The sequence below is a fragment of the Tenrec ecaudatus genome, chromosome 9 (assembly GCF_050624435.1).
Source record: "Tenrec ecaudatus isolate mTenEca1 chromosome 9, mTenEca1.hap1, whole genome shotgun sequence".
In the NCBI taxonomy this organism is placed as follows: domain Eukaryota; kingdom Metazoa; phylum Chordata; class Mammalia; order Afrosoricida; family Tenrecidae; genus Tenrec; species Tenrec ecaudatus.
This window is the reverse complement of record NC_134538.1, coordinates 53,001,371-53,067,716: the sequence shown is the minus strand read 5'-3', so window position 1 is coordinate 53,067,716 and position 66,346 is coordinate 53,001,371. Positions and strand designations below refer to the sequence as shown.

Below are 66,346 nucleotides of genomic sequence, written 5' to 3'. Positions count from 1 at the left end.
TGATATAGCCTGGAAGTATTTTTTTTATTTATGAGGATAGATTTATTCAGTGAGGAGGAATATAACAGCTAATTAATCACAAAGCAGTTCAGAGGACTCAGGTCAACGCACTTTGGTGGAACAGTTAGCATACTGGAAGTCCTTCAACTCACATGGGCTGCTGGGTCCAAGGTCAAGAAAGCCGACAGTATAGTCCTCCCTTGGCCTTGGGCAAAGTAGGCAGTCTGCCCACAGGCAGCAAACAACAGGGCGGGTCAGCAACAGTCAGTACCTTGGGAGCTTAGCTAATGCAGGCCAGATGGAAAATTGAATTCAAGCAATGCAAGGCAACAGGATCCACCAGCCTCAGGCTCAAACAATGTACTCACCAGCAGCGTGGCAAAGCAAGTGTCAAAGCAGCCTCAAGCTCTAGCGACATGATCCATGGGTTGGCTTGGCCACAGATAGCACATAGGTTGAGGCAGAGAATTAGCTAAAGCAGCAGCACGCTGGTCCAATCACCAGAGAACAAGAGATAAAGGGGTGAGCCTCACAGAACCATTTATCTCTTGGCCGTCCAAACTGCGACCTGATTAATCTCACATGTTCCTATTGGCCAGGTTGGCACGATAAACCTAACTCAAAATCATTACTTAACAAATATGTCCATTTCTCCTAATGTTAGGTTTACTCTCCTTGAAGTTTAAGGATTGTCAAGGAAATTGCTTTAAATAATGATATTTGATCAGCAATAATAAATGTTTTTTTGACTACACAACGGGTTAGTGAACATTCCAATCCAGTTTCTGATATTCATTGAAATTGTTCTAATGCTTTGTCATTTGGGCAAAAACATTTGGTGTTTGGGAAGTGGTCCTTTAATCATAATGTAATTGTATTTTTTCACTGATATAAGTGCAGATGCAAATGCAGGGTTTTTTTTGGGGGGGGAAATCTATGAACGCTTACTGCTAGTGGAAACCTTTCCATTAATATTTTTGTAATCTTTATTCATAATCACTCAACATAAGAATCAAGATGTCATTCCATAGATGTATAGATAAGCAGTGGTACATAAATATGGTAGAATACTATTCAGTAATTAAATAAATGAGCTATCAATTCATACAAAAAACCCAGAAGAATCTTAAATACTTACCTACTAAATGAAGGAATCTAGACTCCAAAATTCTTTCCCCCATCAGTTTCTCCTTTTAAAGTTCCAATTATTTATGTTTGTGGTCCTTGGTTTATTGGCTTATTCCTAAATCTAGTATCAATTACTTTATGATTTTCAGATGATTTCTCTATATATTTAAATGTTTCTTGTACTTGTCCTTCCAACTTAACAACATTCAACTCATCTATGCCTGGAAGTATTTTAAGCCAGCATATCCTCGACATATTTTATGCCAGCATATTTTCTTATTCCTTTAAAAAAATACTTTCATTGGGGGTTCTTACATCTCTTATCACAATCCATACGTTCCTCCAGTGGGTCGAGCACATTTACACATATGCCGCCATCATCACTTTCAAAGCATTCTCTTCCCCTGATATCAGCTCCTCATTCCTTCCCCCTCACGATCCCCTGATAAGTTATAGATTATTATTTTCATATCTTACATCGTCCTCTGTCACCCCTCACCCGATTTTCCGTTATTTGTCCCACTGGGATGGGGTTATATGTTGATCCTTGTGACTTATTCTGCTTTCTCCTCCCACCCTCCCCTAATCCTCCTGGTATCTCTACTCTCATTGTTGGTCCTGGGGGGTTGTCTATCTTGGATTCCCTTTGTTGCGGGCTCTTATCTGTAGCAGTGTGCATGCTCTGGTCTAATCTGATTTATAAGGTAGAATTGAGGTCATAATAGTGGGGTGAAGAAAGCACCAAAGAACTAGAGGAAAGTTGTGTTTCATCGGTGCTATACTGCACCCTGACTAGCTCATCTCTTCCCTGTGACCCCTCTGTGAGGGGATGTTCAATTGTCTACAAATGGGCATTGGGTCTCCACTCCATGCCCGCCCTGCCCCATTCACATTGGGTAAGATTTTGTTCTGGGTTTTAGATGCCTGATACCTGATCCCATTAACACCTCATGATCACACAGACTGGTGTACTTCTTCCATGTGGGCTTTGTTGCTTCTGAGCTAGATGACTTCTTGTTTATCTTCAAGCCTTTAAGACCCCAGATGCTATGTCTTTTGATAGCCAGACACCATCAGCTTTCTTCATTCTTATTCCTTTTTATAGCTGGATGATATGACACTGAGTATACAAGGGGCTTCAAAAGTTCCTGAAAAAATTCCATTATCTTTCAATTCCATTTTCCACAAACTTTTTGAAGACCCTTTTTATATACTGGATTATTGGAACCATTGATGGGCACCCGGGTGTTTACAGGTTCATTTTTATAAACAAACCTCCAATAAATAGTTTTACTCATATATTGTTTCATATTAATAGATATAGGATAAATTCCCTAGAAGTGGTGTGTTGGGAGCCAAAAGGTAAATACATCTGTAATTTTTATATATTGCCATATTCCCTATGGAGAGTATTATTGATCAGGCTCAATTGCTCCAGGCCAAGGATTTCACATTTAAAATAACATAACCATGGTCCCCTGCCCTGCTTCTGTAGGCCCACGTGAGGAGCCTTGGTGGCATCGTGGTGACACATTGTACTGCTAACCACAGGTCAGCAGTTGGAAACACCAGCCGCTCCACAGGGGAAAGGTGAGGCCTTCTAGTCCAGTAAAAAGTCACAGTCTTGGACCCCACAGAGCAGTTAAATCCTGTCCTCTAAGGTTGCTGTGAGTTGGAATCAACTCGATGGCCATGAGGAGCCCCACCTGCAACTTCGATATGACAGTTTCCTTTGTTCACCATGTCCTATTTAAGTGGCCATGTTTTTAGGATCCTTCAACACCATTCACGAACATCTTGTGCTCCTGATCTCTCTTATCCACATGATTTGTCTTTATCTTGCCCAAGACTCAATAAATGTCTCTATAAATTATATTTGAATGTGGGGTTGTTTGGGGGATACAAACACAACCCCAAATCCCAAATGTAATTTTTTAAACATTTTATTAGGGGCTCATACAACTCTTATCACAATCCATACATATACATACATCAATTGTATAAAGCACATCCGCATATTCCCTGCCCCAATCCCAAATGTAATTTAAAGAGAACATTTATTAAGTCAAATAGGAAAAGACAAAGCAAAGTCACATACTCAGGATAAGACAGACTATTAGCAAGAGGTTATAAATAGTATCTTAGGGTTGATAGAGAACAAGAGACTTTAATAAGACAGGGGAGGGCAAAGGAAACTGTCCCAAAAGCCTGATTGACAGCTATCAAACATCACAACTACAGGTAGGACTACAGAAGTAAGAATGGAACCAGGAACACATGTTATGCTAGACAGAAGCCCTTACAAAATTGGTTTAGAGCTTTACATACATAGTCCATGTATGTAGTTTTCATAACTTTCTGTATTTCTCAAAGACAGATATGTGATGTGTAACCCTCCGGATGACTTGGCCTGGAGGGTTGTCTGGATAACTCTGCCTGGAATGTTACTAAGACATGGTAGGAATTGCTTGTTTACATAAATGTTATTTTTATTGTTTTTTTCTGATTGTGATAACGTCTGTGGCTCCCCCAAAATGTGCACTCCAGTGTAAAATATATGTAATCTTTATGTATTCTAGCATGAGGGAGATTCCATCAGGACAATCTGCGTTGCTGTCAGTCTCCCTGTTGGTGTTACCTTCTAATAAACTCTTTTTTTTTTTTAACGTGGCCTTACTGAATTGGCTCTGCTGCTCTAGACTAACAACCCTTATTAGAGGCTCTAGCACCCTAATTTCCATTAAAGACACACCCAGGCAAGTCTCTAAAGCAGTGGTTCTCAACCTTCCTAATGCCGTGACCCTTTAATACAATTCCTCATGCTGTGGCGACCCCCAACCATAAAATTATTTTCATTGCTACTTCATCACTGTAATTTTGCTACTGTTATGAATTATAATGTAAATATCTGATGTGCACAATTTATTTTTAAATCATTTTATTAGGGGCTCATACAACTCTTATCACAACCCATACAAACATCAATTGTGTAAAGTACATTTGTACATTCATTGCCCTCATCATTCTCAAAACATTTGCTCTCCACCTAAGCCCCTGGCATCAGCTCATTTTTCCCCTCCCTCCCCACTCCCCCTTCCCTCATGAACCATTGATAATTCATAAATTATTATTTTGTCATCTTGCCCTGTCCAACATCTCACTTCACCCACTTTTCTGTTATCCATCCCCCAGAGAGGAGGTCACATGTAGACCTTTGTAATTGGTTCCCCCTTTCCAGCCCACCCTCCCTCCACCCTCCTAGGATCTTCACTCACACCCCTAGTCCTGAAGGGATCATCTGCCCTGGATTCCCTGTGTTTCCAGTTCCTATCTGTACCAGTGTACATCCTCTGGTCTAGCCAGATTTATAAGGTAAATTGGGATCATGATAGTGGGGGTGGGGCGTAGGAAGCATTTAGGAACTTTAGAGGGCAGTTGTATTTTTCATTGTTGCTACATTGCACCCTGATTGGCTTGTCTCCTCCCCGAGACCCTTCTGTAAGGGGCAGTCCAGTGGCCTACAAATGGGCTTTGGGTCTCCACTCTGCACTTTCCCTCTCATTCAATATGATACGATTTTTGTTCTGGCGATGCCTGATACCTGATCCCTTTGACACCTTGTGATCGCACAGGCTGGTGTGCTTCTTCCATATGGGCTTTATTGCTTCTGAGCTAGAGGGCTGCTTGTTTATCTTCAAGCCTTTAAGATCCCAGATGCTATATCTATTGATAGTTGGGCACCATCAACTTTCTTCGCCACCTTTGCTTATGTACCCATTTGTCTTCAGGGATCATATCATGGAGGTGAGCACACAATTATATGATTTTTTGTTCTTCGATGCCTGATCCCTGATCCCTTCGACATCTTGTGATCACACAGGCTAGTGTGTTTCTTCCATGTGGGCTTTGTTGCTTCTGCGCTATATGGCCGCTTGTTCACCTTCAAGCCTTTAAGACCCCAGACGCTATGCACGATGTATTTTCATTGTTACAAATTGAACATAATTAAAGTATAGTGATTAATCACAAAAACAATATGTAATTATATATTGTGAAATATTTATTTCTAATTACAAATTAATGAAATCTCACATGTGGGCGTATCTGCATCTGGGTGGACCCGCCTGGAGACCATAGAGGAGCGGTGTCTCGGTTCTTAAGACCATCGTAAATACGCGTTTTCCGATGGTCTTAGGCGATCCCTATGAAAGGGGCGGTCAACCCCCAAAGGGGTCGCGACCCACAGGTTGAGAACTGCTGCTCTAAAGGCTATGCTTTTCTACCTGGAGTGGCAGGAAACCCACTCCATCATTTGATCTGCCTGAGGGCAAAGCGACTCACTCTGATGGTCAGGATTCAAAGGAGGCTGAATTTATGTGGCGATTCATTAACGGATTCCTGGCTTCCACTGTAACCCAAAGCCTTCTGCAAACTCAGAGCTCAAAAATTTAAGCTCTAATGCAGATCTATTTCCTCCAGAACAGTCCTCAAATTGACATCTTTGCTTTTCAACACTACATCATAATGTTCCTAAATGGTCCAATAATGAGGATTTTTGTTTTACTTTGAAGTGGAATCCATACTTAACTGAAAGTTGCAACTGAACCTTCTTCCAATCCTGATATCTCCTTCTTTCTTCATAAAGTCCAGTTCTTCAGATTGTTTGCTCAGCATACCGACTTAATAATTACTGTGAAAGGATACAACCTTGACCTAGCAAGTAGTTAACATAGAATACTTCAAAAGAATTTTAAACCGTTATGAAACATCTAAGGATGTGGGTTTTATCTGCAATGATTGGCTCAAACACACCATTTTGCCGGTGGTACAGGACCTGGAAGCGTACCAAATTGGAACCATCTCCACAGCATCACAACTAAAACGATCTAATCCTATTTCTTCAGCTATCAAAATGAACCGCCTTTCCTAGTGATGAACTTTTGTGTGTGTGTGTGATGGCCTTTTTAATTCTTAAACTCTGTTAATTTGTTATCGTGGGAAAACTTTAATCAACAAACTTTGTCATTGTAATCACTTTTAGGTACACAACATTAATCGTATTGGTAATGTCTTGCAAGCGTCACTCTTGTTTTCAAACGTTTTCATCACTCCAATCAAAAGGGCCTTTTTTAAATGCAGAAACAAGCCATAAAAGGAAGAAAAGCTATCACCGGAGTGCGCCCGCTAAACGCCAGGGGGATTTACATAAATGATTTTCACAACAGTTTTAGTCCGAAGCCAACTGTACTTCATAGCTCTAAAGCATTTCATTTGGGAATCTCCCCGAACTTTAAATGCAGGAAAATCAAAGCCTAAGAAATCTTGAATCTTTATGAGAAACCGCCAGAAGAATCGAGCCCGGCGCCACGTCCTTCCCAACAAGTCTCCCAAATCTACAAAACTGATGCTACGAATCGGCGGGAAAGCAACAGCCGCCTCATATTGTCCCCGCCCCCCACTAATTTGTTGTCGTTAGCGGTGGCCCGCCTACTTTTCTCAAGAGCGATGTTTTCATGGGCTCACTTCCGCAGAGCCTCCGTTTTCATTGGCCTTTTCTGCTGTTCGTCCGGCTCTGACGCGTGCACGTCGTGCACAAACCCGCCCAGAGCCCACCCCCTCTGCGTGCCGTGTGCAAACCTTAGCAGCCGTTACAGAGGCGGTGTAGGGGGCGGAGTTATATTAGAAGGAAGCACGCTATTGGGCAGTCACGAAGCTTCAAACCAGTAAAACGAGCTGGCATTGGCTGGGGCGGCCTAAGGGAGGTTTGGGGTTATTGTTTGGTGCTGCCTGCGGCGGCGACGGCGGCGGCAACAGCCGGGGTTTCTGTTGGTATTGCGATCGTGGTGGCGGCGGCTCGAGGGGTGGAGCAGGTGTGGCGTGCGCGAGCCCATTGGAGGCCGAGTCGGAGCCGCGTCCGAGCTGACCGAGTGGAAGCCGCACCGCGCGTCCGGGAGCCGTGCCGAGACCATGGTAAGGTCTGGAGCCGGGGGCACGTCCCGCTTTGGCCTGAGAGCCGCGGAGCAGGTGTCACTGCGCGCCTGCAGCCGCGAGCGGGCGACGTGGGCTGGCCGCCACCTGTTGAGGTTGGGGTTTGCCGGGCAAACGCGCGGGGCCGTGCGACTGCCTCCCAACTGACACCATCGCCGTAGCCCCTCCTTCTCAAACTGGAAGCGCCAAAAGCCCTCTGCTTGCCGGATTCCGGGGTGGGGGCGCGGACCGCGATCCCGTTGGCCGCCCTGCAGTGGACCATTCGGGCAAAGCTTGCGGGGCTGGCGAGAGAACGGCTCAGTGGTCGCATCACGCCAGGCAGTATTTTGTTCCAACTCTAAAGACGTTTCGAGAGACTAAAATAGGTCTGACCTGTCGGGCATTGGCTCGGATAGTTCTGACTTTGTTCAAGCTTCTTTTCTTATGGTTCCAAAAGGAGAAAGTTAGAAATGACTGAATGGGTTGGTTTGTTAATGAAATTCAGAAACAGGTGTTTGTTTTTTAAAGGTTTCGATTCCTGCCCAAAATGAGGTCCAACAGGAGACCACTTTCACGATATGTATCTTTGAAGTAAATTGGAGATTTCTTGGGAAAGAGGAATTTGTACTCGTGCTCTTGGAGCTAGAAAGAATATGAAGAGGAACGACGTTATACATGAAATATTTGCTGTAAGATATATTGCTGATTCCTCAGCAGTTAGTGATTTTCACAATGCAACAGGATTTCCTTTGGCCACTGCTATGAATTTTCTATCGAAACTGACTTTTAAAAAAAGAAAGTGAATAAATTTCAGCTCCATGCTAAAGTTGAAGAAAGAAGGCGTAATGTAGTAAAGATAGTACTGCTGTTAAGAAATCGTCTTTACGTTAGTGTTTTACTGGAATTGGCATCCTATTTTAACATGGGTAACTGCAACTGGCGTTGTCTGCTTGCAAGTTAAGCCCAGGCTCCTCATGCTGTAGATAGTGTTAGATGATTAATCTTGTGCTTGATATGAAAGTTGTGGGATTTAATAATCCATCCGTCAATCCATTACTATGGAGTGGATTTCCAACGCATAGTGACCCTATTAGACTGGGTAGAACTGCCCCTGGTTTGTTTTGGAGACAACGCTTACAGGAGTTACCAGTCTCATCTTTCTCCTAGTGAGCATCTGGTTGGCTTAAATGCTGATCTTGAAGTTAGCAGCTCAGCCACCCTGGCTTCTTTGATAGACATTCTACTTAAACATTAAACAGAGTTGATGAGCCCCTAATAAAATGATTTTTTTTAAGTTCCCAATAAAATTTTATTTTTTTAAATTCTTAAAAAAACAAACAAAAAACAGATTGACCAACCAAGAGAACCAAAATGTTCATTGGAAAATGCTGAAGTTTTAGAACCGAACAGACCTGATGGATGATTGCATACAATCTCTATACAATGTGTAGTAAAGTGTTTTATATAGTAAAACACTGACAAATTAAGACAGATTAAAGATTATAAATTAATATGCTCAAGATGATGATTTTCATGATCCTTGCTGGATTTTTTAAATTACTAGTCTATAATTTCTTTGGCATCCGTTTACTGAAGGCTAAAAATACCTAAGTATTAACACAAGCTTAAAATACTGGCTCTGTGCAATTCCCAGACTATAAACCTTTAGGGGAGTAAAAAGTCCTGTCTTTCTTGCCCAGAGCAGCTGCTGGTTTTGAACTGCTGACCAGTTAGCAACTCAACTCATAAAGTATATGAAATAAATTGAGTCTCTAAAACTTAGAAATTGTCATTGGATGTAGTAAATGTGATTATCTATCACCCTAAGAAGCCTAAATAGATAAAGCCGCAAACATGACAGATTTGAGACAGTGAGGTTAAAATTGCTTTATGCATTGCACTTAGAGTATAAATTGCTGAGTTTTGCAGTTGGCGACTTTTATTAATCATTCGTATGGTCTGAATATTTCTTGAATGCATAGAATCTTAAAAGCTTGCAAATGGCCACCTAAGGGGATAAGCAGTTGGTCTCTATTCTCCTGGGTCAAGAGGAAGAAGAGTCAGGAATAAAAGAAAATGGCTTCTTGCCTAATTGCCCCCATAGACAACAACCTCCTTTTCCACAACACCAGAAGAACTGGATGGTGCCTAGCTACCTTTGCTGAACATTTGGACAAGAGCTTCTGTAGAATAATTCTGGTCAAAGGGGATCCATGGAATACAGATTTTCTGGAGCTAAAGGAGGTTGGATGAACCTTGAAACTATTGCCCTTAAATAATATAAGCCATAAGCCAAAAATATTACCTGAAGATTTGCTAAATCCAACTCATTTAATAAAGTATGTTTTCCTTGAGCATTATGCTCTTGAGAGATAAGGGGTCAAAGTGACAGTGGCATCTTGAAAGATTAGAAAGGAAGACTAGTAGGCCATGAGTTTATAGGGGAGAAAGGAGGAGGGTAAGCATGGGTACACAGCTCAAAGAAGGTAATTAATATCACTGTACATGTAGAAACTTTAATTGGTGTATCATTTTGCTGTATGTGTTGTCAACAAATAATAAAATTAAAGTATGTTTTATTTCCTAGTCGAATCAATTAAAGTGGGTCTGTTTTTGCTTTTTAATGTTTTTTATTAGCACAAATATAGATGAAAAGATTTGTGCAATAGGTGCAAATATATTGCCATTTTGAGGCTTACTATCTATAGATCCTCAAAGAGACTTGTATGTATTTTTGTTGTTTTTCGACAATGTCTTTTACCATGAAAGGATCCCTTGTGGTAAGGTGGGTGAGCACTGAGCTACCAACGGAAAAGTTACGATTTGAATCCCATCAGCTGTTCTATGGGAGAAACATGTAACAATTTGCCTCATAAAGATGTACAGCCTGGAAACTTTATGAGAGGCAGCTTTACTCTGCTCTACAGGTTTGCTATGGGACAGACAGACTTGAAAGGGTTAGATGTGGTGTTTTTTACCGTGGGGGGAAAAATGTTAACAATATATAATCAAATAATGCCTAGAACTTTCCATTTCATACCAAATCCTTAATGTTCCTTGCTAGCAAATAATTTTCTAACTCATTGAGTGACCTTCTAGAAATATGTGTGTGTGTGTGTGTGTGTGTGTGTGTGTGTGTGTGTATATATTGTATATATACTCTATTATCTCATATTTACACAAATAAGTAAATATGTTGCTTTTTGGGCTTAGAAATATAGTCTATGGATAAGTACCTCATTTGTTGAAATGACTGCATAATATTCTTTGCCCTCTTATATAACATGGTTTAGGTAAGTGTCATAAGCTTGTATTGACTTGATCAAGATTCTCCATTCCAAAATTTGGGAAATACTTGATAATATTTAGAAATTTCAGTTGTTATCTAGGTATTTTAAGGTTGACTTTATAATAATGTAATTGTTATATAGGTATTTTAAGGTTGACTTTATAATAAATACAAGCGACTGAGTGGCACAGTGTGGTAAATATTGGGCTGCTAAACCAAAAACTGTTCAAAATGACCACCCCATACTTGGGAGAAAGCTGAGACTGCCTGCCCCTTTGAAGATTACATAGTCTCAAAAGCCCTCCTTTCTGTCCTACAGGGTTGCTGTGCACAGAATCTACTTGACAATGGTGCACTTGGTTTTCAGTTTAGTGCAATTTAAGAAAATAATCTTATTTTCGTAGCCACCAAAGTAAAACTAGAAGAAGACTTATATCCTGGATATTGTTGAAATAGGGTTTTCAACTCTTAATCTGAAACTTTTTTAAAATCTAGGCTGGGGGCAAAGCTGGAAAAGACAGTGGAAAGGCCAAGGCTAAAGCAGTATCTCGTTCACAAAGAGCTGGACTACAGGTAACATGCTATAATCATTTGTTAATGAAATTATTTTCTTTACTGTTACAGTTCATGACCATAGATGTTTCAGTGACTACAAAAATATACGAGGAATCCCCCCCCAAAAAAAATCCCCAATGCTCATTTGTTTTATTCATGTGAGGGGGACAGTGCATTTGGAGTTCATTCCACCAGATCAGACTGTTAATCAAGCTTTCTATTTAGAGGTTCTGAAAAGATTGTGTAAACGTGTGTGACAAAAAAGGCCTGATTTGTAGCAGACAGGAGACTGGTTTTGTCACCATGATAATGCATCCGCTCATGCAGCCATCTCAATATATCGGTTTTTGGCAAAAAACAACAACAACAGCATGCCTCTGTTGATCCACGCACCTTGCTCTCCTGACCTCATTCCATGTGACTTCTTTTTGTTTCTGTGACTGATGAGGGAACATGAAAGGACAGTGATTTGACCACATAGAAGAAGTGAAGAAAAAAAGAGGGAAGTGCTGTCAGCCATCCAAACAGATGAGTTTGAAAAATGTTTCCAAAAATAGAATTGCAGATTTGACAAATGTGTTAAGTAATGGAGAGTACTTTGAAGGTGATAAAGTTGTTTTGTAAAAAAATAATAATAATACATAGCTTTGGGGGGTCTGGGATTTTGGGGGGTACCCATTCATATTTGTAGTCCCACTACTTTTAAGAATAAGCTTGATTGGTCAAGACTTTAATAGCTAAAACATGTATCATTGTCTTTTTCTTTTTTTTTTTCAAAAGTGACCTTCATTTTATTTATGGTCAAGGAGTCCTGGCAATGCAGAAGCTAAATACTCAAGCCACTAACCAAAAGTTAGGTGATTCCCACCCAGCAGCTACTTTGTCGGACAATGATGGGGCTTCCATGAAGATGATATAGCCCTGAGGAGTTCTACTCTGTCCAAGAGGGTCACCATGGTCAGATTTGACTTAACCGCAGAGAATTACTCAGGATCACGATGACTAAAGAAGGAGTTGGAACGCTCCCAATACATACAGCAGAATATCGATGTATATTGTTTGATATACCTAGTCAACCGGAATCCTTCTATGGTTCAGGCATAAAAGAGATTTGGTTGTGTTGGTTGTTCTTGTTGTTTTGTTTGCTTAAAAAAAAGATTAGAAAAGCAAAGAAGCACTTACACGCAGAACCCAGTCCACTGCCATCAAGTTGAGTCCGATTCATAGTGACCCTATAGGACAGGGTAGAACCGCCGCAGTGAGTTTCTGAGCCTGAAACTCGTCATGGGAGTAGAACGCAGTTGGCTGGGGAGCACAGAGGCACGGTGTGGGCGCCTGCGCAGAGGCACTGTGTGGGCGCCTGTGAAGGACTTGAAGGAATGGAGAAGCTGCGCCTCTGAGAGGAGGCAGTAGCCTCATTGTCTTTTTTTTAATTTTTTTTATTTTAACAATTTATTCGGGCTCATACAGTTCTTTTCACAGTTCATACATATACATACATCAATTGTATAAAGCACATCTGTACAGTCTTTGCCATGATCATTTTTTTCTCTTTTCTTCTTTTACATTTTATTAGGGACTCATATAACTCTTACCACAATCCATACATATACATACATCAATTGTATAAAGCACATCCATACATTCCCTGCCCCAATCATTCTTAAGGCATTTGCTCTCCACTTAAGCCCCTTGCATCAGGTCCTCTTTTTTTTTCCCCTCCCTCCCCTTTTCCCCCCTCCCTCATGTGCCCTTGGTAATTTATACATCGTTATTTTGTCATATCTTGCCCTATCCGGAGTCTCCCTTCCCCCCTTCTCTGCTGTCCCTCTCCCAGGGAAGAGGTCACATGTGGATCCTTGTAATCAGTTCCCCCTTTCCAACCCACTCACCCTCCACTCTCCCAGCATCGTCCCTCACACCCTTGGTCCTGAAGGTATCATCCACCCTGGATTCCCTGTACCTCCAACCCTCATATGCACCAGTGTACAGCCTCTGTCCTATCCAGCCCTGCAAGGTAGAATTCGGATCATGGTAGTTGGGGGGAGGAAGCATCCAGGATCTGGGGGAAAGCTGTGTTCTTCATCGATACTACCTCATACCCTAATTAACCCATCTCCTCTCCTAAACCCCTCTATGAGGGGATCTCCATTGGTCGACACTTGGGCCTTGGGTCTCCACTCTGCACTTCCCCCTTCATTTAATATGATATATATATATACATATATATACATACATATATACATATACACATATATACACATACATACACACACATATCTTTTTTTTTTTTTGCATGATGCCTTATACCTGGTCCCTTGGGCACCTTGTGATCGCACTGGCCGGTGTGCTTCTTCCATGTGGGCTTTTTTGCTTCTGAGCTAGATGGCCGCTTGTTCACCTTCAAGCCTTTAAAACCCCAGACACTATCTCTTTTGATAGCCGGGCACCATCAGCTTTCTTCACCACATTTGCTTATGCACCCATTTGTCTTCAGCGATCCTATCATGGAGGTGTGCACTCATTGTCTTTTTCTAACCAAGAGCCAGTTATTTAAAATTCTTAATTTGAGTTCTTTAATTCTACTGAAATTTACTATTTCTAGATTAGAATTATATTCCTAGTTCTTTTACAAATTGTATCATAGTGAATTGAGGAAGCTGTGTACTTTGTCTCTTAAAGAAGGTTATTTGTAATTCTTTGCCAACTTTTAGGTGAAAAAAATTTTTGAAGTTAGTAAATTATCCCTTAGTTCTCTGAATATGTTCCTGTTAGCCTCAGTTTTAGACTAAGATCTGATCAAGAATCACTATTTTCAGACTTCTGATATTTTTAAATTGGTGCAGCTTTAACCTACAAATTTGAAATTTACTGGATGAATGAGAACTTCCATGTGTAAGAAGTTGGATTTTAACCTTTTGGGAGTGATAAGACATTTAAAGTTTTGAGCAAGAGGATGATATCCAAGGATGACTAAATGAAACAGGATGAGAACTTATTCTTAATGCAAACATTACTAGTTTTATGGCACCATGTAAATTTTCTTTCTTTTTGGCACCACGTAAATTTTCAGTTAGAACTTATTGAAGTGCATTTAATTTGAAGAGGGAGATGGAAGGTGGATGTTGGAGATAATTTTAATGGGAGGTACTAAGTAATATAGGGATAAATTATAGGGTTGAATGGAAAGTTAAAACCAAGTCAAAGATAGCAAACTAAAATTTAGAACCTAAGTGAAAAATTTTGTAATGAGGACAATTTTATAAAATTGTAAATTTGATTTTTTATTGAAGTTCTACAAGAACATCTATAAGAAATTGTGTAGAAGTTGGAAATATGAGTCTTAACTTTCAAATATTTGAAATACTTATGTAAAAATGATAAGTTCATGTTATGTATGAGCTCTCTAACCTAAGAGTATGAGAAAGGAACAGAGGACATGGTAGACTCTTTAGAGTCATAGAAAAAGACTAGGGAGTAGTCAGTATTAGAATTATATGCAATTGCTAAAGCCTAATCATTCTTTTTTGAGATCTTATATGTCAGACAACATGGCAGTCCCAGAGGATGCAGAAAGGAATAAGGCATGGGTCCTGCTCTTATGGAGCTCATAGTCAATAAAGAAGAATAATTAAACTCAAATTTTCATACTTTTTTCTTCTTGATGAGATCTAAAAAGTGGCTAATACAGTTGGTAATTAAAATATCACCTCTGACCTTCAAGAGTATAGTTTAACAGAAGCCAACTTAGTTTAGATAAAGTAGGTGACAAGAGTATGAGTTTGAGGGAGAGGGGAGCGGGGAGGGAGGGAAAAAATGAGCTGATGCCAAGGGCTTAAGTGGAGAGCAAATGTTTTGAGAATGATGAGGGCAATGAATGTACAGATGTGCTTTATACAATTGATGTATGTATGGATTGTGATAAGAGTTGTGTGAGCCCCTTATAAAATGATTTTTTTTAAAAGAGAGTATGAGTTTTAGGATTTGCTTTTAAATTTTTTTGCTTTGGAAAGGAGATAACAACCATAACTGGAAGTGAACATAAACAATTTTAAGTTAGGTATAGAGACGAAGCCAGTGCAAAGGAAGTAATTAGGGAAATGAGGAAGAACCATAAGAAATATATTGGGGATAATCATGGACTTAGCCAAAAGGAACTGGGGTACTTTGAAAATGAAAAAAGTGCCTTTTACTTAGAAAGTAAAGGAATTGTAGCTATGAGATGATAGATGTCAAATCATCTCTAAAGATTAAAGAATGGAATTTGACCCAAAAAAGAGTGGATTTAGAGTCCTGAGGAAGGAAAGTAGTTGAGGTTCAGAATAGCATGTGTCTGTTATGTTAAGCAATCAATCAAATGTGGATATAATTGTGAGATGTGAAAATGTCTAATTGATCAAAGTGTAGCATAGTTTACCTTAACTTTACTGTGAAACTTCATATTGTGTAGAAGTTAATTCAAAAATTCTACGGGCTTGTTTGTTGTCCTCAGGGGGGCGCAAATACCGGCATCAAAGTCCCTAGAACAAACACACAAGCCCCAGGAAAAGTTGTTGAAGATTTAGTTTCAGTTTGGGATATAGCACAGTTTTTAATTATTTCGTACTTTATCCATATTGTTTAACCTTTTGTTGTGTTATGTAATTTTAAGGTTTTTAAGGGTTTTGTTATTGAAATTTTAAGTATTTTGTACTTTAAAAATATCGTATTTGTCACTTAGACAGTTTCTGTTTCAGTTTCCAGTAGGCCGTATTCACCGACACTTGAAGACTCGTACCACAAGCCATGGGAGGGTTGGTGCCACTGCTGCAGTGTATAGTGCTGCGATTTTGGAATATCTCACAGCTGAGGTTTGTGGAGGAAAACGTTTACTATATATTTTCTTGCAGATTTGCTTTGGTAGTGGTTTTAGCTCCATCTTTTTGGTGTCTTAACCAACACCAGTGTCAAAAAGAACCAGGCATGCCCAAAGTTAAAGCAAGGGTCAAAATTCAGGATTTTATGTGACCTGATGGAGAGTAAAAGGATTTAAATACTGTAGTGCTAATTAAACTCTGTAGTATTCATGTAATCAATCTCAGTATTTGTGCAGTTGACATATAACCTAATACATATAAAGGTTTGGGGCAGGGTAAAGGTTTGCCAGTATGATTTACAAATCATAAATATAAAAGTTTAAAAGATTCAATACTTTTCTTTCTCTATGGTTGTATGTATGAAATGCCCTCTCATGCTCAGTTTTACATTAGAATGGTAAATTAATTGAACAGTAGTTCGTAATTCTTGGATTCTGGACTACCACTTTTCCCTTTCCTACCTTTCCTAAGGACAATGAGTAGAAAACCATGAAACTCCTCAAACTCCATTCCAGGCTAGGGAAATAATTTCTGTTTGAAGCAAGTCAGGTCACAGAAATAGTTAACCCGTAGAGAGGAAGGAAATTATTAGGGATAGTCTGCAAGTTTCTCTGCAGAATTTCTATTTTTTTATATTGTTATCCTTACCATTATTTTATTAAAGACACCAAATTGTGTGTGTTCTGTTGGGTGTATAACATCGAATTACAGATACAAAAGATGAGGCTTTCTATCCCTGTAAAGAGACTCGGCTCTGCTGTAGAATGATAGGGAGACCTCTAAAGTGAACGAAAGACTTACGCAAATCATAGATATATGAAGGTTCTGAGTTTGAATTAAGTGTTCTAGCCCCAGAGTAGGAACAAACTTATGACATGGCCCTACTCAGTGCTCTTCCTCATGAAAAGATCATTAAAGACGTGGTTGCTACACCAAGTTTGGTGAAGAAACCACAGCAACAAAGTGTTCATGGAAGAAGCACAGCAGTCTGTGTGATCCAAGGATGATGAGTAATAAAAATCAGCCAAAGGAAGGAATGGTATCAGCTTAAAGTGTGAGCACCAAATTTGAAGAAGGCAACTAATGCCAATGGAAACCTAAAACCCATCTTGAGGGTTCCTGCTTGATGAAGCCTCTGACCATAGTGGAGGGGTGTGAACAGCCTTGCTGTCAGACAGAGACTATCGTAGACACGATCGTGGCACATGTAACTAGGTTACAATAGGGTAACTGATCATTTGTTCTCCCTTTGGGCCCATTTTAAGTATGTTTTCGTTTTTAATACTCCCTGCTTTTTCTCAATTAGATTCCCCCCCCTCTGGTTTATTTTGTTGTTGTTGTTATTGTTTTTTTAATATCTTATTTGTATGTTTTCCAGTATATGAGGACCAGGATGAGTGAACACTGTAGGATTGGTTGCATTCTCCCCACACCCCCACCCCTCTTTTCCTCCGACTCAGGAACTCTAGTGGTGGTGTTGCTAACCACAGATCAGTTAGAACCCACCAGCTGTCTTTGGACTATACATGGATGTCATCAGCTCCCATAAAGATGTATAGTGTTGGAAACCCTATGTAAATGGTCTCTATGAGTAGGAATAATAGCAGATTTGGTGTGGGGTTTCTCCCTTAATAATCTAAAGCCAATTTTATTTATTTAAATGCAGACTTTTAAAAGAAATATATGTAATTTGGTTAACTGCTTTTGAGGTGTAGTATTTGAATTTTATTTTTTTCTAAACCATTTTATTGTGAGCTAATATAGATAGCATATTCTTTAGTTTTCAATCACATCACCCATTGTTGTATAGTTGATCTCACAATCAGTTTCAAAACTTTCTCTTCCAGAACTCTGTGATAACAGCTCCTTTTCCCCCCTCTCCCAACTGTGTACCCCAGGAACCCTTATCCTGTGTGTCTCCATCAATCCTGGGTTTCATATACAGAAAAACAGATAACAAAAATCAAGATGGATACCCACAGTGACAAAATACATCAGAAATAAACCCCAATATGAAAAAAAGAAGCCACAGAAAATGTTGAAAATGAGATCAGGCCCAACATGCATCAGAGGGAGGATCAAGTGACAAAGTTTTAACTGTTCGAGTCATGTTTATCATTTTGATGTCCTATAATCACCTCTCCAATACTCTCTGTTTAGTAACTGATTTATTCCCATCCCTCCTTTATAGATAGAGGGAAGTCACCAGAGGTTTATTTCCTGTGTAGATCTCACAAATGTCTCTTGAGCTTCAACTGTTAGTATTTGATTTTTAAGTTTCTATCGATACGATGCTAACTTCACAGGAGATATTCTTTATATGTTAGAATTGTTACCCAAATTTTGCAGGCTAACGATTGTTAGATGCCGTCAAATTGGCTCTAATTCATAGGCTCTGTTGCACACCTGAATGAAACACTGCCCGATCCTGCTCCATTTCATAATTGTTCTTATGTTGCAGCCACTATGTCAATCCACGTGTAAATAGTCTTCCTCTATTGCACTGTCCCTCTATCAAGCATTATGTCCCTTGCAGAGCTCCTGATAACGTGTCCAGAGAATATGTGACCAAGTCTCACCATCCTTACCTCTAAGGAGCATTCTGGCAGTATTGCTTGCAAAACAGATTTGTTGCTCTTTTGCAGTCCACGGTATCTTCGATATTCCTGACCAGCACCAAAATTCAGACGCATTATTTCTTCTTCCCTCTTCAGTACCCACATTCACAGATATATAAAGCAATTGAAAATAGTGCCAGAAGCCCATCTTAGTCCTCCAGTAACATCCTTGCTTTTCAACACTTTAAAGAGATCTTTTGCAGTAGATTTACCTACTGTGTCATTTGATCTCTTGACTGCTGCTTCTGTGTGCTTTGATTGGGTATCCAAGCAAGAAAATCCTTGGCAAACTTCAATCATTTCTCCATTAATCATGGTGTTAACCATTTACCCAGTTGTGAGGATTTTGGTTTTTGTTACCTTGAGTTGTAATCCATACTGAAAACTGCAATCCTTGATCGTCATCAGCAAGTGCTTCAAGTCCTCCTCACTTTTCAGTAAGCAAAGTTGTGTCATTTGCATATCATAGGTTGTTCATAAGCCTTCCTCCAATTCAGATGCCACATTCTTAATATCCAATTTTTCTGATGAATGGCTCAACATACAGATTGAACAAGAATGGTGAGAGAATACATCCATTTATGAACCCATATTTTTAAACCATATCCCTTTTTCTGTTTCTACAACTGCCTCTTCAGTTGTACAGGTTCCACATGAGCATAATTAAGTGTTTTGGAATTCCTGTTCTTCCCAAAGCTATAGTTTATAATAACCCAGACAGTTGAATGCCTTTGCATGAATACATAGTAAAACACAAACATTTTTCTGGCATTCTCTGCATTTAAGCCAAGATCCACATGATAGCCCCTGTTTCAGGTCCTCTTAACCTGACGTGACACTCTGGCCGCTCCCTGTCAACGTACTGCTACAACTGTTGGATGATCTTTAACAAAAATTTTACCTGATGTGATATCAATGATACTGTTACATAATTTGAGCAGTCTGTTGAGTCACCTTTCTTTGGAATGTGTACAGATATGGATCTCTTCTAATCATTTGACCATGTAGCGGTTTTCCAAGTTTGCTGGCATAGACAAGTGAGTGCTTCCACAGCTTGTTGAATTTTTTTTTTTTTTTTTTGCTTGTTGAAATATATTAGTTCTGTCAATTCCTTGAGCCTTGATTTTGGCTAATCCCTTCAGTGTAACTTGAACTTTTTCCTTCAGTACCATTGGCTCTTGCTCATATGCTATCTTAAAATGGTTGAATATAGACCAATTCTTATTGGTACAGTAACTATATTCTTTCCATCTTTTTTATTTTTTTATCATTTATTAGGGGCTCATACAACTCTTATCACAATCCATACATACATCAATTGTGTAAAGTACATTTGTACATTCATTGCCCTCATCATTCTCAAAACATTTGCTGTCCAACTAAGCCCCTGGTATCAGCTCCTCATTTTTTTCCCTCCCCACTCTCCCCTCCCTCATGAACCCTTGATAATTTATAAATTATTATTTTGTCATATCTTGCCCTGTCTGACATCTCCCTTCACCCACATTTCTGTTGTCCGTCCCCCAGGGAGGAGGTCCATGTAGATCCTTTTAATCGGTTCCCTCTTTCCAACCCACCCTCCCAGTATTGCCACTCATACCCATGGTCCTGAAGGTATCATCTGCCCTGGATTCCCTGTGTTTCCAGTTCCTATTTACCAGTGTACATCCTCTGGTCTAGCCAGATTTGTAAGGTAGAATTGGGATCATGATAGTGCGGGGTGAAGCATTTAGGAACTAGAGAAGAGTTGTATGTTTCATCATTGCTACATCACACCCTGACTGGCTTGTCTCCTCCCCGAAACCCTTCTGTAAGGGGATGTCCAGTGGCCTACAAATGGGCTTTGGGTCTCCACTCTGCACTTTCCCTCTCATTCAATATGATACGATTTTTGTTCTGGCGATGCCTGATACCTGATCCCTTTGACACCTCGTGATCGCACAGGCTGGTGTGCTTCTTCCACGTGGGCTTTGTTGCTTCTGAGCTAGATGGCCGCTTGTTTACCTTCAAGCCTTTAAGACCCCAGGCGCTATATCTTTTGATAGCTGGGCACCATCAGCTTTCTTCGCCACATTTGCTTATGCACCGATTTTGGCTTCAGCGATCATGTTAGTGAAGGTGAGCATCACAGAATGCCAGATTGTTAGAACAAAGTGTTCTTGTGTTGAAGGAGTACTTGAGTTGAGGCCCAAAGTCTGTCTGCTGCCTTAATTCTTAATGTATAGATAGGAGTACATCGTTCTATTCACCTCATTTTATATATATATATATATATTTACATATGTACATGCCTGTATTTAGACCTCTATAAATGTCTTTTGCCTCCTGGTTCTGTCCTCTATTTCCTTTTACTTTCCTCTTGCCCCACCATCATGTTCGGCCTTCATTCGGGTTTAGTAATTCCTCACTGCTACATTGCCCTTGATTAAGGGCCACTAGGCATCCTACACTCTTCTCTCCATTGATTTTAGTTCACTTGTTCCCTTGTCCCTAGGTTGGTTCCCCCTCCCCTTCCTTTCTCCCACCTTCCCTTCTCCCATATCTCCCCAGAACCATTGGTCCCATTTTTATCATCTCCAAATTGTTATCCCTCCTATCTTTTCTAGGTAGACATGCAGAGACATTAATAAGTGCAAAAACCAGGCAAAGCCAAACAGAACAAGAAAGGAAGTAAAAATCAACAAAACAACAACAAAAAGAAAGTCACTGAAAAAAATGGGAAAACCTATAAACAGTTCAAAGTCTTGTTTGTTGGCCTTTATACAAACTCATATCTTTGGATAGCTTGAGTGCACTTCCCTCTTTTTTTCTTCTTCACCTCTTTTACATCATCCAGTTGCTGTTCTTTGTGCTCTTCTTCGTTTGTGGTAACAAAAAGAAGTTGCATAGAGCCGGACAAATGATTAAGGTGCACAGGCTTACTGTTTTTTGCCAAAAACTGGTGCACTGAGATGGCTGCATGAGTAGGTGCATTATTGTGATGGCAAAACCAGTCTCCAGTCTGCCTCAAATCGGGCCTTTTTTGCCATACACTGTTATGCTTTCTTTTCAGAACCTCTAAATAGAAAGCCTGATTAACAGTCTGAGCTGGTGGAACGAACTCCAAATGTACTACCAGTCGACATTTTCATCCATTTGGGAAGTTGATGGACCTCCAGAATGAGGTTTGTCATCAGTCGACATTTTACCTTTCTAGAAATGAGAAATCCACTCCACACTTGAGTTTTTCCCATAGCACTGTCCTGTAAGCTGTGTTCAATATCACAGCACTTTCTGCGGTATCTTTCCTCAAGCAGGAAACAAAATTTTAAGAGCCACATGTTCTCTCTCCTCTTAAATCGGCCATCATAAAAAATGAGGTTTGAGCGAAACTGCTTTTACAAAAAAATTCCTTGTAACCAGAGAGAACCTTCCTAGGTGACACCACTGGGCCAACCTCAAAGCAAGTTGCTCGATGTAACCTAGCATGAAAAAATGTGTACTACGAAAACTTTGCCCAGTGGAGTATTTTTCTAAGATTTTTCTAAGCCTTATATATATTAAAAATAATAAATACTGCCGCGGGAGGTCGCTGCGGGGCGGGGGGCGCGCCGGTGGGCTGGCGTGAGCGATTGCGAACAAGATGCAGGACCCCAACGCAGACACCGAGTGGAATGACATCCTACGCAAAAAGGGCATTTTGCCCTCAAAGGAAAATGCCAAAGAATTAGAAAAGGAAGCCGAAGAGGAGGAGCAGCGACTCTTTCAGCAGTCAGTTGTGAAAACGTATAAAGATATGACTTTGGAAGAGCTGGAGGAGAATGAAGATGAATTTAACGAGGAGGATGAACGCGCTATCGAAATGTACAGGCAGCAGAGACTGGCTGAGTGGAAAATCAACTAAACTGAAGAATAAATTTGGAGATCTCGGGAAAGGATTATGTTCAGGAAGTAACCAAAGCTGGTGAGGGCATATGGGTAATCTTGCACCTTTACAAACAAGGGATTCCCCTCTGTGCTCTGATAAATCAACACTTAAGTGGACTTGCAAGGAAGTTTCCAGATGTTAAATTTATCAAAGCCATTTCAACAACCTGCATACCCAATTATCCTGATAGGAATCTGCCCACGATATTTGTTTATCTCGAAGGAAATATCGAGGCTCAATTTATTGGACCTCTGGTGTTTGGTGGCATGAACCTGACAAGAGATGAGTTGGAGTGGAAATTGGCCGAGTCTGGAGCAATCAAGACAGACCTGGAAGAAAACCCCAAGAAACAGGTAGAAGACGTGCTCCTGTCTTCAGTGCGCTGCTCGGGGCCCGTGAGGAGAGACAGTGGTTCTGAGGACGACTGAGGTGCCAGCACGCTGAGCTTCCTTGTCTAGCTTTCTTGATGTGACAAATCGAGACTTTTTTAAAGAAAATCTAGAACTCCATCCTTGAGTTTTAGCCTTTTATATAAAATTGTTTTAATTTTCATATCAGAGATAATCATTGCTGGGAACCTTTTAAATTTTTTTGCAGGTCTCTTTAACTTAATATTTCCTTAAAAATACAAAATAAAAACCAGATATTAGTGTGAGAAATGTTTGTTTTCCTTAAATTTTAAATAAACTGTAAAATGTTCCATTCACAGCTTGTTGTAAAGGAATGTGGGAGTTTTTAAATGTGAATAAATGATACAATAGAAAGTGTGTGAAAAATAAATAAATACTAAGGGCTCCTGGGGGTGGGGTAGAAGAGGGAGGAGATAAAAAGAGAAGCTAATTTCAAAGATTTCTAGAAGAAAGGGTTTTTTAATTGGAGGTGGTAGCGATTGTGCAATTATGTTTGATCTAATTGAATTATGTATCTGTAAGAGCTTCCAATAAAATGAATAATAAAACAAGATTAAAATATTAAAAACTGAACAACTTTAACATGGGTTGAAAGAGATGAGATGATAAGGTACTACATTTTGATTAATAAAGTGCCAATCAGTTTCAAAAAAATAAAGTATTACATTTTAGCTACATCTGCCAGAATCAACTTTATGATGATCTCTGTTGGATAACAAGTCCCTCGCATCCCTGGACTGTGTTTAGAGGGTATTCACCAGAGGCTTAATCTATATTTGGACCCATGAAATGGATTTGGGGCTTTCACTGTCACCAAAGACTTCTGCAAACAGGTGTTCACAATTTAAACTCTGATAACCATTCTCCTATGGATTTGGATTTTATTATTTATGATCCTTGGTTCACACAGGTTGGTGTGCTCCTTCCATGTACACTTGACTCCTCACTTAGACGGCTGCTTTAAAACCCAGAGATAGTTGTCTCTAGTTCACGAGACATCATTAACATTTTTTCATAGAGAACATTAGAAATCATCCATCCCCCTGGGGCATAAATTCTACTGGTAGTGTCATTAATTTATCCGGTGGTACAGAATTTTTAATTATTAAGACAAGGAAATTATACAAGTATAGACCAACTTCTGGCTGCAGTACATGAAATACTGACTTGTACAATTAAATTCTTAGAGACACGATTTGCAGGAACGGTGGGAGTTAGCGATAGAACTTTAAGTAGTTCATTTACAGAGGCAGAACAATGCCTACCAGGCTTAACACATGCCATAAGAAAGCAAAGAGGGCATTAAAATAGTAAATAAATGGTAGTTTCAGGCCACCATTCATTGGGCACCCTTAAAGTAAGAGATCCAAACTACAGTTCAAAGACTGCCAGTTTCATAGCCATGGCATAGCATCTGCTTCTCACACTAAGGCGTTTTAGTCTTAAGTCCAAGAGGGCATGCTGGTTCCTTAAGTGCTGTAGATGAATTTAAGTTAAAGCTCATTTCTCTTGGTGGGGTTTCCACAGGGAATCCTGGTGTGGCCTATGAAGGATGTGTATCTTGAAATGACAGTCTAAAGTACCAGTAGTCTGTAGCACATGCCTGGGTCGCCAAGGGGTAGACAGAAACTAGATCAAAGGGGTCCACTTAAGAACATAGTGCCATATGCATTTTCCCTTTGAGGGGTCCTTGTATGTATTGTTAAGTCTTTCCTTAGGGGAGGTTGCTCAGAGTTTATCCAACAGAAATGTAAGCGCCTTCTCTCAGACATATATGCCCCCCATCTAGACATGAATTTCCAGTAAAGTTTGATTATTACTCTTGTAGAAGTATCTGTTGACTTGGGGTGACCTTAGTACAATGTTGTTGGGCAGCAATTGAATGATTTACCCCTATCATGAGAAACTGATCCCAGCTAAGGTGAGGGCTCCTTTATACAAGTAGTTTAAGATGTATGTTTTAAAAAAACAAACTCATTGCCAACGATCAAGTCAATACTGACAACAACCTTACCGGGCAGTGTAGAGTTGTTTCATTGATGTTTTTAGGGTAGTATCCCATTGTGTCTTTACTAGAGTTTCATTATCTGTCCTTTTACTGGTGGACATTTGTGCTGTTTCCAGTGTTTTGCTTTTTGTGAACTATGCTGCAGTGAACATGGGAGATCATATGTCTACTCGTATTCTATCTTTTACTTCTTTGCCATATCTGCCCAGCAAAGGGTTGCTACTTCATATGGCATTTTTTTAAAAACATTTTATTAGGTGCTCATACAACTCTTATCACAATCCATACATATATATACATCAATTGTATAAAGCACATCCATACATTCCCTGCCCCAATCATTCTCAAAGCATTTGCTCTCCACTTACATATGGCATTTTTATTTCCAGATATTTTAGGGAGCGCCATATTGCTTTCCACATTGGTTGTATCTCCATTTTCTTTTGATATTTCCTGCATCATTCAGTATTCAAATTAAGGCTTGAATTTTTCCTTCAGTTCTTTCAGTTTAAGATAAGTGAGCATATTCTTTTGGTTTTCTAACTTTGTGCGTTTCATTATAATATCTTACTTCATCTTTGAACATTTCATTATAATATTTTACTTTGTCTTCTCTAGGAGCTCTAGTGGCCTAGTGGTATTATTCATTGAACTGCTAGCCACTAGGTCGGCAGCTCAAAACCACCAACCAGCCAGGCTTTCTATTCCTACAAAGGGTGGTGGTCTCAGAAGCCCATGGGGGCAGTGATACTCCTTCCAGGCATTGACTGGATGGCAGGGAGCTTTGTTTTGTCTCTTTGGTCTACCCTTTGAAATTTTCCTTTAGCTCTTTGGCCCATCTTTTATTCCCATTTGCTAAAGCTACTTTACAATTTATAAGGTGGCCAGATTTCAACATTGGTAAAGCAGGACACCAGTGGGACACCATTGATAAAACTCATATTCTGGCAAAATAGCCACATGGCAGCCACACACCGTATACCCTAGCTTGTGTATTCTTTCCAAAAATTGGGACTTTTTTAAAATGCCGCAGGACGTGGGAAAATTTGTTAAAAACCGGGATGTCTGGTCACTTTAAATTAAGAGCAAGTTTCAGAGTCTCTTTTGACATTCACTTGGAGCTTTTCTTTCTTCCTGGTCTTACTAATGACCTTTTGCTTTCTTCATGAATGATGTTCTTAATGTCATCACACAAGTCGTCAGGTCTTCTGTCATTAGTGTTCAGTGTGTTATATTTGTGCTTGAAATGTTGGTGAAATCCAGGTAATACATACTCAAAGTCATTTGGGGGCTCTCACGGACTTGTTTACATTTTCTTCAGCTTGAACTTGGATATGAACAATTGATGGTCCTTTCCACAGTTGGCTGCTGACCTTGTTTTAGTTGCTGATACTGAATTCCTTTGTGTCTTCCCACAGATGTAGTTAATTTTATTTTTGTGTATTCTATATGGAGAAATCCATGTGTGGTTTAAAAAAGACATTTGCTCTGAACAAGTAGTTATTGGTCTTACAAATTTCTATCCTGTGATCCCTTGCTTAATTTCTGTTACTTTTCTTTTTTTTTAATGTTTTATTAGGGGCTCATCCAACTGTTATCACAATCCATACATACATCAATTGTGTAAAGCACATCTGTACATTTCATTGCCCTTATCATTTTCAAAGCATTTGCTCTCCACTTAAGCCCTTGGCATCGGGTCCTCTTGTTTTTCCCCTCTCTCTCTGTTCCCCCCTCCCTCATGACCCTTGATAATTTATAAATTATTATTTTGTCATATCTTGCCCTGTCCGATGTCTCACTTCACCCCCTTTTCTGTTGTCCATCCCCCTGGGAGGAGGTCACATGTAGATCCTTGTAATCGGTTCCCTCTTTCCAACCCACTCACCCTCTACCCTCCCAGTATCGCCACTCACACCACCGGTCCTGAAGGGATCATCCACCCTGGATTCCCGGTGTTTCCAGTTCCTATCTGCACCAGTGTACATCCTCTGGTCTAGCTAGACTTGCAAGGTAGAATTCGGATCATGATAGTGGGCGGTGGGGGAGCATTTAGAAACTAGAGGAAAGCTGTATTCTTCATTGGTGCTACATCGCACCCTGACTGACTCATCTCCTCCCCTAGACGCCTCTGCAAGGGGATCTCCAGTGGCTGACAAATGGGCTTTGGGTCGCCACTCTGCACTTCCCCCTTCATTCACTATGATAAGATTTTTTTGTTCTGATGATGCCTTATACCTGATCCCTTCAACACCTCGTGATCGCACAGGCTGGTGTGCTTCTTCCATGTGGGCTTTGTTGCTTCTGAGCTAGATGGCCACTTGTTTACCTTCAAGCCTTTAAGACCCCAGACGCAATACCTTTTGATAGCCAGGCACCATCAGCTTCCTTCGCCACATATGCTTATGCACCCGTTTGGCTTCAGCGATTGTTTCATGGAGGTGTGCACCCAATGATATGATTTTTTTGTTCTTTGATGCCTGATAACTGATCCCTTCGGAACCTCGTGATCACACAGGCTGGTGTGTTCTTCCATGTGGGCTTTGTTGCATCTGAGCTAGATGGCCGCTTACTAAGGCCATATTTTCAAACTACTATTTCTTCCTCTTTGTTTCCAACTTGTGCGTTCTAATCACTAATATTTATAATGCATTTTTTTCCAAAACCTTTTTATTGAAAACTAATACAGATAGTATATCATTCCATAGTTCAATCACATCACGCAGTATTTTACGAATGCTACCACAATCGGTATCAAAGTGCTCTTTCCCTTCTACCAATGCATCTTGATTTCATGTTTGATCAATTTCAGACTGAAGACGTTGGTAAAATTCTTCAATTTCTTCTTCACAAACTTCATTAGTTGGTGCATAACTTGAGTAATAGGTCCTATCACTGACAGTATATATTCAAGATAAATCTTTAAATGTCCTTTTTGATGATGAAGGCAATTGGCTTTCCTCTTGAATCTGTCATTCCCCATATAATAAACCATAGGACTGCCTCATTTAAAATGGCCAACACCAGTCCATTTTAGCTCACTAATGCCTGAGTTGATGATTTTTATGTATTCCATGTCATTTTTGACGACTTCCAATTTTCCTAGTTTCATACTTGGTACCGTTTCGGTTATTAATAAATGTTTGCGGCCATTTCTTCTCATTTTGATTTTTGCCCCATCAACAAGTGAAGGTTCACAAGGCTTTATTCCATCTACTTTGTGTTGTAGGTCTCATTTTGACTCATACTTCTCAGTAAATGAAGCTGCTGAAGACTTTATCTTCATCATCACGAGCATGGTACTTTGAGAAGGTAGCCATATTTTGAGTGCCTTGATGTCGTAGTTATGCATTGGGCTGTGATCCACAAGATTAGCCATTCAAAACCATAAGCGGCTACTACTCCCATAAATAGACCTCCTCACAAGGGGAGGTCTACCCTGTCCTTTTAGTCAGCATAGATTTAATGATAATTTGGGTTTGGTTTTCTGACCTGATGGGTTCATCTTTTGGCACTCTGTTTTATAACTTTTGTGGCTAATTCCTCTGAAGTGTCGAGCCCATTCTGTCTTCTTGGTCTGGAAGCTTAGCTGAAACTTGTTCATTTTGGGTGACCCTACTGGTATTTGAAAATACCAATGACGGAGACCAAAGAGGGCTGGTAAGACGTAGCTGGCATTGAGCGCTGTGCTAAGATTGCCTTTGAGAGCAATTGTTCCTGATGTGGGCCCTTGCAGGGAGTATCCCTGAGGAGACATTCCAACCAACACTTTCCAAAACCGATCATTTGAAGGTTAGGATGGTGACAGTAGTAATAAGTGCTCATTCCACAGTTGCCCTGAATCTGAAGAAAGGGCTTCCGGCAGTCAAAGAAGACCACTCCTCTACTTGGGAGCAGAGATTCAAATTGCAATGAAACAGCAAAGGCCTTGGACAGGAGCAGTTGCGCAAACGATTCAGACAGCTGTGCTACGAAGAGACCACGGGACCTCTAGAAGCACCGAACCAGCTCCGGGAGCTCTGCCATCAGTGGCTGCGACCTGACATCCACACCAAGGAGGAGATCCTGGAGTTGCTGGTGCTGGAACAGTTCCTGACCATTGCTGCCCGAGGAGCTGCAGGCCCATGCGTGGAAGCGGGGAGGACGTGGTGGCTGTGCTGAAGGATCTAGAGCCAGAGCTTGAAGAAATGGAGCAAAAGGACTCAGGCCAAGCAGAGAAACAAAAAGGCTCATGTTGAAGATGGAGCCCTTCAAAACAGGGCAGGAGCAGCGGGGTTAGCCCAGGTGTGAAGTTTCAGAGCCCGACAACGAGAAGGATGAGGAGACTGAAAAGGAGAAGCTGATCATTGAGACAGACTCTTGCAGACGAGTGCAGTCATCTGGGGACAGATCTGAACCTGTGGAGACTCATTATGAGGACTCTGGCTGGGAAAGTCAGCAGATGAAGCCCCAGGAGAAGATTGACTATATATGCTCAGTACTCAGACCTGATTAAACACGAGGGCATGCACTTGGGAGACAAGCTCTGTGAGTTCACAGTGTGGCAGGGCTCTAGTCCTGCTGAACAACAGAAAATCCAGTCTAAAGAAAAAGGTCATCAGTGTCTTGAGTGTGGGAAAGCCTTCCAGAGGAGCTCCCACCTTATCAGACATCAGAAAACCCACCTTGGTCAGAAGCCATATCGGTGTAGTGAGTGTGAGAAAGTCTTCAGCCAGAATGCTGGCCTTTGTGAACATCTCAGAGTCCATACTGGAGAGAAGCCTTATCTGTGTATCCATCGTGGGAGGAATTTTAGGCGCAGCTCTCACCTTAATCGCCATCAGAGTTCACAGTCAGCAGGAGCCCTGTGAGTGCAAGGAGTGTGGAAAAACTTTTAGTCAGGCCCTGCTCCTTACCCATCATCAGAGAATCCACAGCCACTCAAAAGGTCTTCAGTGTAACCAGTGTGGAAGAGTCTTCAGTTTGACCTCAGGCCTGATTCGACAGCATAGGATTCACACTGGAGAAAGACCTTTCAAGTGTAATGTATGCCAGAAATCCTTCCTATTAAACTCACACCTTGTTCAACATGTGAGAATCCACAATGAAGAAAGACCCTATGAGTGTCACAAGTGCGGAGAAGCCTTCAGGCAGAGGGCAGGTCTTTCAGCATCAGAGGTGCCACCACAAAGATAAGCTGGCTTGATCAAGTATCACCTAAAAGGAAGCTCAGAGGCAGATGTGGTGACAACCAGACCTCACTTTGAGAAATGCCTCTGGCCAGCTCTGGCATCAGGGAATCCTTAGTGGCCAAGTTGGAGGCTGCCTGCGTTCCATTTCCCCTCATTTTAATTTCCTCACACTCATTTTTCTTGAAATTAGCTTTGGACCACAGTAGTTTGACCATAGTATGGTAGGTACTGGGGAGTTAGCTACCCAGAATGCTTTACTGCAGGACTTCTCAGAGCCTTTTACATGATAAATGAGTATTAGGAATCTTCAAGTAAGGGAGTACCCAGGACCTACCAAGAGTTTTAAAGTCAGCAGTGAATGAAAGTATCCACAGATTTACAGGCTTAAGCAAAATATGGGCAGATTTGTATTTTTGCATATGCTATAGCAACAGACTTATATATAAAATAGAACTTTCTGTAAAACCACACTGTCAAAATTGACTTCACAGACAGGCTCATCATCGAGAACATCTCCTTCAACTGTTAATATCCTGCCACCCCCCACCAGTCCCTAGTGAGTGAAAGCATTTAACAAAGTAAAGTTTTATTTTGCTGGTTAACTATAGAACTTGCCCCCAGGATTACTTTCATGTAATTTTACCATTTCCAGGACCTATTCCTTTCCACAAATCAAGGTTTTAATTTTAATTACACTGTGGAAGAGATTCCATAGGTCATGTAAATGAGCTGGGCCAAGGTAATCATCCTAGCTTACTAGATAACCCAGTTCCAGTAGACTGGCTGGCATGATTCAATAAATGTCTGGTAGAAGGCGGGGGGGAGAGAAGAAAATAATGACATAGCTTCCTAGCAATTCACAAGGTACCAAAGTACATGAACTGACATACCAGTGGTGGAGCTTACAATTAGACATTACATCTTTTCCAGATATTTATAATCTTAACGTAGAAAAATACTAAAATATAAACCATGAACTTTACCACCATAATCACTTCTAAACTGTAACTTTATACTAGTTACTTGGACAACTTAAAAACAATATTAATGTTAGTCTTACTCCACACTAGACACCATCTCTGAATTACTGGTAGGTTTTTGTTTGTTTGTTTTTTAACTCTCCAATTGATTATTAAGCCTGGGTTAGTGCTGCATTATTTAAATGAGGAAACTGGAGTTATCTATATTATTTACATTAAAGGTTCTTAGTGCAAATATAGTTTACAGAGAAAAATGTGACTGTATAGCTTATTGAGACTTTGAAATTTCTCTAGTTCAAAATTCCCATTATAGAATAAATGTAGAAACCTTATTGCCCTATAGGGCCCACTGATAAAGAGACTATATGGATACAAAAATAGAATATTTCTATACATTCACATTAAATTGTGATACAAGTGAAAGTTTACAGAGCAAGTTGGTTTTCCATTCAAAAATTCATATGCCTTTTGCTTTGTGACATTAATTGCAATCCCCACAATGTAGCAGCACTGTTGCCACTTCCTTCCTACGCATGCTATTTCCATTCATCCTTCTCTATCCTTTTTTGGGAGCATTTTATTGAGGGCTCTTAACAATTCTTACTACAATCTACAATCCACACTTAAATTGTATCAGGCATATATATACATGTTGCCATCATTCTTTTCTAAACAATTACTTTATATTGAGCCCTTGGTATCAGCTACTCTTTTCTTTCTCCCCCCTCCCACCCTCATGACCCCTTGAAGATTATAAATTATTATTTTCATATCTCACACTGACCACTGTCTCCCTTCCCTTATGATTTCAGTTCTTTCCCCTGGATGGGCTGTGGGGGTGGGGGGGAGGAGCGGGGGAGGTGTTTGCTCTCCTTTTTGCCTTCTGAGTTTTATCCCTGAGGAAATGCTGCCCTTTTGGTCTCATAAGGTTGATTGTTCAAAGAAGTGCAAGCCTCCTTGGTAATAATAATTGCATAGGCGTGTCTATTGTTTAGCTGAAATTTGGGTTGTGGAGTTGAGTTCACATCCAGGCTTGAAGGGTAACTAAGGACCAATAGTCTCAGGAGTATGCTGCCAATCTCTATCTTCTATCTGACCAGTAAACCTGGTTGTTATTTTGATTTTGAGTTTTGTTCAATATTTTTTTCCCCATTCTATCCAGGACCTTCCATGGTGACCCCTTCAGAGCAGTTGCCAGTGGTAGCCGTGCACCATCTAGTTCTTCTGGTCTCAGGGTCATGGAGGGTGAGGATTGCGTGGTCCATTAGTGCATTGGACTAATTGTTTCCATGCGTCTTTGATTTACTTTACTCCTTTTTGCTTCAGATGGGGAGAAACCAATAGTTGTACCTTAATGTTTAGAACTTAAAATCATATTTCATATTTTCCCTTTCATTTCTTTTTATATAATGATGTGTCTTGTAAATCAAGTTTTTACCTCTAGTTCAGAGAACAAAAACAAAAGGGGTCAAGTGAAATAATACACTTTTGAGAGTAAAGAGCATTATAGAAGTATGAGAAAGAAAATCATTATATATATGTGTGTGCTCTGTCTATATTTTGTATGTTGCATGTCCAGCTATCTTAGTGATATTTTTAGCTGTAGTTAGGAATGTACACTGAATTTTTTAAAACGGCATCCTTCATTTTTCATGAATGCTCATTGTAGGTACTGGAGCTGGCAGGAAATGCTTCTAAGGATCTCAAAGTCAAGCGTATCACTCCGCGTCACTTGCAGCTTGCAATCCGTGGGGATGAAGAGTTGGATTCGCTCATCAAGGCTACCATAGCTGGGGGTGGTATGTATTACTTTTTGAGCCGAAAGTATTGGTCTCTGACTAATAGGTAATTATGATCAGTGATCAATATGAGCTTTAAGTATATTATGAGCCACTCCTAAAAGTCAACAAACAGACATGGAACTATTTATAGCTTTTCCCTTTTTGTTGTTTTTTGTTGTTGTTTTGTCTTCCTTAATTGTTTTATTTGGCTTTGTCTTGTTTTTGCATTTATTATCGGGTCTGCATGTCTATCTAGATGAGGTAGGCGGTATAAACAATTTGGAGAGAAAACAGCGGGGACCAATGGTTCGGGGGAGGCGGATGAAAGGAAGGGGAGTATCAGCCAACTCAGGGACAAAGGAACAACAAGTAATCTAAAATCGATGGAGAGAAGGGCATAGGATGCCTACTAGGGCTTAATCAAGGGCAATGGAACAAAGGGGAATTCTTGAAACCCAAATGAAGGGGGAACATAATAGTGGGACTAGAGGAAAGAACCAGAGGCAAAGGACATTTGTAGAGGTCTAAATACAGGCTTGTGTATATATAAATTTATTTATGTATAATGATAGGGAAATAGAACCTATGTACTTATATTTATATGTTAAGTATTAAGGCAGCAGATGGACATTGGGCCTCCACTCGCGTCCTCCCTCAATACAAGAACACTTTGTTCTAGTAATCCGGCATTCTGTGATGCTCACCTTCTCAACGCTATCACTAAAGACAAAGTGGGTACATAAGAAAGCTGATGGTGTCCAGCTATAAAAGATAAAGCATCTGAGATCTTAAAGACTTGAAGATAAACAAGCGGCCATCTAGCTTAGAAACAACAAAGCCCACATGGAAGAAGCACACCAGCCTGTGTGATCACAAGGTGCCAATGGGATCAGATATCAGGCATCAAAGACCCAGAATAAAAAATTATATCAACATGAATGGGGTGTGGTGGGTTGTGGAGACCCAAAGCCCATCTGTAGACAGTTGAACATCCCCTTACAAAAGGGTCACAAGAAAAAAACAAGTCAGTCAGGGTACAGTATAGAACCAATGAAACAACTCTTTCCTAGAGTTCTTTAATGCGTCCCCCCTTGTCCCTTCTACTGTCATGACCTCAGTTCCACCTTACAAATCTTACTAGACCAGAGCATGCACACAGGTACAGATAAGAGCTAGGAATCCAGAACAGGTAAACTCCTCAGGACCATTAATGAGAATAGAGATACCAGTAGGGGAAGTGGAAGGTGGGGGGAGAAAAGGGGAACCAATCATAAGGATCTACATATAACCCCTTCGTACTGGGATGGACAACAGAAAAGTGGGTGAAGGGAGACAGAGGTTGGTGTAAGACATGGGTGGGATGGGGTATATATTTGTCAAGGGTTCATGAGGTAGGGAGGGTGGGAGAAGGGGGAAAATGAGCTGATATCAAGGACTCAAGTAGGAAAATGTGTAGAAAATGATGGCAACATATGTACAAATGTGCTTGACACAATGGATGTATGTATGGATTGTGATAAGAGCTGTAAGCCCCCAATAAAATGATTTTTTAAAGTATATTATCTAGATTTCGTTGTATATGAATAAATGTTTCTTCTATTTGTAGCTCTTATGAGGATATGTTGAAAAGTATTGCTACAAAAGCATACAAACCTTTATTTAAAATATCAAAACGTAAAGCTGTTTTCTAAAAACACCTTTAATCTAGGTCTGCATATTTCTGATAGAGTTTCCATCTCTAGCCCTTCCCCAAATAATTCTGCATTCTTCAGTGCATACCCCATCAAAATGATGGTTTGGGCTCCTCAAGGGACGCAAACCATCTTCCTTTTAAATGTCCTTGCAGCTTGGGGAACAACTAAAATCTGAAGTGGGCAGATGGGGGTGAGATCAGGGTTTGTCTGGTGGATAGTGTAAGGTAGGCAACAAAATTCTCATAGGACAATCCTGGCTGCTCAAAGCATGAGGAACAGGGGAATCTTGATGCCATGCTCCTGGCTTTTTGCACCAATGCAACTCAGCGTTTACATAAAGGTTCTCTTCATCTTTTGTGATTGCCTTCAAGTGCCTCTGACAGGATTGCCCTTTGGAATATCAAGAAATAGCTACCATAACCTTTTGAGCTGATCTCTTTGCTTTGAAGTTCCCCTCAAAAGCTGCTGTTTTGACTGGACCTTTTATTTGGTGGAGAGGTGGAGGGAGCCTGGTACATGGTACCCTAATGAGATTCAGACAAGTGCATTAGAACATGTCTGCAATTAATCACTGATTAAATAGACATGTAAACATATTTTGCTTGGGATAAACTCATACATGTAGGAACTGGAACCCTGGTATCAGTTCTTTTTTACTTACCCTCATGTAATACTATTTTTAATTTTAGCAAATTATTTGTCTACATTTCATATATGATGCATAAAGCCTGATGTTTAAAATATTTTCTATACCTTTGAAATACTTGGGAAATGCTCTTAAGAAGTTGCATAACAAAAAAAAAGTTAAAAAAAAGAAGTTGCATAACAATATACTTGGGCATGATAGTGGGACAGGAGGAACGTAAAAGGAAATAGAAGAAAGAACTGGGAAGCAAAAGCTATTTATAGAGTTATAAATGTAGACATGTCTATATGTAAATAAATTAATGTATCATTATAGGAATATAGGTCTATGTGCATATATGTTAACTATTAAGATAGCAGATGGACTTTGGGCCTCTACTCGAGGCCTCCCTAAACACAAGAACACTTTGTTCTAATAACCTGGCACTCTGTGATTCACCTTCCCAACATACTTGCTGAAGATAAAATGGGTGCATGAGAAAATATGGTGAAGAAAGCGGATGGTGCATAGCTCTCAAAATATATAGCATCTGGGGTCTTACAAGCATAAAGTTAAACACCTTCTAGCAGGGAAGCTACAAAGCCCACATGGAAGAACCACACCAGCCTGGGTGATCATGAGGTGTCAATGGGATCAGGTATCAGGTTATCAAAAGATTCCAAACAAATTAATATGTCATTGTGAATGACAGGGATCAGGGTGCATAACCAAAGTCCATCTGTAGGCAATTGGACATCCCTTCACAAAAGGGTCACAAGAAAGGGACGATTCAGCCAGGTGCAGTATAGCACCGACAAAACACAACATTCCTCTAGTTCTTGAATGCTTCCTCCTCCAACTACCATGACCTCAGTTCTACCTTACAAATCCTGCTAAACCAGAGTAAGTACCTTGGGACAGAGAAGAGCTCTGAACAAATGGAATACAGGACAGATAAACCTCTCAGGAACAGTAGTGGGAGTAGCAATACCATGAGGAGAGGGAAAGGGTACCAAGGGGAAGTGGGAGAAAGGGGGAACCGATCACAAGATTGGACATTTAGCCCCCCCCACCCCCGCCAAGGGGGATGACTAATAGAAATGTGGGTGAAGGGAGACAACTGATGGTATAAGATACAAAATAACAATAGTAATATTGATCAAGGATTCACAAGGGTGGGGGAGGGAAGGGAAAAGAGCTGATACCAAGGGCTCAAGTAGAAAGAAAATGCTTTAAAAATGATGGCAACATATGTACAAATGTGTTTGATACAATTGTTGTATGGGTTGTTCTAAGAGCCCCCAATAAAAATGATTATATATAATTATATATAGCCCCCAATAAAAATGATTGTGTGTGTGTGTGTGTGTTTTAAGCCGGTGAGAAACGATGTAAGTTAGTGAGTGATTCTTGATCTTTTCTTGAGAATCTGATGGAATCTGGTTCCACTTAGATAAAAATGTCCATACTTCTATATAAATAGTTGTAAAATGTCATGGGCGACTGGGGAGAATGAATGAACTTGGTGTAGATCTTTGTTTCCCCCTGGGGTGCTGGAGTGATCCACCGGGGTTACACAAGCAGATATAACCCTACGCTTTATCTTGGATTATAAGGTATAGTATAAAAGTTTTCTCAAGGGGACAACTTTGTTTTTTCCTGAAAAGGGATGGTAGGCCAAGTAAGTTTGAGAACTGTGATGTATAGCTATTTCAAGAGGGGCGGGGAAAAAAGGAGGGAGGAAGGGGTCAGAATGTGAAAAGGAATTTTTATTTTATTCATTTCATTATTTGTATAATTACTCTTTTTGCTTAAGGTATTAAGTATTGAGACATAGCCAGCTAAAAAGGTTTATTATAATACTGGTGTTTTTTGTTTTGTTTCATTCTAGGTGTGATCCCTCACATCCACAAATCCCTGATTGGAAAGAAAGGACAGCAAAAAACTGCATAGAGAGTTGTTTTAGCCAGCCCTCTTCCTCCCTGTCATTGTACTGTAACTGGGACAGAAGACAGAATGGGGATACGTGGAATTTTTAAGAATTAAATGCAAGAGCATAGACAATTACTGTAGACAGATATAAGAAACATTTGTATGTTTTAGATTTCAAAGTTTGATAAAAGTATCTTTTCATGTGGCAAAAATAGTGTGTTGATTGGCTAGGTTTCTCCTCTGTATTTTATACAAAAAAATTGATAAACCATTTTTTACAAAATTAATTTGTCTCAAAATTGTTCTGTTTGTGATGCATTGAAAAGATTTTTCTCAGACATTGAAACATTTTAAAGTCTTAAATTGGTTATCACATATTTAGAATAATCTTCAAACATAAATTGGGAATACTACTTCATTGTGATTTAGTAGTATATTTTATTTAGTCTTCAGATGCTGTTCATTATAATGTACACCATTATTTTATATGCTACCAAGAAAAACTCTGTCAATTAAACCATGATATGTCATCAGTTATGGAACACATCCCAATTTCAGGGATGTTAGAATGTGAGAAAATATGATTCAAGGTTGGTGAGATGGGATTGCAAACTATTTATTGAGCACTTGTCATGTGCCAGGTTCTTTGTTGAGTACTTTATAGGCTTAATCTCATAACGATGAATAAAGAACTTTTTAAGCACTCTGGCACATAGATGTAGAATCTGAGGCTTAGGGAGATTAAGCGGTATGTCAAAAGATATACTTTAAGCTAATACCTAGAACATGGCAAAGCTAGGGTACAGGCCGCGGTTTGTCATACTCTAGAGCCCACACACATAGCTAGAATTGGAGTTAAATGTATCAAAGTTTTCTCTCTTTGATTTAAAATTCCAAAATTTAGTAGACTTTTAGGAATTTGAATTCTATATATAAGTATGGGTTTAAAACTATATTAGCATTTTAAAATGCCACTTCACTATCCGGGCTTATGTATGTCTTAATTTTTTAAGCTCAAATCAATCAAAATAATTTTCATTCGTAGTTGCTTAGATTTGTATTTTCATCTGTTGCAAAAAGTTGACCAGAAGAGATGCATTGCTGTGTATTGAGAGTTTATATTTCCCCTTTCATTGACTTTTTTTTGCTAACTTCAAAACCTATTTTGTAGTCTGACTTTTGCAATAAACTGTCAAAAACATCATAGCATAGCCTATGGTGTGAGGAGGTGCAGGTGTTTTACTGCGCTGCCACTGGATGCCTGTGTTTTCTGCTGAGACTTACTGAGATAGGGGCTGCTTCATTGAAATTTACCTTGCAAGTCTGGAATAGTATTGAGGCTTAATTTCTTTATCAACTGTAGTAATACTTAGTAATACAATCTTCAAAAATCATTTTTTGTCAGCTTCTAAGTAACAAGTTATAAGATTAAACTGTGTTTTAAGATTTAACTGAGCAAACATATGCCAGTCCATCAAAGAACCCTGTCTGGGAGTCTTCAGTAAAGAAAATAAAATTTTAAATATCTTATAATACAACACTATTAAAACCAAATTCTCATTAAAAAAACTTTATTATGGAAATTTTCTAAAATAAATAGACTAGTAATACTCTGTGGTTTCCCTAGTCCTGCTCTCCCCCACTGGGCTAGTTTAAATCCCTCCCAGGCATCATGAACACATGCCAGTATTCTCTCTAAAGGTGTGCCACTTTTTATGGCATGACTAATAACTCTTATTGGGCAGGGGGTGAGGGTGGGATCGAATAGTTATTACTTAAGTTTTCTTTATTCTAAATTTATTTTACAATTAGTTTCTTTGAGTCGGGACCCAGATAAATCTATATATTGCATTTGATTGATAAGTTTTTGTTTATAAGGTTTCTCCTTTTTATGTTATTCTTATAGTTCAAATTTTTAAAGAAACTGCATTGTCCTGTAGAATTATCCCTCACTATAAGTTTTACTGAATTCATTCTTGTGGCATCATTTAAATTTCCTATGAATCGATAGTGAGCTCAAGAGGAGCGGGGTTATTTGTTCCTGTTTGTGTTTATTTGAACAAAATATGAAGTTTTCTATTAGCTACCCACCCTAAGTGGTCTTAACTGCTGTTAGTGATCATTGCTTAGATCCAGTATTCTATTTAGGACTGTAAATTGATGATATTCTAGTGTTTTTTTCTGGAATGATTATCTCAATTTATATACAGAACTCATGTTCCTTGGCATACTAGACAGGATAAAATTTCACATTCTGGTTGTTTCCGTGCACATATTTTGAAGATGTTTATATATATTGATGAGTCAATACCCACCACCACCACCATTATTTGAGTTTTTAAAAATTCTTAGAAACCTCAGCAGCAGCAGCAGAAGAGGCGTAATATCAGCCTTCCTTTGGCTTGGATTCATCCAAATAAGGGTGTTGTATCAGTACTTTGACAGTGTAGTTACTGGACGCTGCTCCTGGGACTGTGTGCTTGTTTGATCTTTGCTCTCTCCTAGTGTTTACCCCTCGTGTCCTTACAGCCCGGGTTTCGCAATCATGGTCCGTCTGGGAAGCCAGGCCCCCTTGCTACGTCTGTATTTGTTAAAGCATGCTCTGGTCACCATGTTTCATTTCTAATACATTAGTGTGTGTCACTAATGGAAGACTCAAACAGTCACACCGGAAACTTACTCAAAATCACTCCAGAACCGCATTTTAAGTAGTATAGCACAGATAAGTATAGTAATATTTCAGAGAAAGGAATGATTTTTTAAATAGAAGGTGAACTTGAACTGGACTCAGGAAAATGGGTTGTATTTGGACACTTAGAAAGACCAGGCTGTAAGGAAGCAGCATGAATACTATTTTAGGTATTACGAATGGAGACTGTGGGGAATCATGACAAAATAGCATATGTGATTTGAAGTTATAATGAGAAATGGGAGACTGGCTTTTAGTACTGTGTTTGAATTTATTGTAATGATTCATTTTTTGGCAGCATCTTAGAAAAAATTTCAGTAGTACAAGAAAATGAAAATAATTACACAGCGAACCGTTTATATACCCACCATCTAGATTATACGGTGTTAGCAATTTTCTGTGTTGCCTCTAATGATCTACTTAAATTAGATCATATGAGTTTGCCTTGATTTTATTACCAATTTTTCTTTTACTAAAGAAAAAAATATTTATAGATCAGATAATGTCATATTAAATGATTAGCATTTTTAGTGATCTAGTGAAACTTAAGTTGCATTGAGAATGTTACTAATTGGAGCTGAGGAATGGGCTGGCTGGACTGTGGATAGAATGGACTGAAAGAGATTGACTTCATAATGTGAATAAGATTTTAAGCATATTCTTAAATCTACATAAAAGTAACTGAAAATATGTTTTGTGCATGGTGTAGTAGTTTTCTGAATAGTTAAGATTTTATATTTGGCATTTTTGATAACGTACATTGCTGCAGCTACTAAGTGATATTTTGTGAGTCTGGGCTTCCGAACGCTAAGGAAGGATGAGAATAAGTACAAATAAACCAAACCTATTGCTAATTGAATAGGTTACAACTCACGACCCAATGTGCTACAGAGTCGAAATGCTCTGTAGCATTTTCTTAATGTAATTTTTATGAAAATTGTATGCCAGGCCTTTCTGTGGCACTGCGGGCTGAGTTCAGATTGCCTGCCTATACAAGTACTGATGTGAATTCATATTTGGATAGCACCCAGTGTAACTGCTGTAATTAGCCAGCTTCCTAGCAGAACACCACACAGGGAGAGGGCATTTTGCTTTGTGGGGTCTGGTCTGTAGATGTCCACAAAGTAGAGGGTAGATAAACGTAATGGGCAGCGTTTTGGCCCTGTGCCTTTGCTCCCCTTGTATTAGGTTACATAATAAGGGAGGGGGGCTTTGCGGATATAATTAAGTCTACTGAAAGGGGATAGTGTCCTGGATTATCTGGGAGAATCCAGAGAAGCCATGTGAACATTTAGAAGCAGAAGAGGAGACTGATTTGGAGGGAGGACTCAATGCTCTATTGCTGTCTTGAAAGTGGCAGAACCACATGGAAAGCATGAAAAGGAAATTCTGTCAACAACCAGTAATCTTGGGAAAGAACCTGAATCCAGTCACACTGTATGTCAGGTGGCTGGCCTCTGAAAACTTGTTTTGAACTGCTCAGTGGGGAAATGTGTATGTCAGCAAGAGAAAATTAGGACAGGAATATGTGAAGTTTGCATTATTGGACCACTTAAAGGTAGAGATTTATGACTTGTTACACATAGCAGAGTTAGGCTTTGCAGTTCTTTTATCCTTAGTATGTTGTTCCAGAGCTCAATACATCTGGGTTCAAGTCTGACTGGCTGGTCCCTAGTTGTGTGGCCTCAGCCAAGTGACTTTAACATTTTGCAAGTTTCTCTCCTAAAATGGATATGATAGACTACCTCACATAGTCTGATCATTATGCATGTAAAATAGTTAGCAGTGGTTTGAGCCCAGAGTACTTTAAAACAGTTTCTGAGAAGCAGTTTTCCCAGTCACCATTTCAGGCAGAGCCTTTACCACCAAAGGCATAACAAGAACATCTCTCTCACTGCCACTGAGTCAATGCCTACTCAGAGCAACCCTGCAGGGCAGAGGAGAACTGCCCTGTGCGTTTCAAACACTTAACCTTTCACAGGCTCAGCTTTCTCCCACTGAGTGGCTAATGGTTTCCAACTGACTGCTGACATGAGTAGCATCCCAACACATAATCACTGTGCCAGGAAGTTTCCTTAATAAGAACATAGACAGATTAAACACATAATTAAGAATATTAAAACTGGAACTCTCAGGCCAATTATTTGGAGGACACCTTTAGAAAAGTACATGGTTAACAGTAAGTCATGTTAATGAAGTAATGTGTGACTTAAAGTATTGAAAAGTAAATCCATGACATTTGTAGAGATGTCGTTGGTACTATCTTTGGCCTGAAAATGGAAATATTGACTGCATTTTTTTTCATGAAATAGTCAAAAACTATACCAGTTACTAGTAATATGTAAACTAATAAGGGAAAAAATAACAGTTAACAGAAGTGCTAACTTAGTTATCTTTCTTCAAGTACTCAAGATTCAAATTGGTGCTTCAAGAAAATTGTAGATTACTATGGCCTTTGTGATATATGGAAATTAGTGAAACAAAAAATATGAAGTATTTGAGTACCAAGGATCAACTGTACTTAGTTTGTGCTGCAAGGACTCCTTGTGTGCCTAAGACATCTGTACATAATGGACATTCCCTTTAGGAAGTTGTCTCAAAAAAGCAGAGGTGGGCCCACCTTTTTAAGTAAGGAGCAGAAACAATCCTGACTCTCAGCTTGTGGCTCTGTAGACTAGTTAGTAAGGGATATAATCTCAGATACTGCAATATCAGAGATGCAGTTTTTATTAAAATTTATGAATCTTAATCTGATGAATTATATAAAAACCTAATGTAGTTTTAAAAATATTCAAACTTTGCAAGCAAATTCAACACAGTTATCATAAAACAAAAATCTCAACCCCCAGTAGTAAGCTTGTTGTTTGGCCCCAATTCTTCAGGAAATCTTAATTCAACCAAAGATCTAAAATCTTCATCCCAGTAAAAAATGGAGACCTGCTCACTTCCTCTTGCTTTTTCCTAGGAGTCCTTTCTGGCAGTTTCTGGTTTGAGACCTTTAGGAGCTAACCTCTGCAAATGCTTACAGTATGTTTGAGTTAGGAAGCCTGTGTACAGTGTTAGATCCCAAAGACTATCTGTTTGATAACCTAGGCTGAACTTGGTGTGTACTTTTGAAAATAAGACTGTTTCTTTTAGAATTCTTTTTAAATTCTCTGTAAATAAGACCTTTTTGCTACTTAATTGAAAAGAATGTATTTCAAATGTCTGCATTTGTGTATAGTAGACATCATTTTATGAACAGATGACTAAGATTAGGGTTGGCCACTCACAGTGGTTCCCAAACTATTTTTTCATAGATGTTTCATGACCTGGATTGATGTGTGTGTTCCATAATAAAATTGAATAATGTCAGTATTTTTCCCCAAATGGCAGAAAGAACGAAATAGTTTATTGTCTTGTCAATTTTAACTTTTTCTTGAAAATCGCATGTATTGCCAAAGTAAAAGGCTCACACACTAATGTTAATGGAAATGGTGAACAGATTTCATTGGTTTCCTGGTGTGTGCTTGATTTGATCTTTTATTGTATGTACCTTCGAATCATGTTTTCTGTTTGAAAGATCTCATTTATATATGATGGAATTAAATTTATTCTTTGTAAAAAGAGGTGGACATCGCTAAACAATCTCTGCAACCTTTAGAAATGATGAGAAAGTGAATTTCTCACCCCTGAAGATTCTCAAGCAGAGGCTGCCAAGAATGCTAGGACCTACACACATGGGCCAAGCATTCTGTTAAAACCTGTCATAGTCCGCCTCTTGATAATCTTCACAAGTTGATAGCTTCGTTAAAGATGAGAAAAATGAATCCAGAGTTACATCTGAGATGTGACAGGACTAAGAATTAGGTCTGTCTAGCGCCAAAGCTCAGGATTTTTGTTATACAGATTCACGTAGGGCAAGTCACTAAACATTTTCTTTGGAAAATCTGCTATGTACTTTATATACATTTATTTAATTCAATGCCCTGAATACACCTTTGAAATAATTGCTTTAGTTTACAATAAAGAAAGATTCAGAATTCCCTGACTCCAGTTCTGCAGAGTGCCATGATAGGAACGATAGTAGGTCTTACATTGAAACTATAGGGAGAATGGGTATGTAGCACACGTCTGGAAGAAACTAGCTTGTTTCGAGTTTAGGGTACTTTGTGTCTATGTGTCTTATGGATTGCAAGGAGTTGCATCATGTATGTATGAGTGTAGATGTGTATTGACTCCCTATGAATATGAAGCTGGGAAAGCAACTTCAATGACTGCACAACGACTTCACAGTTACTGCCACATTCGTCCACAGGACTTCCCTCACTTCAGACTCAGCTGCAAACTCAGAGGTCCCCAAGCTACCCTTCTATACAGCTACCAGCAAATTTAGGAAGTCCCGATATCCCTTCAGGTTTAATAATTCCTTAGAATGACTCGTAGGCCTTAGGGAAATGTTATACTTAAGATTATGGCTTTATTAGCTCTCACTGCCATCATATTAGGTTCAACTCATAGGGACCCTAAGTTGGACAAGGCAGGCCTGTCCCTGTGGGTCTCTAAGACTTAACTGTAGGAGGGAAAAACCTCTTCTTTGTCCTAAGGAATAGGTAGAGGCTTCAAAATATTGCCCTTAAGGTTAGAAGGATGCACATCAGAAGTACAGTGGGACAGGTGCATAGATCGGAGCCCTCTGTTGTGTTCTCTACTGGGGTCGTCAGGATGTACTATCCTCCCTACACATTGTTGTGGAATGTTGAAGGAAGCTTGATTCCTGGGTCTAGCTTTTTTATTGGGTCTTTATACATATGCATTATTGAATCAGCCATGTGATTAAACGTATTCTTCAAGTCCCTCCTCTCCCCAGAGGTCAGACTAATACTACATGTCTCAAATTTTCACTCTTCTAATCACATGAATGGTCTTTCTAGCAAGTCCAGCACCCATGCTGTCATGTCACAAGTATAATCCTAAGTACTGGTCCACTTCATCAGCATAAACTTAGGTGTGTTTTGAGGAGCTTACAGTAAAGACATTCTCACCAAAAATCAAAACTCATTGTCATCAAGTTGATCCTGACATAGCAATCCTATAGGACACAGTAGGACTGCCCCTATGGGTTTCTGAGACTGAGAGTAAGGTCAGCAAATTCCAAGGATTTAAAGACTATCTCCCAGTCAAAGGCCAGGCAAATTATGTCATATCATGGCATCAGCCTGTTATACCAAAAACATTAGCAGTAACAGGTGAACACAAAGTAAGACTCAGTACAAGTGTGCTCATTTTAAAAGCCCCTCACCACTCTAGGATCAGTGAGGATACACTAAGGATTGCCTGCCCATAAACCTGTATAGATCCTGGATGAGTGTGTGAGGTACATGCTCCTAGGTGAGAAATTGCCCTAGAGGCTTTCTTGTTTATTAACAATCTTCACCCTTCCACATAAGCTGCTTTTCCCTCTTCATTTTCAATCGGTGATGTCCATTTCTCAATACCTGTTCAACTTTTTCTTCCTGTTAGCTTTCTACCTAAGATCTTGCAAAGGGTAAGCTACCATGCTTCTTGTTTTTCATGAGTCCATTTCAAGTGGTCACAGAATGAATGTCAGTTTGGAATTTTGTAATCTAGGAACCCTATGCCCAATTCCCCCATAACAAATAGGCCACACATGATCCTAAATAGACTACTGGCTGGGAGCCCTCATAGACCAACAAGTGCTTCACCCATCTTCCATCCCTACTGAATAGGGCCAAATTCATGCTTAGGTGTTGTCTACCCTAAAATTCACCTTCCCAAAGAGCTTTGATTTTTTTTTTCAATAACAAAACTCACAGCCATCGACTCTACCTACTCATACAGACCCAATTTGACAAGGTTGAGTTGCTCCAATGAGTTTCTAAAACTAACTCTTTATGGGAGTACATAGCTACCCCACCACCACTCCCTCCACCCCCACCTTTCTTGGCGTGACTGGTGGTTTCAAACTGCTGACCTTGCAGGTAACAGCCCAATGTGTAGTCACTGACTCCAGGGTTCCTTTGTACAAATACAGACATGATATTAAAATACACAGCCAAATCATGAGTACCTACCTGCTTTTATTTTGTGATCCAAAGTGCAAGATTTGGGGAGCTTTCTCATACATTTTTGTTCTTTAATAAAAAATTTTCTAATAAGACACAAGCTGTCTGGCCAACATTACAATACAAAGTCCAAGTTAAAATGGGTTTATTTGTTTTTTTAATGTAAGGAGCGGGGGGGACATACCTTACTGCAGTGTTTCTCAACCTATGGGTCGCGACCCCTTTGTGGGTTGAACGACCCTTTCACAGGGGTCACCAGATTCATAACAGTAGCAAAATTACAGTTAAGTAGCAAAAATAATTTTATGGTTGGGGGTCACTACAACCTGAGAAACTAAAAGGAAGGCGCCATTAGGAAGGTTGAGAAACACTGCCTTCCTGTAAACCACCAACCAAGACTATAGCGTTTGACAACCTTCTAACTTGAAACTGAAGATCATACAGGAGGTCATCTACCAAATAGTACATGAAGAACATCCTGAAGAATGTGCTCCCTACAACTAACTATATGAGACCAAAAGAGCGACATTTGCCCCAAACCAAGGATGAGAAGACAGGGGAAACTGACAGGAAAACCAGATAAATGGAACCAGGAAGCCTAGAGAAAGTAAGAGCATTGATGCATTACTGGGGTTATGACGAAAGTCGTGGAACAGATTATGCTTCATTTACTGATTGGAACACACATTTGCTATGTAAACTTTCACCTGAAGCAAAATAAAATGTTTTAATTTTTTTTTAACTTAGGTAAGCAAGTTTTGAAAAAGTTGAAATGTCGGCCCTTAGGTCACAAATTTTTCCAAGGTAAATTAAATACAGGTTTCCTCTCCATACCCGTCTAAAACAACCCCTTCCAGCACATTCTGCAGGCTCATGTAGCTTGGGCACTCTTGGCTCTGTTTTGCACAAACGTTCTTGATAGTTGTTAACCTGAAATGTGTAATTAGTACAAACTGAAGCTGTTGGAGAGAACTTCTTTCACAACCAGCATTTCCTTCCTGCATTCCCATCGCAGGGTAATGGCTGTGTCATAGACCAAAGTCACAGAGTCTGGGTCAAAGTCAAAGAGGTTTATTGAGGGGTAAGGCAATTTTCAAACAGAACACAAAATTCAAAGACTTCTGAATTAAGTGACCTAAGTAGGCGGCGACATCCTGACCAGTCCAGGGCGGGAATAGCTTCCTTTGCAGCGTATCTGGATGTGCCCTTGATGGAGATCACTGTACTGGGGCCTGCGTAGTTGTAACTCGTGCCGCCTTTGCTTAGGGAAGGTCTGAACCAATATCATAAGCTGCTATAAATCTTATGAAAGAAGAAAAATTTCAAGCCTTTAGTTGCAATATTGAAAGATTGGGTGGGCCAGGAGCAAATGAAAGCAGAGAGAGAGTGGAACACATCCTGGCCCACCAAGCCCTGAGGACCTGCTCAGAGCAGACAACTCACAGAGAGGACCTTAGAGCCGGCCCCACTATGAGACATGACATCCCTCACTGACCCATAGCACTTCGGGGACAACACTGGAGACACAGTGTGGGAATTGTGTCCGATCTGACCCCACCACACAGGCAAAACACTTGAGTATGCAACAGAACTGCAAGGGGAACAGAGCAAAGACGTCCCCAGGGAATACCGAAAATAGACTGGGGCAGGGCATGGCACCCCATCAGACTCGGCAGAAAACATTCCTAAAGGACAAAGCACAGACCATGAACTATTTACAGGCTTTTTTTTTTTTTCCGGTTTGTTGCTTTGTTTTGCTCTGTCCTGTTTTTTGTGCATATATCTCTGCAGGTCTGTCTAGATAAGATAAGTGGGATAAACAATCTGGAGGAGAAAACAACAGGATGGATGGTTCTGGGAGAACATGGGAGAGGGGGAGGCGGGGGAAAGGAAGTGGGTGTTAAACCCAGGGACAAGGGAACAACAAGTGATCCAAGATTGTTGCCGAGGAAGGTGTAGGAGGCCTGGTGGGACTTCATCAAGGGCATTGTAACCGAGAGGAAGTACTGAAACCCGAATGAAGGCTGAAAAGTGGGACAAGAGGAAAGTAAAAGGAAATAGAGGAACTAGGAAGCAAAGGGCATTTATAGAGGTCGAAATGCATGTACCAGTGTACTGTATATACTTCAGTATAAGCCAACCCCAATATCAGCTGAGGCTCCTAATTTTACCTCAAAAACTGAATTAAAAATGTGCTGAAATTGACCCACCTAAGGGGAGGGTATTGTTTAGATCTCCACAGGAGAGGGAGAGAGAGACCAGAGTTCAACCTGATGCGCCAAGACATGAATACAACATACCAGCATGTACCAGGGAACCAATAGAGAGGTCTGCGGGGCAGCCCCAGTCCCAGCTATGTGGACACACATCCTCTCAGAAGAGTGCACTTCAGAGGACAGCTTGGGGAGAGGGGCACGTCTGATTAGAGCAGACAGGAGAACCAAAAAGGGATGGAGAGGGAGAAGAGGACATCCTGGCCCACCAAGTCCTGAGTAGGATTTTCCTGCTCAGAGCAGACAACACACAGAGAAGACCATAGGGCTGTCCCCACCATGAGACACGACATCCCTTGCTAAACCATAGCGCTGTGGGGGACACTACTGGAGATGCAGTGTGGGAATTGTGGACAATCTGACCCCATGACAATGGGGTGAAACACTAAGGGCAATGCAACAGAGCAGCAAGGGGAGCAAAGTGATGAAAGCCCTAGGGAATACCAAAAATAGACTGGAGACAGTGCGGCACCCCACCAGACTCAACTGGAAAACACTGGTAAAGGCCAACAAACAGACCTTGGACTATTTATAGGCCTTTCCATTGTTGTCAGTAGATTTATTTTTGTTTTGTTATTGATTTCTTGCTCTTCCTTTGTTGTTTTATTTGGCTTTACCTGGTTTTTGCACTTATTAATGTATCTGCATGTCTGTCTAGATAAATGGGATAAATAATTTGGAGACAAACGGGACCAATAGTTCCGGGGGGGGGATATGGGAGAAAGGACGGGCATGGAGGGGAACCAACCCAGGGACAAGAGAGCAACAAGTAAACTAAAATCAATGGAGAGAAAGGGTAGGATGCCAAGTGGGGCTTAATCAAGGGCAATGTAGCAGCAAGGAATTACTAAACCCGAATGAAGGCCAAACATGATGGTGGGACAAGAAGAAAGTAAAAGGAAATAGAGGAAAGAACCAGGAGGCAAAAGACATTTATAGAGGTCTAAATATAGGCATGTGCCCATGTTAATATGTTTATATATAACAAGAGGGGAATAGATGTATGTTCTTATATCTAGATGTTAAGAATTAAGGTTTTGACTTAATGGGGTGGGACATCCAGCCTCTGGACATGTACGGTCACGCAACGAGAGCATGAAGTCACGATGGGTGACATTGAGAAGGGGAAGGTTTTTGTTCAGAAGTGTGTCCAGTGCCACACTGTGGAAAAGGGGGGCAAGCACAAGACTGGGTCAAACCTCCATGGTGTGTGTGGGAGGAAGACAGGCCAAGCCCCTGGATTCAGTTACACAGATGCCAATAAGAACAAAGGTATCCACTGGGGAGAGGACACACTGATAGAGTATTTGGAGAATCCTAAGAAGTACATCCCCGGAACAAGAACAATCTTTGCTGGCATTAAGAAGAAGGGAGAAAGGGCAGACTTGATAGCTTATCTCAAAAGAGCTACTAATGAGTAATAGTTGGCCACTGCCTTATTTATTATAAAATAGGAATGTCTTGTGACCTTTTTTTAAACATGTACCATATTTAAATTGATCTCATACACCAGAAATCTGATCATGAATGACTGATAAGGATATTTTGTTTAGACAGTCTTATTAAATTAAAGATTGGCTGGGGTTAAAAAAGAATTAAGGTTGCATATGGATATTGGGGCACCTCCCTCAAGTACTCCCTCAAAGCAAGAACACTTTGTTGTAATAATCCGGCATTCTGTGATGCTCACCTACCCAACACGATCACTGAACACAAAATGGGTGCATAAGTAAATGTGAAGAAAGCTGATGGTGCCTAGCTATGAAAAGAGAGTCTGGGGTCTTAAAGGGTTGAAGATAAACAAGCAGTCATCTAGCTGAGAAGCAACAAAGCACACATGGCAGAAGCACACCAACCTGTGTGATCATGAGGTGTCAACAGGATCGGGTATCAGGCTTCAAAGAACAAAAAATCATATTGTGAATGAGGGGGAGTGTAGAGTGGAGACCCAAAGTCCATCTGTAGGCAACTGGACATCCCCTTACAGAAGGGTCACAGGGAGAAGATGAGCCATACAGGCTGCATTATCGCACCAATTAAATATACAACTTTCCTCTATTTTTTAATTTTATATTTTATTTTAAATTTTTATTTTATATTTTACTTATTATTTTAAATCATTTTATTGGGGGCTCATACAATTCTTTTTTATTTCATTACCATTTTTATTAGTTTTTTTAAATCAATTTATTAGGGTCTCATTCAACTCCTATCACAAACCATACGTCAATTGTATAAAGCACATTTGTGCATTCGTTGCCCTCATCATTCTCAAAACATTTGCTCTCCACCCAAGCCCCTATCAGGTCCTCATGTTTATTTTTATAGCTTTGAAATTTTACTGAAATCCAGGTTTACAGTATAACAATCTAATACATTATATTAAATGCTTTCCAACCAGTATCTTTACCTGCTTTATATAATTTCTTTTATTTTTTATATAATTTCTAAATATGAAAACTTTCTAATTTTTCATGATAAACCAATTATTCTTTAACAAAAATGTTAGATACTTCTCCAACTGTTAGTTCACCATCATAATTGAAGTAAGTTCAAATGCTGAAAATTTAAGACCTCAATTTTGTGGCCAGTTTAATATAGGAAAGAAAAAAATTACATGGTTTAACTGTTGTTAATTTTGAAAATGATGATGGCAACAAATATACATATGTTCTTGACACAATGGATGGATGTATGGATTGTGATAAGAATTGTACGAGCCCCCAATAAAATGATAAATAAAAAAATAAAAACTTGTTAACATTATGTGGTATTAGAATATGGTTTTTCAACATAACCATATGAATCTTTCATTAAAATGTTCAAGTATTTCCTACTGAACATGCTGAAAGTATAAAAATCTTCATTTGGAATTAACCTATCTTGAATTAATAAGATAATTGTGGCACTTTATTTTTTTCCTTTAGTATTATTTTATTAAATCATAAATGTACAACAGCTTCTTACACACACTTAAATTTTCAAAGGAAAATGTTATGTCTTCTTACACCGTGATCCTGGCTAATAGCTTTAAATAAGACATTTAACCTTTTGCTTATAGTAAGTGTCTAAGGTACAGCCTGATCCAGATAGCAGATTACTGGCAAGAATAAATGACTTCCTCTAAGGAGTGAGTCGTTTAGGATCATGGGGGAACATCGAGGTTTGATAGACATTGCGCAACCCCAAAAACAGCATCGTCACTCATTCCACCCAATCCTTCCACCAGCATGAGGAGGAGCTCCAAAGCGGAAGGAGTCGATGTAAGCCTTAATTTTCTCTAGATCAATTCCATGATGTATGGCTCTCTCTGTTAGCAGCTGAGGGTCGTGAATTCTTTGAGCTCCTGAGAGCATTTCTTCCCCTCTCACAAACATATCATTAGAGTTGGACTGTTTAGAGTCTCTTGGGCCAGGCATGGTATAGAAAGGTCTGCCAGCCAAGGGATACTTGTTGAGAATATAAAAATCTGTATCATACTTTTCTTTTACTGAATGACCCAACAGTTTTTCATTTGGTGTGCTCAGGTCCTCTTTACTTTTCTTTTTTTTTTAATTAATAATTTTTTTATTGGGACTCATACAGCTCTTATCACAATCCGTACGTACATCAATTGAGCAAAGCAACCTTATACATTCATTGCACTCGTCATTCTCATAATTCACCTTCCACTTGGGTTCCTGGAATCAGCTCGGTTTCCCTTTTTTTCCCTTCCCTCTCCCTCCCCGCTCCCCCCTTCCCCCTGGTCCCTTCATAGTTTATAAATAATTATTATATCTTATCTTACACTCCCCGGCGTCTCCCCTCACTACCTTTCTTTTACTGAACGACCCAACAGTTTTTCCTTTGGTGTACGCAGGCCCTCTTCATCCCCCACTTCAATGCCAGCTCCCCTCAGCATAGCCAACGCTTCGCAATATTCTAATCCTAGAGTTGGTTCCAAGAATTTGAATGTTTCACATGGGAACTGTTTATTCACTGTTTGAATTTCAATCTGAAACCTTTCTTGCAGCCCTTTGAATATTTGGGAGGTCCTCATTTTCCCCTCCAACTCCCCCCTCCCTCATGAACCCTTGATAATTTATAAATTATTATTTTGTCATATCTTGCTCTGTCCCATGTCTCCCTTCCCTCACTTTTCTGTTGTATGTCCCCCAGGGAGGAGGTCACATGTAGATCCTTGAAATCGGTTTCCCCTTTCATATCCACCCTCCCTAACCCCTCCAAGTATCGCCACTCACATCACTGGTCCTGAGGGGATCATCTGTCCTGGATTCTCTGTGTTTCCAGTTCCCATCTGTACCAGTGTACATCCTCTGGTCTAGTCAGACTTGCAAGGTAGGATTCAGATCATGACAGTGGGAGGGAGGGAGGAAGCGTTTAGGAACTAGAGGAAAGTTGTATGTTTCATCGTTGCTACATTACACCCTGACTGGCTCATGTCCTCCCCAAGACTGTAAGGGGATATCCAGTGGCCTACACATGGGCTTTGAGTCTTCACTCTGCACCCCCCCCCATTCACTGATATGATTTTTGTTCTGATGATGCCTGATACCTGATCCCTTCCACACCTAGTGATCGCACAGGCTGGTGTCCTTCTTCCACGTGGGCTTTGTTGCTTCTTCTGAGCTAGATGGTTCCTTGTTTACCCTCAAGCTTTTAAGACCCCAGATGCTATATCTTTTGGTAGCCGGGAACCATCAGCTTCCTTCACCACATTTGCTTATTCACTCGCTTTGTCTTCAGCAGTTGTGTCAGGAAGGTGAGCATCATAGAATGCCAATTTAATGAAAAGAAAATATTCTTGCATTGAGGGAGGACTTGAATGGAGGCCCAATATCCTTCTGCTACCTTAATACTAAACCTATAAATATATTAATATAGATCTATTTCCCATACTCACATATAAGTATATTTGCTTATGTACATGCATTTAGACCTTTATAAATGCCCTTTGCCTCCTAGCTCTTTCCTCTATTTTCTTTGACTTTCCTCTTGTCCCACTATCATGCTGTCTTCATTTGGGTTTCAATAATTCCTCTTGGTTACATTACCCTTGATCACACCATACCAGGCCTCCTACAACCTCCTCACTGCTGATTTGAATCACTTGTTGTTCCCTTGTCCTTGAGTTTGTTAACCTTTTCCCCACTTCCCCCTCTCCCATGTCCCCCCGGAACTATGGTCCAGTTGTTTTTTCCTCCAGATTGTTTATCCAGCCTTATTTAGACAGACCTGCGGAGATGATAACATACACAAAAACAAGACAGAGCAAAACCAAGCAACAATGTACAACAAGACACAACAAGAAAGAAAAGCTTGTAGTTAGTTCAAGGACTGCTTGTTGGCCTTTAGGAGTGTTTTCCAGTCCAGTCTGTTGGGGCACCATGCCCTGGCCCCAAAGTCCACGTTCAGCATTCCCTGGGGACCTCACCGCTCCATTTCCTTGCTGTTCTATTGCACCCCCTTAGTGTTTTGCCTCAATGTGACAGGATCAGATCTGGTGCAATTCCCACACTGTGTCTCTGGTGTTGTCCCCTGTAGGGCTGTGGGTCAGTGAGGGACGTCATGTCTCACGGTGGGGCTGGCCATGTGGTCTTCTCTCTGAACTGGCAGCTCTAATTGGGAACATCGTCTTCAAGGCCTGGTGGGCCAAGATGTGCTCAAATATTTTGTTCTACTTCTGAGGAGTTTATACTAGTTACTGACTGAGCTAACCTGATAAATGGATTCTTATCTCAGGTTTTAATGGGTATTACAAATTTAAGAGAAAGAAAAATCATAAGATAGCCTTCACAATGTAGGAAAGCTACCCTAAAAAAGAATGTTAGGGTAAAAAGCATAAAAATTATGGCAATAATAAATTTCATAAATGATTAGCATATGAGATAACTATCAAAAGGAATAACAAGAACAATATTAAAACCAATAAAAATAAAACCAAATAGGCACATTAAGATTTCTGGGTTGCATACAGATTGTAAAGATTGAGAAATTAATAGCCTTTTAATAGCTATTAATACAATAATTTATAGAAGACACTTTAAAGACTAAATATCAGTACAAATGTTAAAATTTCAAAAACTGACATAGGAAATTACTAAAACCACCAAGTAATACTACCTAAAATGTTCAGTTCATGCAGGAGAAGGAAAATATCAAAAATTAAGAAACAAAATTCAGAAAGTCCAAAATTTTGGCTTCTGGCAAGATGAAAGACTAAGAAGAGAAACAACTACAACTCTAACCAAAGGCATGTGATAACAAACCATCCTTGAACCCTGAATTTCAAAGGAGAGGGTGAAGATGTAGCTCAAATCTTGACTAGAAAAATAAATGGAACAAAAACAGTTTAATTAAAAAACAAACAGAAAAAAGACAGTTGAATTGTCAACCGGCCTGACAGTGCAGCTCTTTTGAATTTTGGCAAGCCGCATTCCAATATGTACAGCAGTTAATGATCAGCTCCACATGCCCATGTCTACACCATTGACTGCACCATTACCTGGTGACCATAAAGGTGAAATCTTCCTCATAATCTCACACTCTCCCAGTGACCCGGGGTATATGACTTATCACAGGCAGCAGCCAGTGACATTCTACGGCTCTTCCTAGCCCCTGGCTCAACTTGCAGACTGGTCACCAAGTGCATCCTATCGCTGTGTTTGGAAGCACGATCTCTCTGCCCCTTCATAGTGCCATTCTTCTCGGCCTTTGGCTAAGATCAAGTGCAGAACACCTAGTGCCACACCAGGCAACTTCCCTCCGCTACCTCCTAGACTATTGGCAATTCCTACCTCAAGGTGCCATCCCCCAGGCCACCTTCCAAAAAGGGAGGAATGTCATCTGAAACTGGGCACTCTACCCCTAAGCCAGCAGGAACCCCTGGGACCAGGTGACCTGCCATAGCTTCCCTTTAGGCTAGAAACTTGAAGACAAGGTAACCTACCCCCAGCCACCCGCTGGGTCAACAAACTCCATCCTGGACCAAGTGTGAAAATCCAAGATGACCCCTAGGTTAGCAGGAGCGCCTTCCAGAGCCAGGTGGCCTCCCTCCAAGCCCCTTCTAGGCTCTCAGGAACTCCTTCCACAACAAGACATCTTGCCTTCATCCATCTTCTAAGCCAGCAGGAACAAATTCTGGAACTGCATGGCCAATGATCCCTGTCATGTCCTCCCCAACCATGAACGAAGCTGTATCAGGAAAAAAAAAAAAAAGAATTTTTTTCACAACTATATTTAATTTTTTTAAAACAAAACAACTTTATCACTTTAAAAGTACTCTCCATTACACTTAATACATTTATCAAATCTGTGATTCCAGTCTCGGAAACCTTTTTCAAACTCATCTGTTTGGATGACTGATGGTTTTTTATCTTCACTTCACCTCTTCTACATCCACATTGACATTTTCATCCTTTCAGGAAGTTGACGAACATCCAGAACGCGGTTTGTCATTAACTGGCATTTCACCTTTTTTGAAAGGAGAAAACCACTTGAATATATGTTTTTCACATGCTGCTGCCCTTGTAAGGGGTGTTCAACATCAAAACCGTTTCTGCGGCATTTTTCCCTTCCCCAAGCAGGAAACAAAATGTCAGTCGCACACTGTTCTCTTTTTTTTTTTCCACACTGTTCTCTTAAAACGACCATCACACACACACACACACACACACACACACACACAATGAGGTCCAATGGAAACTGTTTTTATGAAAAAGTTCACTGTGACTAGAGAGAAGCTTCCCAAGGGACACCACTGGGTGCCAGAAAAATGCATGCTACAAAAGTTCTGCCTAACAGAGCTTTTTGCCTTTTGTTTGTTTGGGTTTTTCCCTTGTTTTATATATCCTGGGCAGGGAACACTAATATACAATTACTTCAGTGCCTCAGAGACAAAGGCAATTTCAGTTCACATCAAGAAACACAATAGAGTGGCTCAAAAAACTAACAATGATACAGAATCATAAACTCTCTGTGAGAAAGAAGCATTGGAAATACCATCTAAAGAATTCAAAGGAATCCTGTTTAGGTATTTTAAATGCCTGCAAGCAAAGACCAAGAAAGCTGCACACTAAATCCACAAAAAACAGACAAACGTCAGATTTCATGAAAATACTTTAACAAGAAACTGGCAAACTCAATGAAAACTGGGACGTCATATAAATACAGCAAATAGAAATCCAGCATGTTCAAACGAAGATTTCAGAAACAGACAATGGGTGGAAAAAACAAAGGAGTCCTTGTTAGATGCCATCACTCCATTCTGACTCACAGTGACCCTGTGCGCACAGAACAGAATCCTGCCTGGCCTTGCACCTTCCTCAGGAGTGTTCCTGTGTCGGAGCCCATTGTTGCAGCTGCTGTCAATCCATCTCATGCGGGGCCTTTCTCTTCTACACTGCCCCTCGACTTTACCAAGCTAGAGGTCCTCCTGACAGCATATCCTAAGTACCTGAGATGAAGCCTTGGCACCATTGCCGCTAAGAGGCATTCTGGTTGTACTTCTTCTAAGACGCATCTGTTGGTTCTTTAGCAATGCAAGGTACTTTCAGTATTCTTTGCCAGCACCATAATTCACATGCATTGATTCGTCCCCAGTCTTTCTTATTCAAAGTCCAATTTTCATATGCAAATGAGGTGACTGAAAATATCATGACTGGGGCCAGGTACATTTTAGTCTTCAAAGTAACACCCTTGTCTCTCAACTCTTGTGCTGCAGACATATCCAATGCAATGTGTCCTTTGATCTCTTGATTGCTGTTTCCTTGAACATGGATTGTGGATTTAAGCAAGACAAAATCTTTGACATCAACCTTTTCCCCATTTGACATGAGAAAGGTCACCTTTTGGTTCAGTTGTGAGGATTTTTGTCTTCTTTACATTGAGTCATACTGAAGTCTGCAATCCTTGATCTTCATAAGCAAGTGCCCCAAATCCTCACTTTCAGCAACTAAGATCATCTATCTGCTATCTCAGGTTAATAACCCTTCCTTAACCCCAGATCCCACATTCTTCACATAATCCAGCTTCTGATTATTTGCTCAGCATACAAATTGAACACGTGTGCCAAGAGGATACACCCCTGATGCACACCTTCTCTGATTTCAAACCATGCAGTGTGGCATGGTTTACTCTGGTGGCATAACTGTCTCTTGACCCATGTACAGGCTCTTCCTGAGCACAAGGAAGCGTGCAATGAAGTTTACTATGATTCACATAGTCAAATGCCTTGGCATAGTCAATAAAACACAAGTACATCTTTCTGGTCTTCTCTGCTTTCAGCCAAGATCCATCTGACATCAGTAATGGAATGCCTTGTTCCACGTGCTCTTTGTCAACGTGCAAGTGTGGGTGCAGCAAAATGTTACTTGTATGTGATATCAATGGTATTGTATAATGTGAGCTTTCTGTTGGGTCGCCTGCCTTTGGAATGGGTACAAATATGGATCTCTTCCTGTCAGTTGGCCAAGAAGCTGTCTTCCAAATTTTCTGGCTTGGACGAGTGAGTTTCAATAGGTATGTCATCAATTCTGCACCCTTGTTTTTGGCTAATGTTTTCAGTGCAGTATGAACTTCTTTCTTCAGTGCTATTGGACTTACTGGAAGTTCTAGTCAAGGCAATAAGGTAAGAATGGGAACTAAAAGGCACCCAAATTGGAAAGACAGAAGTAAAACTATCCCTAGTTGCATAAGCTAACGATACAGCAAAGTGGCACCTTTAAGTTTCCAAAACTAACTTTTTCTGGAAGCAGGAAATCTCATTTTCCTCTTGCAGAATGCTGGTGGGTTCTAATTACTGACCCTGTGCTTAGCAGCCCAACGTGTAACCCACCAACCACCGGGGCTTTTCAAACATATCAATAAACCGAAAAAACCAAACTCACTGCCATAAGTCGATTTCAAATCATAGTGCGACAGCAGCGGTTCTCAACCTGTGGGTCGTGACTCCTTTGGGAGTGTCGAACGACCCTTTCACTGGGTCGCCTAGTTCATAAGAGTAGCAAAATGCCAGTGATGAAGTAGCAACGGAAATAATGTTATGGTTGTGGGATCCCCACAGCATGAAGAACTGTGAAAAGGTGGCGGCGTTAGGAACCACTGCTCTATGGGATAGGGTTGAACTGCTCCTGTGAACTTCCAAGACTAATTCTTGACGGGAGTAGAAAGTCTCATCTTCCTCCTGGAGTGACTGGCGGTTTTGAACTGCTGACTTTTAGCAACCCAACACACAACCCTCTATGCCACCAGGGCGCCTAGTAGGCATGAAAAATTCTTGTGAGTCAATAAACCCAAGTTGCTCATGTGAAACCACCTCAAAAGCAGTATTTACATAGAGTTCCATGGCCTCAAAAGTTTGCATTCCACAGAATGGGTGAAAAAAAGTTGTTTGTCTGACCACTAGGGCTTTTCAGCTTCAATTTTAAGAGTCCAGATGATTAGCAAGTCCAAATAAATGTTTGAGTTCCTTTAAACTGTTGCAAATGTATCTAAAGTGAAAAGCCTTTCTGCCAGGCTGCATCCTGACTACCCACTGGTAAGGATGGCAAGGTTCAGTTTATTATTGTGAGTTACTAATGAGACCTTCAGCCATTCCAGAGAGAAAATTAAAACAACGCGATGGCACCTCACGCCAGCATTTAGAGCAAAATTCAAACCCCAGGAAAACAGCAAATGTTGGTGAGGGTGCAGAGAGATTGGAATCCTCATACACTGGGGGAGATTGCAAAATGGTGCAACCACTGGGGAAGTGGCACGGGCTGGGCTTTCTCAAAAAACCTGGGATACTAAAATTGATTGTAGAACTCATCTTGATATGATTGAACTATTGAAGTGTATGATATATGGATTATGTGCCAATAAAAATGCTTTAAAAATCTAGGGATAGAAATACCAGGTGACCCAGCAGTCTCTTGGCTTGTTGTATACCTTAGAGAAATAAGAGCCATGCCCTGAATGGTCACTGCACCAATATTCACAATAGCAAAAGAGCATATTATTTCACAATAGCAACAAAAGATGGAGACCATCTCAGTGCTCATCAGTAAATAAAATTGGGTTAAAGAATACAGATGACTTTGTGGAACACCTCATAACACAGAACCTGGAGGGTATTATATTGAAAAGGATAAATAGTAAGAAAAGAGAACAGGATAAATATTGTATGCAACCACTATTTTAAGTCAAGAAAAGATTTTCACACTAAAAGAAAACATTCGTTGATGATTACCAGTAGTGGAAGGGTAAAGGAGAGAGGGGATGTCACTGGCTAGAGGGTTGATAAGTGTTGACTTGGGTGAAGGCAATATGCAATAAGAATGCAGCTCATAAAAAATGGAGACAGGGTAAGATACTGGGAGGTAAGAATTGAAGGCCACAGATGCAAAAACTTCTATCTACACAATCCTGTCATATTGGTCATCTACAAGTAGAAGCTTGAGTAGACACACAGGTTGAACGGGTGTGAGGAGGACAGGGAGGGTATATCCATGGAAATATATAGGTTTGGCAGGATATTTGTATATGTCTAGTTATGTTTGCTGCAAATATATCCATGAATGTGGTGGATCATACAGTGTACAAAGGTTTTAGACATAACCAAACACTTTGTTGGGCCTGGGGCTCAAGATACCCAGTCTTGGAAGACATCAAGGTCAATTGGCACAACAGTTCGCAATGACAATATTAAGTAGAGAGCGTAAGGTGAAACTATTGGTTTCTCCCAGGCCTAAGAAGAGTGAGAGAAACAACTGGTCCAATGGTCTAGTAGACCATGAAAACGTCAGTCTCCACAATGCCGAGGCTAGATCTAGATGGTGCCCCAACACTACCAACTGCTCTGAAGAGGATCACATTAGAACATTCTGAATAGAGTGGGAGAAAAATATGGACTAGGATTCAAATTGTGAAAAAGACCAAGCATACTGCTACAGAGACTAGTGGGACCTCTAAGACGGCTTGTAGTCACCCTTCAGGTCTGAATTCACTGTGTGTTAGAACAATCTACTATTTAAAATCAAAAGGGCAGCATTTGCTAAAGGACAAAGCTAAGAGTGTAAGGAAAAGAGGAGGAATGGAAACAGGAAACACAGGAAGTGGGATAATTGATGGTACATTGAGGAGCCTGAAATGCACAGACACAAAATGTGTATAAACGGTTGTATATACAACTACAATCTGTTTTGTAAACCTTCACCTAATCAATAAATAGTAAAAAGTAAATAAAAGGTTAGCTAGAAAGCATAGTGGGCAGTGAGTTTATGCAAATGGGAGAGAAATAATTCATAAAGAACAGGAAAATGCTTGTACAACTTGAAGAATATGTTGTTGTCCGATGCTGTCGAGTTGATTCCAACTCATAGCAGCCCAATGTAGAACAGACTGTTAACACTGCCCAGTCCTGCGCCATCCTCATAATTGTTCTTGTGTGTGAGCTCATTGCTGCAGCCACTGTGTCCTGAAGGGCCTTCCTTTTTCACTGCCTCACCACTCAACTAAGCATGATGTCCTTTTCTCCAGGGACTGGTCTTGGCTGACATGTCCAAAGTACGCCTCTAAGGAACATTCTGGTTGTACTTCTTCCAAGACAGAGTTTATTCTTTTGGCAGTTCATGGTACCTTCAGTATTCTTTGATACTACTATAGTTCAAATGCATACATTTTATTCAAATGTTCAATCTTTCATGTGCATATGAAGCGATTGGAAAATACCATGGCTTGGGTCAGGCATACCTTAGTCTACAAAGTAGCATTCTTGTTTTTCAACATTTTAAAGAGATCTTGTGCAGATTTGCTTACCTAATGCAATGTGAAGACTATAATCAGGGTCAATTGTATATGTAGGAATATTATGCTTTTGTATTTTTTACAACAAAAAAACCCAATTTTACATGGCAGGATACAAAATCAACGTATGAAACATTAGTGGGTCCTTGACCTTACTGAGTCTGGAATGGGTATAAATAAATTGAATTCTTGATTGGAGAAACTAACCAAACCAAATCCAAACCCCTGCCTTTGGGTTGACTTCAATACAAGTAGAACTGCCACTTTGGGTTTCTGAGACTATAAGTCTTAAGCCTAGACAGCCTTTTTTCTTCTGCAGAGGGACAAGTGGATGCAAACCACTGACCAACTGACCGACCTAAATAAATAGGACATTCTGTTTATGGGTTGGAAGACAGTATTAAGAAGCCTTTACTTTAACAAGCGGCCATCTAGCTCAGCAGCAACAAAGCCTACATGGAAGCACACCAGTCTGTGTGATCACGAGGTGCTAAAGGGATTTAGTACAAAAAAGCATATCATAATGAATGAGGTGGGGAGTGCGGAGTGGAGACCCAAAGCCCATTTGTAAGCCACTGGGGATTCCCTTGCACAGGGGTCTAGGGGAGATGAGTCAGTCAGGGTGCGATGTAGCACCGATGAGCAATACAGCTTTCCTCCAGTTTGTAAATGCTTCCTACGCTCCCACTATCATGATCCCAAATCTACCTTACAAATCTGCCTAGACCAGAGGATGTACACTGGTACAGATAGGAACTGGAAACAGGGAATCCAGGGCACATGATTCCTTCAGGACCAGCTGTGTGAGTGACAATACTGGGAGGGTGGGTGGAGGGTGGGTTGAAAAGGGGTAACCGATTACAAGGATCAACATGTGACCTCCTCCCTGGGGGACGGACAACAGAAAAGTGGGTGAAGGGAGACGTTGGAGAGGGCATGATATGGCATAATTTATAAATTATTAAGGGTTCATGAGGGAGGGGGGAGCAGGGAGGAAGGGGGAAAATGAGCTGATGCCAGGGCCTTAGGTGGAGAGCAAATGTTTTGAGGATGAGGGTAATGAATGTACAAATGTGCTTTACACAATTGATGTATGGATTGTGCAGAGTTGTGAGCCAATAAAACAATTAAAAAAGATGCCTTACTACCCAAAGCCCAATACCTACCCAATACTGCTTAACTATTCAAAAACAATTCGAACTCACTGCCATTAAGTGGATTCACACTCATAGGGACAATAAGAAGCAAATCAAAACAATACCTTTCATTAGAATGTCTTTTTTTATAGGAAAATAGGTGTTGGTGAGCTTTCAGAGAAATTGAAATCCTTATCTATTATTGATGTATGTAGGTAGGATTTTAAAACGAAACAGCCTCTGAAGAATAATTTGGCAGTTCCTCAAAAAATTGAAAAATTGTGGTGCTGCAGTCCTAGGTATATAAGGAAAAACAAATCTGTACACCAATGTCGATTATAGTACTTTTCACAACAGCCAAAATGTCCAGACAGATGAAAATGAATTACATAGAAAATGTCAAGATAAATTCACATGCCCAATGGATGAAACTGGAAAATATGTGCACATCAACTAATCCTACAAGAGCAAATACTGTGTAATCACATTTATATGAAATATACTAGTTACGAGGGTTAGAAGGGGAAATGGGATTTTGCTTAAAGGGTATGTGGTTGTTTAAAAACTAGACAAATTTCTGTAACTGGCCTTTCTCGTAAGCAGAATGCAAGGGTGTAATTTGGTATTGAAAGGCTGATTCAAGCCATCTTAAATGAAAATTAAGTGGTTCCAAACAAAAAAAATTTATGACCATTTGTAGTACTGGGAAACATTTACTACAAAAGGGCTTATCATAACTATAGTCATGTATACAATAAAACTTCCAAATAGGGATCTAGTCAGTTTAGAAACTGAATATCCTGGCCTATTACTAATAAAGTGGATAGGAATGAAATTCTGGAGGAACTTTTGCCCGTTGCTCCCTTGACCACCCCTCCCTAAGGTAATATGCCCATAACTTACTTCCAAAGCTATGAAATAAGACTAGTTTCAACTCACCAGGATGCAGCCTGGTATGGGTAGAGGCCTACAGTCCTACTGGCTGGCCAGGTTCCCACTTTAGATTGAGCTCAAATGACTTGAGATACTTTACTAAGAGGTAATGTTTTCTTTTGGAAGTGGTTATTAACTTTTGGTGAGTTGGGTCTAAATTCACATAGCAAAATTGGTTTCCCATTCATTTCACGACATTGATTGCAATCCTCAAAATCTAACATTGTTTGAAGGAACCTCTTAGGGATCAGCATACCTATTCTCAACATTTGCAGTCTTGGGAATATGCCCCTTTGCAGTATTCCAAATGACAAGCTTCAAAAGCTTGTCATTGGCAGAGTTCCACTCACATAGACCCTTACATGACAGCACTGTTGAGGACTCCCCATTCTCAAGGTTGTGCTGGCTAAGAGCCCTTTGCATGGAGACCTGTATTAGCAAATGAGCTGAACTCCCCCACTTTCTAGGTTCTAGTCATTTTTCTTGCCGTACTATGAGTCGTAGGCTCAACATTGACATTTTGCATGTTGAGTGCATAGTTGTGATTTAGAAACCTTAAAATTTTCAAGTTCATTGAAATTTCAAATAGATGTGTCCAGAGACATAACCCAAATAAGAACGAGTTATTGTTTATCTTTTATTTCATAATCATAAACTTAACTCTGCTTTCCAGCTGGACTCAGGGAGATTAAGGAAAGTAGGAAACTCGAAGAACTGGAGTGAGAGCACAAGATTAAACGATACTGCAAGCACATTGGGAATAGAAGGGTGATTTCCCAAGCTACACAAGGAATGGTCTGGTGCTTAAGATGAAACAGAAAATTCTGATCACATTTAATTAGAGTTGTCCACAGTCAGCAATGGTGATCTTCTTGCTGGTCTTGCCATTCTTGGAACCACAACGCTCCATGGCTTCCACAATGTTCATGCCTTCTTTCACCTTACCAAAGACCACGTGCTTGCCATCCAACCTAGGAAGTGAACAGTTACGACCATCACCAAACAGCTAACAGCTTGCATTTTACAGTACCCCCATAAGTCAATATAGCATAATGAAGGGAAAAAACTTTAGCACAAAATAAAATAAGGAGAAAAAACTCCTTAACATGGTGAGAAGCCCATTCTTAAGTTGTTTGTTTGCTTTACTTTTACCCTTACCATTCAGTCTTAGCGGTGCAGATAAAAAACTGGGAACCGTTCGTATTGGGTCCAGCATTTGCCATAGACAGGATGCCAGGACCTGTGTGCTTCAGGATGAAGTTCTCATCTTCAAATTTCTCTCCATAGATGGACTTGCCACCAGTGCCATTATGGCGTGTGAAGTCACCACCCTGTGAATAGAGTAAAATGTGATGCCTCTGGGAAACACACTAGATTCACTGAATCCACAATGTTCCCACTCAAGTGACAACAGCTAACATACGTGTTCTGAAAATGTGGGGCTTACTTCCTATTTAAGAGGGCAGCCCTCTGTAAAAATCAGATTTCACTCATACCTGGCACATAAACCCTGGAATGATTCTGTGGAAGCAGGAACCTTTGTAACCAAAACCTTTCTCCCCAGTGCTCAGAGCGCGGAAGTTTTCTATTGGGGGGAGAAAAATACATGTAATGAAACCATTAAAATTTAAGTACTCTTGTTAAAAAGAAAAAAAAAAAGAAACCAACCTGCTGTCTTTGGAACTTTGTCTGCAAACAGCTAAAAGGAAAGAAAAGAAAAAAGTTAAGTAACAATATCCACAATTACATTTCGTTCCTTAGTACCTAATGTCTGGTCACTTTCCCCAGTAAATGTGCTTCTTTGGGGGTCAATTTGAATGCCAGCCTTCATGTCCCTTGGGATATGGGTTAAAAAATGTAATATGCAAAACCCTTAGAGATATTAAATACTTTCTATAACAAGCTATTATTTCAGCCACCAATACCTAATAATATGCTACTATTTCTGATATTAACTTAGTGGGTTAAGATTAACTACCACTTCTTAGTTTCCAGAGCACCTGCTCTTAATTTACTTAAAATACACAAAGTTATACAGAGGCACAATATTCTGTGTGCTTAACCACCACAGGCAACATTTGCAAGACCTCGGACTATCTGAAAGTACTTGGATCTAGCATACTTGGTGTTAACATACTAAACTTTTCTCAAAATTATCCATACTTCTTCTGTTGCTACAGTTATTTTCAAGTAAAGTCCTTAGTAGTAGTTCCAGATCTCATTTAAACTAACTGAAAGGACTGCCTGCGCAATGACACTCACAGGCCAAGTTTCCACTAGGGTCCTTGTTGCACTGGGATGTAAAGTTACTTACCAGATCGGGTAAACCAAACTATTATGGTCAACCTTAATTGTACCAAAACGTTCTACTATTTTGCTGTAATCGATACATTTTTCAAATTCCCCGAACAAATTCGTCAACTATTAGACGAGGCTTCCTACTCCCCTAAAGCATTTCTGGCTTTTCAGAGTATCAGGAGCCCTGGTACGAGTGCTAGGTAGTACTTCAAATCCGTCAGCTTCGGTGCTGGAGGAAGGTGAGGCAACCCTGCTGGAGGTAGGGCTGTATTGAGTGGTGTGGCTTAGAAGCGCCAGAAGGGGCCTAGAACTGCTTGCCTACACTTGCCCCCTTTACATTTCCATACTGGGACACCGGGAAGCGGTTCCACGGGAGGCTCCATCACAGCAGTCACTGCAGAGGCGGGCGTTAGGGAGGAAACCACCAGCCGCCTTTTAGATTTCCGCTGCGGGGGGAGGGGCAGCGGGAAGGAATTTTAGGATTTTTCCAAATACATTTTCAGGTTTTAAACCAACCGGGAAAGCAATCGAACCAAACTACACGTTATTTTAACAGTTACGTGATCTTCCGGGATTCAGGGGAAACAACCAGTAGAACCCTCTCGAACACATACTTCAGTACGTAAAATTTTCAAGTATATAGTTCTCCAGTCACTAAGGGGGTAACAAGAATCTCAAACCCTTTATTAACTAACCCTCCTGAAATACACATTGTGTTGCCTAAGCTACCCGTTTTATGAAAAACGACTCCCAATACTAAGTTGAACGCCTTTTTAGTTTAGGGCGCTCCCAACCCCTAGGGGTCCTCGAAATTGATAGCTTAAATCACAAACGCTACCGTTTGTGGCTCCCCTGCACTACATCCCCCCAATTCAGGCGGGGCCCACCGCACTCGCGCGCTGGGCCGCGGCTGGCGGAAGGGCGCGGGCAACACGTGCTGCGGCGGGTGGGCGCGTGGGCCCAGGCAATGGTCCTCGGCGACCGTTGGGGGAGGGGGTAGAGGCCTGCTCCGCCCCTCGTGCCTTTGTCTGCCCGCCGCCCCCAGCCTCCTCCCCGCGCCTCGCCCGCCTTCCAAAATGGCCCCTTCTCAGGAAATGGCGACGCGGCCACCCCCGCCTGCCGGCCGCACCCGCGCTCCCACATAGGTCCTTCCCCAGACGGGTTCGCCGCCGCGACGCCCGCTGCCGCTCAGTCGGCGGCCCGCTGCCTTCGCTGCCGGCCTCCAGTCTCCCTACCGCGACGCAG

The 66,346-nt window shown here is 40.4% G+C and overlaps 3 protein-coding genes and 2 pseudogenes across 3 annotated transcripts in view; 4 read left to right on the top strand and 1 right to left on the bottom strand.

Annotated features, from left to right (window-relative positions):
• Positions 1 to 6,885: 6,885 nt before the first annotated feature.
• Positions 6,886 to 43,556, top strand: H2AZ2 (H2A.Z variant histone 2). The gene is made up of 5 exons (XM_075558116.1): positions 6,886 to 7,098; positions 10,880 to 10,957; positions 15,676 to 15,789; positions 32,559 to 32,688; positions 36,881 to 43,556. Exons 1-5 carry the CDS (start codon positions 7,096 to 7,098, stop codon positions 36,940 to 36,942), a joined length of 387 nt encoding a protein of 128 aa, XP_075414231.1. The 5' UTR covers positions 6,886 to 7,095; the 3' UTR covers positions 36,943 to 43,556.
• On the top strand, positions 21,974 to 22,946 carry LOC142456826 (phosducin-like protein 3 pseudogene; annotated as a pseudogene).
• LOC142456828 (zinc finger and SCAN domain-containing protein 26 pseudogene) lies at positions 27,525 to 32,541 on the top strand (annotated as a pseudogene).
• Positions 43,557 to 49,054: 5,498 nt separating the features above from the next.
• On the top strand, positions 49,055 to 49,449 carry LOC142456355 (cytochrome c-like). The gene has a single exon (XM_075557496.1). It carries the CDS (start codon positions 49,055 to 49,057, stop codon positions 49,367 to 49,369), a length of 315 nt encoding a protein of 104 aa, XP_075413611.1. The 3' UTR covers positions 49,370 to 49,449.
• Positions 49,450 to 63,416: 13,967 nt separating this feature from the next.
• PPIA (peptidylprolyl isomerase A) overlaps positions 63,417 to 66,346 on the bottom strand; it is a 3,071-nt gene continuing 141 nt past the window's right edge. Inside the window, exons 2-5 of the mRNA XM_075558115.1 lie at positions 64,472 to 64,502; positions 64,300 to 64,388; positions 63,962 to 64,134; positions 63,417 to 63,774 (exon numbers count right to left, since the gene is read on the bottom strand). Of these exons, the coding sequence (XP_075414230.1) occupies positions 63,642 to 63,774; positions 63,962 to 64,134; positions 64,300 to 64,388; positions 64,472 to 64,502 (426 nt within the window). The 3' untranslated portion in view covers positions 63,417 to 63,641. The remainder of the gene's footprint in view (positions 63,775 to 63,961; positions 64,135 to 64,299; positions 64,389 to 64,471; positions 64,503 to 66,346) is intronic.

Bases quoted from the DNA above. Each gene is read 5' to 3' on its own strand.
- H2AZ2 (XM_075558116.1), top strand. The intron at 10,958-15,675 runs GTAACATGCTAT...TTTCTGTTTCAG, and splicing joins CACAAAGAGCTGGACTACAG to TTTCCAGTAGGCCGTATTCA. The intron at 15,790-32,558 runs GTTTGTGGAGGA...TGCTCATTGTAG, and splicing joins TGGAATATCTCACAGCTGAG to GTACTGGAGCTGGCAGGAAA.
- LOC142456355 (XM_075557496.1), top strand. From the start codon at position 49,055: ATGGGTGACATTGAGAAGGGGAAGGTTTTTGTTCAGAAGTGTGTCCAG.